Genomic DNA, 72,089 nt, shown 5'->3' with positions numbered 1-72,089 from the left:
GCAGCCTTTCTTCATAGGAGAAAGTGTTCCAGCCCTCTGATCATTTTTGTGGCCCTCCTCTGGACTGGTTCCAACAGGTCCCTGTCTGTCTTGTGCTGGGGGTCCCACACCTGGATGCAGTACTCCAGATGGGATCTCAGAAGAGCAGAGAAAAGCAGGAGAACCATCTCCATTGCTACGCTCATTTTCACACAGCCCAGGGCAGGATGGTCTTTCAGAGCTGCAAGTGCACATTGCCAGCTCATACACAATTTTTTATTTATCAGTAGTACTGAGACCTTCTCCACATGGCTACTCTCAATCCATTCATCACCCAGTCTGTACCGATATTGGGGATTACCCCAACTCAAATGCAGGACATTGCATTTAGTCTTGTTGAACTTCATGGCAGTGAAAACTGAGGAAAAAGTTATTGACTACTTCAGCATTTTCCTTGTCAGTTGTTGCTAGTTCTTCTGTTGGGAGGGTTACATTTTCTTTCCCTTTTCCGACCAAAGTACTTGTAGAAGCTCTTACTATTTTTCACATTCTTTGCCAAATTCAGCTCTAGCTGTGACTTAGCTCTCCTGATCCCATCCCTACACACATAGGTGGTATCCTATATTCTTTCCAGGACATGTGTCCCTGGTTCCACTGCTTGTGCATTTCCTTCTTACATTTTAGTCTGACCAGGAGGTCCTTACTCAGCCATGCTGGTCTCCTGCCTTCTTTGCCTGATTTCTTACACATGGGAATTGAGAGTTCTTGTGCTGTAAGAAAAACATGTTTAAATAGCTGCCAGCTCTGTGCAGCTCCTTTATCTCTGACGGCAGTTTCCCAGGGGGTCACATCCACTAATTCCTTAAACAACTGAGCGCTCATATCTGCTCATCAGTTGAATACAGGAAATCAGTATCAATTAGAACCTTAAAAGAAGTTTAACATGATTAACCAGGCAAGAATGAAACTAAACCCTATATTAATGCGTTAGTTCTAACTGTTAACTTATTCTTGCTCTAATTATATATGCATGCAATAAGAATTCTGTATCATTGTAATATATAATATATAATGATATAGAATTATTGCATTATACACACTAATATCTATATGTCTACTCTATTTCATTCTTAGTAAAGTAAGAACTGTCTCTAGTGACTGAGAATACTTCCCTTCTCCATTGCCAGTGTGTAACAGGAAAGTTTTTGCCCCCTACTGGAGGCTTCTGAAATCCGGACTTGTTCTTATGCTGTGTCTAGTCCCTCCCGCTCAGGTTCTCCTCCTGACTCAGATGAATTTCCACATGTACCCATATTACAGATGGCATCAGAAGGGCCCTGGGCTTTAGAAACTCATGCAGTCTCAGACCTTGCTTTTTGCAAGCTCAGTTTACAGGGAACCTATTTCTCAGTGTTATCAAAACAAATGATTGTATTATGAGTCTGAATTATTGTCATTGTTAGTGATTTTACCAGTTCGTTTTTCTATATCTGATTTAAGTTATCCTGAACAGCTGCCATATGAAAAGAAAGGGTGGAGGGCATTGTGTGTAGATGCAAGCTATCTTACACTCAACAAGTGATGGCTGAAGTAGGTTTTCCCAAGAGAAACATAATGACTGATGATATGATTTAAGTCAGATTGATTTTCTATACAAAACCAACTTTCTTCAACCTACTCTCTGCTAGGAGAAAGTCATAGCTGTTAGTCATTTGATATTTACTTCTCTTTGCATTGTAATTGCAACATACATACTACATTTTTTAATAGAAGGTTGCTTAAACAGCTGCCATCTCATCTTATTGGAATAAAACAGTTGTCATGTATGTGACAGACTACTAGAATCCATATGAAATCAAGTTTATGATATTTTAGTTTTACAAAGAAACAACTTCTCTGGAAAGTTTGCCCTTCCTATTGAAGTGAGGCAAGCCAAACATTTTTTTCACAAATAACTTGTCTCTGACATGAGATGATGTCACATCAGGGCCAAACAAGAGCCACTAGCTTTGTCTGCAAGTAGGGATTCTTCTTTATTGATGAATTTGAGTGTACATGAATAGCACAAGAGATTCCATGGAAATCAAGGTAGGAGGATATTTGTAATTGGACTTATTTTTATTTTTGCTCACTTATTGTTTATGATGACACCGTTTGGCTTTGTTTCAGGCTGCTCTGTTATACCAGCTCCCTGTTGTCACTCTAAAGTGGTCTTAGGGCAAGGTTCAGAGTAGTATTTGAGCACTCGATTTAGATTCAGTATTAATCCATTTCTTCAGACTCTGTTGAGTTGGAAATTGTTTAAAATTTTCAATAATTGAAGTATCTTTCTACTAATGAAAATTTTAAAAATACTATCTATTTAATTTTGTCTTTCAAATATCACTTACCGAGAAAGCAGAATTCCCATTATTGATGTAATCCATTACGGAATGTGTGATATGAAAGTTCTGGTTTGTTAAATGCTAATTGGAATTTAAAATTTCTCTTTACCACTTCACTAGTGTTGATGTTTCTTCAATTTATACATTTTTAACTAGTATTAATTTAGCTGCTCAGCCTAATTCTTCTTATTATAACACACTCAAAATGCTCAGCTGCTGATTTGAGAAGCACTCTGACACTACTGTTTCATGTGAGATGTTTCCTGCTCAATTTTATGGAAATTCAGAATTCGAAAATTCACTGACAAAAGCTGTGTTTCCATTTAAAAATTTGAATTTCTGAGTTGATAATGAAATTCTGATAGCCTAAACCATTAGTGTGTTGCATTCCAAGTAATCACAGCCTGGGTAGGCAAGATGGGAACACTGGAAAAAAATATTAGAATAGAGAAGTTTTGATGTAGCAGTAAAACTCTATTAGTCCAGTTACTGTGAATACCAATGATATTAGTTCTCATGGTTTGATCGTGGGGAGACAATCAAAAACCGCAGCAGATGTAATTTTCTTAACCCTGTTCCCCCTTCCCCTTTTCCCCCTGCCTCCTCCCCCTTTTCACTAAGGACAGGCGATTTTGAGAGAAAAGGAAAAGAAGGACGGAGAGAAGAGAGTTGGAAAATTTGAAAACGTTTTACTAGCACTACTAAATAAACATAGAGAAAAATAACACAGAACAAATATTACAGAACCAGTCTTGCAATTCCCAGCAGCTACTCTGGCAGGATCCTGCAGCCAACCAGAACTAGATTCAGTCTGTCACGAGGCCTCAGCTTGCAGGGACGGCAGAAAAGAAGAAGCAAAGCAAAAGCAGCAGAAGACCCAGCAGAAGAGAGAGAGTCCTTCTGGTCTCCACCTTTTATATCCAGGATGTCGTGAATGGGATGGAATACTCCAATTGGTCCACTTGTGGTCACCTGACTCAGACCACTTCCTCTCGTTGCTTCCCCCAATGACCCAGGACGTTAGTTTATAACTGTTCTGCAAGACGTCCATTGAAAGAAATCCTATTGATTGCCTTACAATGTAATGGTTCTGTTAAAATGGAACTGGAAAAGAGACAAATACCAAGGCATAGTATCTTGCTCACTTTCTTTTTAAAACCTGTCACTAATTGTGGGTTAAAAGTCACTCTGACTGTATAGGACCCCAAAAATAAATCTGCTTCATTCAGCTTTCTAACCTCTAGGGTCACTAAAGATGGAGATAACCCAAATAAAACAAAAACACAGGTAATAAAAATGCAATTTGCATTAGACTATAAAAATAGAGACTAAGGAGAGAGAAAAGTCAGTCACACTGCTCCTGAAGCATGGAATCCTTGAGCTAGCAATGACCTAATTTCACTAGTCCACACTGCACATAGCCATAAAAATGTGACCAAATTACTTCCAGACTGAAGAAGTGCACAGTAATCTAGAAAGTGTATCTGAGTTATTATTATAAATTGAATCATTTGCAGATAACTGGCAATATATTTGACTTGCTAAACCTCAAATATTTGGCATTTGGGATTAACACTTGAATGTTTGATGCCTCTCTGGATTCTATAGGTTTATGGTTCTAAAGGAACAGCAACTGCTAATAGCAACCAAAAATACCAACAACTATTCTGATTTTTACTTGCTAACTAGCTCTCACATTTCCACTTTCCACTTTTCCTGCTGTTCTCATCTATAGCCAACAGGTAGCTTTGATTGCTGTTGAACATCTTGTTTTATTATCAATTATGTTTTGCATGTTAGTTTTTCAATTCCTTGTAAAGATTTTTTTTTTTAATTTAGAAAGATTTCCATTTAGAGATTCGTGTACTTCAATGCTGGTTTAAGGTACAGCTAAAATAACCAGGGTATAACGAGCAATAATATACATCGTATACACTTTCAGTATACTTTTCGCTTTCCATTTCAAAACTTTCACAACAGAAAAAATAAATTCATCATAAACACAAAATAGCTCTATGCATAGGAGTGAATCAATAAATCAACAATTTTTGCATGAGAGAAAAATGTGTGAAGTTGAGTCCTTTGAGAATCAGAAAGTAGGATGCAATTAATTTATTGAAGGTCAAATTACAGACTCTCCTAATTTATTCTCCTCCCCTTCCCAAGTTGGAACTGAAGGAATATTTGTTTTGTAAACTCTCTGTTGGTATAACTGCATTGGCAAAGCCTGAAGTAGAGAAACACCAAGTAGTGTCAGCCTATCGAAGCTATACCACTTTCCTGAAGGCAATTAACTAAGCCATGTTTAGCTGGTGTAGGTGGGTCTATTTGGGGTAGAGTGAAGTAAGTAAGAGGGGAGATTTTCTCCTCTGACACACATAGACACCAAACATTTCTGTGCAACATAGCTGTACTGGCTAAATGTTGTAGTATAGAATCAATCTTCGTATGGCACAAATTCGAGTTTCAAACACAAAAATATCTGGAGCCCTGAGGCAGAATGTTAGATCGTCCTTTTCCTGATCATGGCCTACTTGCCACCAAGCAGCACACTGAGGTGCTCCTGTGGAGATAGAAGCTCCAGCATAGAACACTAGCAAAAGTGAGCCAAGAGTACAGGAAAGATGAGAATTCCTAGAACTCAGCAAATATTTGATCAGCTGGTGGATAATGGCTTTTGCTTCTACTGAGTTCTGGGAAGCAGCTCTTGATAGCGATGGGCCCACAAAATCTGTGAAAGACAAAATGTCTGGTTACCATCATATGCATATATCTTCTATTACCAATTTCAATCCAATCACAGCAAGAGGCTTGTTGCATAAAGGAACTTGGTCATACAAATTGGTACAATGTCCCTCAAGCTGTAAGACTAATGGAAAAAAAATGCAATTAATTTTAATCCTATAATGTAAATCAATGCAATTTTATAGGGGAACATAGATGAAAAGTTTGGCTGCCCACCAGTCCCTGGATTTTTCTGTTATTTTTATTAAGATGAATCCTTCTTCTATGCAGTATTCTACTCTGAGGCTTAACAGATATTTTACAATTAAATACAATTAAATCATAATTGCTGTTAAATAAGGTTAGACACATTACATTTTCCTGGGTTTAGCACAAAATGAACATGCGGAATGTTACTAGGCTTACAAACTTAAAGCAAATCTGTTTTCCAAATATCTTAATGGCCCAAATCAAGGCAGGTTTTATTTGCTGGATTCACTTAAGTGCCATGTAACAGCATTTCTTTAATAAGCTGTCATGGAGGCACCCCAAAGTCAGTTTTAGGCAGACAATAAGTTCCAAAACAGACTTTATTCTAGCCAGAAAAGTGCAGCCAATCAACCGACCAGAAAAAGGGTTTATACAATTAGTTAGCACCCCGACAACATAAAATACAGATTTGGATATCAGTTGAGGAGATTATTGGGGTACAGCAGAATAAGAATAATGAGGATCCACAGCGTGCATGCACACACTCACAAGAAACAAAACCAGAGGCCTCTGACTCCAGAGCACCCACAAGAAATAATCACTTGCCTGGGTTAGGCAAGGACTCATGCTTGCCTGGTTAGGCAAGGACTCATTCAAGGATATATCCAGTAAATAACCACTCACCCAAAAGAGGAGGTGAGCCGCTCTCAATCCCAGAATGTCTCCTTAGATGGTGGAGAGGACTCCAGTTCACAGACCCGCTGCTCCGAGAAGACCACTCCAAGAGGGCCTTCAGCAGGAACCCCATTTTATAGTCCGGTCAGATCTGGCTGTGGGCATTACCACATGGTCCAGAAGCTTTGCAGCTACTCTGGGCACCTCCTCTGCTAATGACATTACAGCATGGTCCAGAAGCTTTGCAGCTACTCTGGGCACCTCCGCTGCTAACGACCCTGTCAATTGACTCAGGGTCCCATTAAGGACCCGGTCAATTGACTGAGGGTCCCACCCCTCCTGCCAACCAGCTGGTGGAGGTGAAGTCACCCTGCCCCAGGGTAGGGGAGAATGTGACTGTCAGCACCTTGGGACCACCCTGGTGTGTACGTGGGGACAGGCACAGTGGGGCACAAAAGGTGCTAAAAGAGCCATTGACTGCCTCATTGAAGGCTCCAGGTCTCAGGTGGATGTGCAACTGCCACGTAAGCTTGATTTTTATTGTTAGTTAATAATTTGTAGCCACAGTATTGGCAAAATGAAGCATCAGAGTAAATTTATGTGATCACATATTAATAATGCAGCAGCCCTTCAAAGGGAGAACATTTTAATCAAATCATGTATTAAAATATATCAATAATCAAAATGTGATTGCATTGTCTTTTGGCATAATTAATGTCATGTCCTGCTCTTATATTACAAAATACCAAAAGCATGTATTAAATCTGAGTTCTATGAATAAATACAAGTAGACGCAAGAGACTAACATCAAAAGCATCCTTTTTTTTTTCCCCAGAAAAAATAAATGCCTTTTTTGAGATTTTGATATGTGTAAGGAGAAGTATAATGGCAAGTGAAGGTCAAAAGACAAAATGGGGTAAAGAAATTTAGAGAGAAGGACCCCTGCTACTAGTGTGGAAAAGTGAGCAAGCTCTGCCAGAATTTCAGGACACTGCTGTCTAATCTTTCCAAGAAGCACTGGCATGTTTTTACAACTGAGGCTATCTTAGGTCTGCCCAGTATTTTCAGGAGAGCACAGAAAAAAAATTGTCAATGAGGAAGGACAAAAAACAAGGAAGGGGGGTGCTATCTAGCCATCCAAAATGAAAATACTATTACGTTACAAGTCACCGCAGGAAAGGAGAAACCTGTTTGTAAAGTTTATGACCTAAATAAGAAGAGTTTTGGCTCTTATCACCACTTCTAGTACACCTCCAAAAGAGGAAACAGGAGAAGGCAAGTTATCCTGGAAAGTTATAGGAAGCTGACAAAAGTAACTGAGGCTCTCAGGCAACATCCTGAGCAGCCATGGCTTATAATCAGCATGATACCATGGTATCATTCCTTGATTACTATTTTCAATAGCCAAACCACAGCCAAAAATGTTACTGCACTCTAAAATGCTGCAAAAAGAACAAAATTAGTTTCTCATTCCTGGATCTCTTTTCTAGAAGAAAGAGGCTGTTGACAAACTCAGTTCCTTTGCATGTTTCAGATAATCCTCTTTCTCCAGGTTAGTGAATGGAAAGAATACAAATGTTTTTTCTGCATATAAATGGAAGTGTGCTATTGGTTTCTGAGTTGTATCAGCTTGCATTTATCTCATAGGTACATCTTTCGCCTCCAGGTTATAGTGTTAAAAAGTTTACAAGTCTACTTGAAATATGCATCTTTGGGACTTATGTATCCCAAATGAGATATATATATATACATTTAAGGTGTCTAGACATGGGTCCAGTCAGTGTTTCTTGATAGCTGGTAAATATCTTCAGTTTCTAATGAACTTCCCCACCTGGAGAAAAGGTAAAGTTTCTAATGAATGGGAACTTGAGGCAGGGGTGAGAGGGAAAGGAAGAAAGAAAAAGTGTTAGGGAACAGACTGCCTTAGTTTTTGAATATTAACAGAAATTCTGGAAGAAGTGAATGTTCCCAGAATGGAAAATCACACTTTTCTGGAGCCATGGGCAGTTGATTAGAACTGATAAGTGCATGACAAACATTTTAATGTGCAACATTTCATTAGTATCCTGATCAGTAAGAAATTATTCAAGTCATTGTCTCTCATGGAGAATTATACTTTTCATAATAATACCATGATCACCATGTCAGGCTTCAGAATAGAGCTGTAATAGTAATGACATTCACTTCATGAAGTGATTGACACCTTTAACATACTTCAGGTAGTAACTGATTAGAACAGTGAAGTAGTCAAAAAGAATGTCTGTGACTTAATCATCCTGCAAGACACTTGAAATTTGTAGTCATTTCACAAGTCAGTGGTTTTGAATTATGATTGTAAAAAGCACAAATGCAAATTAAATGTTTTTCTACGTTTTTGAATGAAAAATATTCATAATGAAGTCTTACTAGTTAGAACAGTAAATTATTAAACAGTTCTAGTAAATTAATCAAGTTGCTACAACTGATACTTCAGATTAAATTTTTAATGATGTTTCTATCTGGTTTTCCTCCAAATGAATTAAAACAGCACACCTCAAATTTGGAGTAAACCAAGAATCTCATGCAAGAATATTTTGAATCAATCCTAAGAGCATTCCAGCTACATAGTTCTCAAAGAAAAGATATTGCAAATTTTTAGCCTTAGAAGTGTAATTCTCAAAAAATATGGCACTTTGTTACACAGAAGATCTTCTGCCAGCATGTATTCAAAGTTCTGTTTCACTCAGAAATTATTGCTTTTGGTTGGTCTTTTGCCCTCTTATTCCTATTTTGTGTAGATTAAAGAACTAGAGGAATGATATTATTATCAATGTTTTTGTATTCACGATCTCCTAAATTTTTGAGGTATTTTGACAAATTGACTGTTTATTTTATCAATGTAGCAAGGACTGATAAAAAAATTCACTTTAAAAACTTGAAGCACTGCTGTAGTTTTGTAGCATGTGAAACAGTTCAGCTAACATGTTTTCCACTGATGTGTAAGTTCTTCATTTTATTGCAGATCTGTAAAAATCTCTGTATTTTTTTCTTTAGATAAATCATACCTTTTATTCCATGTTATTCCGGATTTTATCCCATATGTTATTTGGTAGATTGTGTCCTGATCACACACTTGTTGAAGGTTAAAGGTCTAGGTTGAGGCCATGTTTCAAATGCTTCACCTGGACTCCAGCAAAGAAATCCAGAATGAAAATATTTCCATGAAATATGACCTATCATTGCTTGAAACTTAAATTACTTTTTTTCTGACTCCAGAATACTTTAGCAGTGCATTTTGCACCCTGAAACCCACATTTTAAATATCCTTTCAGAAATAGCTGCTGGATTCATTGTTTCCCAGCTAGTATGGCTTGCCTAATGAAGAAGCCCCACCAAAATCAAACAAAAAACCAAAACAACTACAACAACAAAACTCAAACAAGCAAACAAAACAGAAAACAAAACCAGAAAATAAATGTTACTTTCTCCATATAGTAAGTCTAACTGGCAGTGGCCACTCTACTCTTTTATTTTCTTTTTAACTTAACCATAAACTTGCCTTGGATTTTATAAAATGTCATTTTTACATTTTCAGACACACTGGGCACAGCCAAAACTGCAATAATGATGTTATAGCATAAACTTTAACACAATGTGGACTTACGAAACAAAAATCAAACTGCCTCAACATTTTGCTGCATTTAAACTGCAAACACTGCAAAAAGTACTCTGATATATGATGAAGGAATAATTTAAAATTACAATAAAAATTAATATATTGCAATCCTAAAAATATCTGTCATTTGGGTGGCTGCTTTTGTTACAGAAATACCTAGAGATTTAAATCTAGTGTAGGATCACATTTTTATTAGAGTATGATAAACAATAAGATCCACTGTGAGCCAGAATACAACCTAAGGGATCAGAAAAGCAGTGGGGCGGTACCAACCCTGCAGGCCAAAAGCTTGTTCCATGTCACAGGTTGATTGAGTTAGTACTTAACCAGAAAGCAGCATTTGATTTTAGAGGTTTTTGTCTTCAATTAGCAATAGCGAAGAAAGAGCTTCTATGACGGCTTTTGCTATGTCACCATTTTTCACAGGTAATTTCTAGATTCCCCCTGTGAAAATGGGGGACACTGTGGTATGGAGTCATGGCTGGTTTCAGGACTCTTGGGAGGGCAAAGGAACACGACAGATCTTGTGCACAGAAGTATTTTGGGAAATATCAAAGTAACAAATTCCTGGATACTGGTCTTGAACCCATAACAGAATGCAAAAAGGATTGATGACAATGTTAGGAGTTCACTGTCTGCTTCTGTGAGTTTTTGGCAAGATTTAAGGATGCAAGGATATACACATGCTCTCACAGACCTTATTGAGGTTTTGTGTTTTACTGCAGGAGAAATTAATGTCATGAGTATGGTCTGCTTCCCCATCTGCTGGAAGCAGAGAAAGGTTCCCTGTAATGACAGGACTATGTCAGTGTCTAGGATGAGACTGATGAGCATCAACATAATGTTTCTTTTCAAGATTTTGTTTTGTATGGGCACCATTGTTAAATATTTACTATTATTATTATTGCTACTTATTCTATTATGTTACTTAAAAAGATATCCAAGATCAGATTTTTTCCACATGAACAATAAATTAATTTAAAATTGTAAAAATTATCAGTGATGTAAGAAAAATAATTCTGTCCAGCCTTCTTAAATTCATTGCACTCATAAGAGTAAAGCACTGAAAATCTTCACAAAGAGCGCTTTTAATATCTCTGCTTCATTTTTCACTTTGAATGTTGGGGTTGCTGTAACAATAAAGGATTTTCTAATTACCTCTTTGCAATGACCTTCTCTTATGTTAGAGCTCTCTTTCTGTTTGTACTGAAACTTAATGTCACAAGGAGATATAGGAAGCTATATTTATCTGCTGGAACAAGGAAACGCTTTTGAAGGTATTTTTTCTTCCCTGCCTTCAAGTGCAAGACTCCCTCTTCTTCACATTTGAATCTGGGGCTTAGGTCTTTCAGTTAAAGCAAAGCACAGAGTTCCATACCCCGGAACAGCTTCATGTGCTGCTGGCATGAAATGTTAGAGATGTCTTTGTTGCTAGACACAGGAATGTCCCTTGCGATTGTGGTCCAACAAAAGAGGCTATGCATGCTGACTTTGACAGGCTGACAAAAGGCCTGTGACCATAGCTTCACCAAAGCCTGGGCTGAGAGGATTAACGAGCTTGGTGATCACACTAAAGTTTGCAGTTCCCTGTTCTCTGCTAATTTCTTGAGGTAGCCATTCTTCAGATTTTTAAAGAGAAATAACGCATACTATCGGTAATCTTCACAAAAAGCATAGGTAGGTTAGATAAGTATATTCTTGGCAAGAAAAGTATTTCCTCTTGATAATAACTTGCCTTGGGTAGAATCATCGTCATTGTTATCTTTTCTTTGCAGAACTAGAAACCTAGGTTTCTTAGCATGGCTTTCTCCATTTTTGTCCTCATCTGACTGTGTGCTGCCCTTAGCTCCTTAACATGTCCCAAAATACATGCAATTAAAGAACTATTTTCACAGATCCATGGACTGGATATCTAGCTTAAACTCCCAGAATTTATTATTTTTCTGTCCTTTTAAAATTCCTAGTGTTTTTTGTGTATTTCCAGTTTTGGGGACAGAGGAGGAGGGCTTTTCCCAAAGGCATTGCACACCAATTATCACGTCTTGTTCTTAAGGATACAAAATTATTGGTCTTGGCATTAGAAAATAATTCCTACCTGCATGCACGGTGTCAGAATGTAAAAATCTAGGCCCATCTGTAGAAAAACAGATATGGCTGCAGAGAACAAAACCAAAGGGATTAATACTTTATTCAAAACAGTAGATATTGCATATATAGTCTGTGGAGAATATATATCTGGCTTTTGAGTGTGCTCAAATTGAAACAATTTTCTGTTTTTGCTATTTAGAATAAAACTGAAAATATGCCAACATATACATAAGCAATGAAATGCAGGGCTAGTTAATTGTCCTTACATTTTTACTGTGTCTCCTGCAAAACTTCGACTTTTAAAGTTGTGTAAAACAGCCAGAACAGCCTCACAGCTGTGGCCGTTTTTCAAAGATGTAAACATTTTTGGTTTTGCTCCTGCCGAAACCAGCAGAAAGTTCACTTCAAATAATTTTCTCACCAGACAGATTTCTTGGCATAGGCAAGCTGGGAAGGCAAGAAAGAGTTAAATATTAAAGTTTAATCAAAAGGACAGCAGAAGGAGTCATGGCCAGGTTTTTGAGTCCTGAGAATAAGACCATTTTAACCTGAGAGGGTGTAGTTACAGGATAATTGAATTATAACTGTATTCGCGATAGTCATTAAATTTTAAGTTCCAAAACACAAGCTAAACTTTCACACTGAAATACATTTTATCAGTTAAGTATCTACAAAAGAATAGCTCCATTATAATAAACTACTTCCTTGACTTTTAGGCATCATTCTTTACAGTTCAGGTATTCAGATTTTACCACATCGAGCAAATAAACAAAGAGTGAGACCACATGAGAAATCATACAAATCACAGTTAAGCTAACTGCCAACTAGAACTCACAGAATATCTAATTTTTAGGTTTTATTGGTTTGCTATATGATGTGAAAGAGTATGTATTTTGTAAGATGTCTGAAAAGTCACTGGAATGTCTTTCTTCTACCAAGCTTTGTTTAGCAAGGTGGGGATCAAGTAAATGCAAATATTGCCTATTTTGTTTTTAAGCACCTAGAAGGATAGCTGTCTTTATAGTGATGGTAGTAAAACAAGCAACTAAGAGTGGTGAAACTTAAGTGTAGTGATCCTGACCAGAAGACCACTGCACATGGGGGAGTTATTGGTCCATAATACAAGTCAACCCGAGCATGCCTGGGCCTGTGCTGAATGAAGCTGTTGAGGGGCTGGAGCACAAGTGTGATGAAGAGCAGCTGAGGGACCTGGGGCTGACTAGCCTGGAGAACAGGAGGCTGAGGGGAAACGTCATCACTGTCATCACCTTCCCAGGTGCCTCTGTCCAACAGGCATGAGGCTCAGGATGTGGAATGCAGCAACTTCAGGAATACGGGGAAATGGCAGCAAGTTCCTGCCCGGTGCAGAAGGAGGAGGATCCCTGCTGTGACCACCCCACCCTCCCAGGTTCCCTTGCAAAACAGGTATGAGGCCTTTCGAGTGGAGCCAAACAACAACATTGAGGAAGGTGGTTCCACTAAGTTCGAGGTGTTGCAGAGGATCGGTCACCCTGCACCCTCCATCAAAACAGCTCCCACCAAGAAAAAAAGGTGGGTTGTGGTTATAGGAGACACCCTTCTAAAGGGAACAGAAGGGCCCATATGCAGCCCAGACCCACTTCTTAGGGAAGTCTCCTGCCTCCCTACGGCCAGGTTAAAGATGTAAGAAGGAAACTTCCTGCCCTGGTTAGGCACTCAGACTACTATCCACTAATAATAATCCACAGTGAAGGGATCAGGAGCACAAGTCATGTTCTCCCCATTGCCACAGTTGCAGAGTATGATGAGGAAAGATACAGGAAGACCCAGCAGATCAATACCTGGCTGCAGGACTGGTGTCACCAGGAGAATTTTGGGTTTTTTGATCATGGGTCGGCTTACATGGCACCTGGCCTGCTAGTGACAAATGGGATGCACCTGTCTCAAAAGGGGAAAAAAGATCCTTGGGCAGGAGTTAGCAGGACTTATTGAGAGGGCTTTAAACTAGATTTGAAGGGGGAGGAAACTAAATGTGGCAGAGGCACACCCAGAGGCAACAAGCCGGAAATCCTATTGGGGACTGTTACAGAACACCCAACCAGGATGAAGAGGCAGATGAAATATTCTGCAGGCAGCTGGGAGAAGTCTCCCGGTGGCCAGCCCTTGTTCTTATGGAGGACTTCAACCTACCAGATGTCTGCTGGAAGTACAACACAGCAGGGAGGAAGCAGTCTAGGAGGCTCCTGCAGTGCATGGAAGAGAATTCCTGATACAACTGGTCAGCGAGCCAAGTAGGGAAGGAGCCCCACTGGATCTGTTGTTTGTAAACAGAGAAGGGCTGGTGGGCAACGTGTCAGTTGGAGGTCGCCTTGGGTATAGCGATCATGAGATCGTTGAGTTTACTATCCCTGGAGAAATCAGAAGGATGATCAGCAGAACCGCTACTTTGGATTTCTGAAGGGCAGACTTCCATCTGTTTAGGAGGCTGGTTGGCAGAGTCCCTTGGGAGGCAGTCCTGAAGGACAAAGGAGCCCAAGGAGGCTGGTCTCTCTTCGAGAAGGTGATCTCAGAGGCACAGGAGCAGCTGTCCCCGTGTGCTGGAAGGCGAGCCGGTGGAAAAGAAGAAGGCTGGCCTGGCTGAATAGAGAGCTTTGATGGGAACTTTAGGAATAAAAAGAGAATTTATAACCTTTGGAAGGAGGGGCAGGCCACTCACGAGGAACACAAGAATTCTGTGAGGTTATGCAGGAAGAAAATTAGAAGGGCCAAAACCCAACTAGAGCTGAGCCTGGCCACCTCTGAGAAAGGCAACAAGAAACATTTCTATAAATATATTAGCAACAAGAGGAGGGCTAAGGAGAATCTCCATCCCCTGAGGGATGCAGAGGGAAAAATAGTGACAGAAGAGAAAGAGTGAGGTACTAAATGCCTTCTTTGCCTCAGTCTTTAATGGTCAGAACAGTTGTGCTCCAGGTACCCAGCCCTCTGAGCCATAAGACAGGGATGGAGAGCACAATGAAGCCCAAATAATCCAAGGAGAAACGGTTAGTGACCTGCTACACCACTTGGACACCCACAAGTCTATGGGGCCAGATGGGATCCATCCAAGGGTACTGAGGGAGCTGGCGGGGGTGATCACTAAGCCACTTTTCATTATCTCTCAGCAATCTTGGCTACCTGGGGAGGTCCCAGCTGACTGGAAGTTGGCTAGCATTACGCCCATCTACAAGAAGGGCTGGAAGGACGATCCAGGGAACTACAGACCTGTCAGTCTGACCTTGGTTCCAGGGACAGTCAAGGAGCAGATGATCTTGAGAAACATCACACGGTGCATACAAGAGAACGATACGATCAGGCCCAGTCAGCATGGGTTTATGAAAGGCAAGTCCTGTTTGACCAACCTGATCTCCTTCTACAACAAGGGGACCCACCTAGTAGATGAGGGAAAGTCTGTGAATGTTGTGTACTTAGACTTCAGTAAAGCCTTTGACACCATATCCCACAGCATTCTCCTGTAGAAGCTGGTAGCTCATGGCCTGGACAGGTGTATCTCTGACGGATAAAGAACGGGCTGGATGGCCGGGCCCAAAGATTTGTGGTGAACGGAGCAAAATCCAATTGGTGGATGGCCAGGAGTGGTGTCCCCAGGGCTCACTATTGGGGCCAGATCTGTTTAATCTATCAACGATCTGGATGAGGCGATTGAGTGCACCCTTAGTAAGTTTGCAGATGACGCCAAACTGAGTGGGAGTGTTGATCTGCTGGAGGGTAGGAAGGCTTTACAGAGGGATCTGGACCAGCTGGATCGTTGGACTGGGGGCAATTGTATGAGGTTTACCAAGGACAAGTGCCGAGTCCCGCACTTGGGTCACAACAACTCCAGGCAACACTACAGGCTCGGGCAAGAGCCGCTGGAAAGCTGCCTGGCAGAAAGGGATCTGGGAGTCTTGATTGACAGCTGGCTGAATATGAGCCAGAAGTGTGCCCAGCTGGCCAAAAAGGCCACCAGCATCCTGGCTGGTACGAGTACTGGTGTGGCCAGCAGGACTAGAGAAGTGATCGTGACACTGTACTTGGCGCTGGGGAGGCCACACCTTGAATCCTGTGTGCAGTTTTGGGCCCCTCATCATAAGAAGGACATTGAGGGACTAGAGAGAGCTCTGAGGAGGCGACCAAGCTGGTGAGGGGCGTGGAGCACAAGTCTGATGAAGAGCAGCTGAGGGAGATGGGGCTGTTCAGCCTGGAGAACAGGAGGCTGAGGGGAGACCTTATTGCTGTCTATAACTGCCTGAAAGGAGGTTGTACCACAGAGGATGTTGGTCTCTTCTCCCAAGTAGCAAGTGATAGGACAAGAGGAAATGGCCTCAAGTTGCAGCAGGGGAGGTTTAGATTGGATATTAGGAAAAAATCTTCATGGAAAGGTTTGTCAGGCATTGGAACAAGCTGCCCAGGGCAGTGGTGGAGTCCCCATCCCTCGAGGTGTTTAAAAGGCATTTAGATGAGGTTCTTAGGGACATGGTTTAGTTGCTAGAGTTAGGTTAGGTTATGGCTGGACTCAATGATCCTGAGGGTCTCTTCCAACTGAAATGCTTCTATGAAAGATGTAGGTTAGTGTGTGCAAATATATTCAAATATCCATGGATTAATGCACGTTAGTGTGTGATATTTAGTGTGTGTGATTTAAAACCTTGTATGCATGTGTTTTATCCCCACATTTACTTGTGCACTAATGTCTATATTATCTGATTTATCTCTTTTGTATGCATAATGTGATCCTGACATCATCGAATCTTTAATTAAGTTGCTGTATTGATTATAACAAACTTTATTGAACTGGTTTAAATCACTTTATTAATCACCTGTTGATTAAGAAATATTGGAAAGAATATATTAAACTGGTGATCTACCTCAATTAATCTTAAATTGCTGCTGAATCAAAATACTGCTATAAATCCCTTCCACAACATTGAAAAACACTTGAGAGACAATGCAGTTGTTGGTCATAGCCAACACGGATTCACTAGGGGGAAGTCCTCCTTAACTAACTTAATTTCCTTTTATGACAAGGTCACTCATCTAGTTGACCAAGTGAAGCTATTAGACGTGGGGTTTTTTTATTATTTTAGCAAAGCTTTTGACACTGTCTCACAGTATCTTCCCAGACAAAATGTCCAGCATGCAGCTAGACAAGTCCATAATACACTGGATGAGCAACTGGCTGATGGGTCGGGCTCACACGGTTACAGTAAGTAGGTTTACATCAGGCTGGCAGCCAGTCACCAGGGGGTTCACCAGGTGTCAGTTCAAGGAACAGTGCTCTTTAACGCTTTTAAAAATGATCTGGACACAGGAGTTGAATGTACATTAAGTAAGTTTACCAATGATACTAAACTAGTAGGGGCTGTGGACTTCCTCAAGGGTAGAGAGGCCTTACAGAGAGATCTGGATAGACTAGAGAGCTGGGCAGTCACAAACTGTATGAAATTTAACAAGAGCAAGTGCCAGATTCTGAGCCTGGGATGGGCTAATCCTGGTTATACATACAAATTGGGGGTTGAGAGGCTGGAGGGCAGCCCTGCAAAAAGTGATCTGAAAGTTTAGATTGATGGCAACTTGAATATGAGTCAATAGTTGTGCCCTGGCAGCCAAAAGGACCAGCTGTGCCCTGGGGTGCATCAAGCACAGCATGGCTAGCTGGTCGAGGGAGATGACTGTCCCACACTGCACTGCACTGCTGCAGCCCCACCTCAAGTACTGTGTGCAGTCTTGGGCGCCTCAATATAAAAAGGACAGAGGAAGGTGATCAACATTGTGAAAGCTCTGAAGGGCAAGAATGATGAGAAGTGGCTCAGGTCACTTGACTTGTTCATCTTGAGAAGAGAAGGCTGAGGAGGGACCTCATCACAGTCTAAAAGTTTCTCAAGGGGGGCACAGAGGCGGAGATGTTGATCTCTCTCCGGTGACCAGTGACAGGACACAAGGGAACGGAATGAGGCTGCATCTAGAGAAGTTCAGATTGAACATTAGGAAAAGGTTCTTCACTGACATGGGTGTCAGTCCTTGGAACAGGCTCCCCAGGGAAGTGGTCATGGCATCAAGCCTGTCAGAGTTCAAGGAATGCCTGGGCAATGCTCTTAGTCATCTGGTTTAGTTTTAGGTAGTCCTGCAAGGAGCAGGCAGTTGGACTTGGTGTTCCTTGTAAGTCCCTTCCAACTCAAGACATTCTAGGATACTATGATAAGAAATCCCATTTTGGAGAAAATATTTGGGTGAATTATGCCACAGTTTTGCATATGTATCTCCATCATACTTCAGAATATATATAAAACAGTGTTATATGCTGTCCTCATCCAAAGTCTTGAAAAACCTATTTCATCCAATTAAGAATCAAAGAACTACATGATTAACTGATTTTCTTGAATTAAAAGGTTTGCATTATCGACGGACGCTTCAGTTATATATAGTGTTCTGTACCTCAACTGACACATCTTGATTAGGGCTCAACAAAAGAGCTTGTAAAATGAAGTCTGAACAGAGACATGCAAGGAACGATACAAAGGATCAATGGCATTCTTTGGAAGTCATTTCAGTTATTCGTTCTATCAAATTCCAGCCATATTGTTACCCCTATGACCTCTGGAGAATTCTCCTAACAGCAGTTTCATATGGAGCACTAGGATGGTTTATATAATAGCAAAGAAAATATCACTGAGGCTTAAAAAGTACTTGTGAGACTGTCTACAACTGCTGAAAGGAGATTGGAGCTGGGGGGGGGTGGGGGGAGTCGTTCTTTTCTCCCAAATAGCAAGTGATAGGATGAGAGGTAGTGGCCTCAAGCCGTGCCAGGGGAGGTTTAGATTGGATATTAGGAAAAATTTCTTCACAGAAAGGGTGGTCAGGTATTGGAACAGGCTGTCCAGGGCAGTGGGGGAGTCGCCATACCTGGAGGGGTTTAAAAGACGTGGAAATGAGGTTCCTAGGTACATGGTTTTGTGCTAGAGTTAGGTTATGGTTGGACTCGATGATCCTGAGGGTCTCTTCCAACCAAAATGATTTTATGATTCTATTCTATGATTCGATACAGAAAGAACTTTTACATACGAGACTTGTTCAAGAAGTAAACCTGGTAGAGTTTAATACTACTTATAAGACAGAACTGTTAAAGACACAAAGAGTCATTGTTAATAATACTGACATTTTAAAAAAATGGTTGGTCCTGATGTTTATTTTCTCTTTTTAGAAAATGATCATGCTTGATAACCAGTAGCACAAATACACTGCATTGTGATCTTCTGTCTTGATGCAGTGAGTTTTTCAGGTGCTTTGCCCAGCAAACGTCTTACCATAGTGTTGTCCTGGATATGCTTTCAGAGGATTGCTGTCTGATGACTGATGTTACAGGATACAGCATTTTATTTATGCTGAAATGTAATACAGCCTTCAAACAGACAGACCGGAGACACCTATTTTTTCACAAAGTTGATGTTTTAGTAGCCAAACAGACTTTCCGCACCTGTAGATCCCTGCAGTTGTGACTGTCTCAACTAGAAAACACCAAGAGAAGACAACCAAAAGTCAAGACTTCTCTGTGGCTTTTAATCCAGAAAAAAAGTTCAGCTTTCAGTGTTTGACAAGACCAAACACATTTTATTCAGAAAATCTTTCTAGTGACAGACATATTATGGGCTCCAAAGAAAGCCTGCTTCCTGGTAGATATGTTCTGCCAATGTTATGATCTTATTAGAGTCGAGAATGGAGTTGTACTAACTGATCGATTTTTGTAGCTGTTTTTGATAAGAAGTAGTTATGTAAATTGGTGTATGAGCTGCTTTCTTCTTTTGTTTTTTAATCATAAGCCTGATTTGGAGAAAATACAACTGAAGAAAATAAATATAATCGGTATGGCAAAGTAGCTGATCCCGGTGGTATTATGTTATGATATGCATATGACACCTTCAAATGTTCAGCAATAGAGACTGAAACTCCTAATTCAGTGTCTTCTTCCACACATAAAGTGTTACGGGCAGAGCCAGTGTGTTCTGTCTTTGTCACAGATACTGCATATCTTCCGTTGTTTCTCATTTGAAATTACATTGATCTAGAATGAGATGTTCTTTGATGTTCTTAATTATTCATGGGAATATATATATACTTCTCTGATAAATTTTTGTGGCCTTTTATTTATCTTTTAGTTCATAATGATAATATTTGACAATATTTACATCAACACAGTCACCTCAGACACATTCTCACACAGTTCTTTCACCAAAAAATGTCCTCTAGAGTAATTATTTTGTGCAATGTATGATTTTGGATAATCTAGTGGATTACAAATGTTACTCAAGTAAATAGCTAGATTTATTCACAAAGGTACTTTGAAACAGTTAAAGAATGCTTTATCACCTCTTTACAGATACTTATTTATTTGAAGGAATCTGTTATACTAAATTAACATTTTAATATTTTGAATTGTTACTAGTAAGGAAGTATTCTCATTTTCTTCTGCCTCCTACAGAGGACACAGAGATGAGAAACAAACTTTTAACATTTCTCCACCTGAAAGTAATTTCAACTCTTCAAAAGATGACAGTATTTGAATTATATTTTATAAGTCTTGAGGTCAAAAAGGTATCTGAATTATTTTTTGTCTGGAGTTTGACAAAGAAATGCCAGGCTGTTACTTGTCACTTGCATTCTTTCAGCCTTTATTCTGCGCCAAATTGTTCTCTGATTTATGCAGTTCCAATCTCTACAGTTCTGTCTTTGTTGAAACAATATGGATTTAGACCAGAGCAAGTGAGAGCAATGGCAACAGCACATTTTTATAGCCATGCCCTCAAGACAAGATCCTCAACTATACTTTTTAAGTACTGTTTGAGTTTGACAGGCGGGCTCCACAGAACCAGTGGAGGCAGCTTGGCTTCTAGGATGCAAATCAGAAACCTCAGCTGGTGTGACTTATTCTCTGCTTACCCTAGACCAATTACTCTCATCTATATCCTTAAAAGCAAATGAAGATTTGAAGTGCTTATCCTCCATATCATTAACACTATGCCTATGTTGGCTGAGTACCCAGGAATTTGGTAGGAAATGTAGAATTATTCTTATACATTCAGTATCCTAAGAAGATGAATGAGTCCTTATTTGGTAATATGTGATCCAAAATGGTACACACCTATTTGATTCTAAATGTATTTAAATATGCACATAATAATTAATGATCCGGAGATCATACACATATGAACTGGCATTGTTGGAGGCCTAAAGTCCTCATTAGTCCCCAAAAGCTGCAAATGGCCTCCAATCTCAGTGCTTCATCCAAAGTAAAAGCCTTCCTGGACTCCTTTGTCCTTCAGGACTGCCTCCCAAGGGACTCTGCCAACCAGCCTCCTAAACAGATGGAAGTCTGCCCTTCGGAAATCCAAAGTAGCGGTTCTGCTGATCATCCTTCTGACTTCTCCAGGGATAGTAAACTCAACGATCTCATGATCACTATACCCAAGGCAACCTCCAACTGACACGTTGCCCACCAGCCCTTCTCTGTTTACAAACAACAGATCCAGTGGGGCTCCTTCCCTACTTGGCTCGCTGACCAGTTGTATCAGGAATTCTCTTCCATGCACTGCAGGAGCCTCCTAGACTGCTTCCTCTCTGCTGTGTTGTACTTCCAGCAGACATCTGGTAGGTTGAAGTCCTCCATAAGAACAAGGGCTGGCCACCGGGAGACTTCTCCCAGCTGCCTGCAGAATATTTCATCCGCCTCTTCATCCTGGTTGGGTGTCCCACCAGGATGTCTGCCTTTTTGCCCTTCCCCTTAATGAGGAACCAAGTGGGGAACAAGGCAAAGGCGGCAAAAGAAAAGAACTTTGTAGTGATTCTGTTTTGTATTAGGCCTTTGTACAGCTTCTACAACAAAAGACATAATGCTGCTAATAAACTGTGCCCTCAGTAGAGTCTTTATCCTTCTCTATCCCAGGAAAAAAGCGCTGCAGTTTCCCATTTGTATGAGTTAGCCGGGTATAAATGGCATCTGAAATGACAAGATAACTTGTATACAAATCCCCTTATGATGATGATTTATCCTTTCATGCTTTCTTTGCTGCAGATACATTTACGGTTTCTGCATATCTTGCGCTTTACTAACAGAGGGCAGAGGCTTCCCTTGGTCTGGCTTAAAAAGTACTTGCAAAACTATTTTTATTATAATTTGTGTTCATTATCTGAAATTTACAAAAGCACAATTGATCTGAAAGAGCAGAAGTAGTATTCTGTATCACAATAATGATGTATAAAGTGTCGCATTTTGTTGTTGTTAATTCAAAGAGAAATTGGGGTTTCTGCTCATTTATGGACCTCTATAAAACAGGTTTTGTTTAGCTAGTAATATACATTCAGAAACTATGTATGCGTCACTGATCCTGTGGAATTTAGTATTTTGATTGAGAAATACGGAAAGAAGTCTTCAATCTTTTGTCATCCCAGTACAATGAAGACTGAGGGAAACCTTTTGTTAGCGATATTTCTTGGAATTGTTTGCTCTGTTTTCTAGAAAAATGCTAGTCTGAGTAATTGCTTTGGGTAAGAGCCAACAGAAGACACAGAGGCTAAATTAGGACTTAGATGGAACTTAAGTGCCTAAATTTACTGTTATAAACTGAAATATTCCTGCTTAATACCAGACATGACTAAACTGCACATGTTCTACTACCTTCATCGGACATCTGCAGTTACATTTGAGTGGTTCAAGGCTTAATAAGCAAGAGTGCAGCAACTAATTAATATCTCATAACAGATTTTATATGGACCCAGAAGATGAAGCAGATTGTAGAAGATGATAGCATTGGTCTCTGCAAAGAACTTGGAGTTAGCATCTATCTTATTCAAAGCTACTAAAAAAATAAATTCTTAGTGACAATGAGGCAGTTCCTATTATTTATGAAAGAATCATGGAAACAAATATAGAAAAACAGTATTTACTTTAGTAATGCAAGGGATTATGCCCAGATGCTGGAATGCCATAATCCCTTCTGTTGGACAGTTCTCGCAGTGTCTGGCCCATCATCACCCAAAACACCAAGCCCTTCCCCAGCCATTTTGTAGGCATGGCAGGCAGGTCAGCATAGTCAAGGGCCAAATACTAGCAGTCCATTTGGATGAAGCACATACTGTTTAAGAAGCTGTGAGTATGAGCTGAGCCTGTCCATGCCATTTGGACTCTGAAACAGACAAGAGACCCTTGAAGTGGGGTTTTTTTTGGTGGTGGTTTGGTTGGTTGGTTGGTTGGGTTTGTTTGTTTTGTTTCATTTTGTTTTGGTTTTTTGTTTTTGGTTTTCTTTCTGGAATAAATGTAGCTGAACAGACTTGACAGCAGGAACACAAGATTTCCCAGACACTTATCAGATAGATTTCCTAAGCATTTGTCGATCAAACAACAGTCCTTATTAAGTTCTTCCTTCCTCTGTCATTGACATTTTTCCCACTTGCTCTGAGCAATCTTTAGCTCCTTTCTGCAGATTAACATAGCACAAGAGGAGAGACTAAGAGTACATCAGTCAAGTTATCTGGAAGAGAAGAATACTTCTGATGGTATAATTCTGGATTTTTTGAGTCTTCTTGTTGGTAAAAGAAAGAATATTTATATAGGGATCCAAGAATTTATTGTTAGCTTAAGTAGTGTTTCAAAAGTCAATACAAATTATTAAATTAATACAGAAATGCATCAATGCTGTTAAAACAGTTACAAATAAAAATAAATAAATAAATAAATAAATATGTAAATAATAAAAATAAACAAATAACTCCTAGCATCATCTGAATTTCTTTGGTGTTATACTGACCTTTTCAACATTCCTCTGGGACCTAAGGTCAACAGTTCTAGTCTTCCTCAATTAAAGAGGTGGTAGGGTATCTGATGAAGTCATAAACAACTTAAATTATTCAGGTTAATCAGTTCTGCTGGCGTAGATCCCTTCCTCCTCAGTCTTGGAGTCTGCTTGGGGCTATTTTGATGTTTCTTACTACAGCCTGCTTCCTTCCCAGTGTGAAAGCTGCAAAATAGCTCCCTTTTCCCTGCTCAAAAAACCATAAAATATTGTTTTTTAGAGTGACTTACCACTTTTATCTTACTGCATATGGAATTCAAAGAGCTTAAGGTAAAACATATTAGGTAATCACTTGAACACTGAACAGCTGTTAAAAAAAAAAAAAGTAGAACCGACTCATGCCAAGACAATATCAGAGAAACCCTCATATTGTGTACCTTCTGATCAATACAAAGTCTACGGTCTTTATTGGAAATGGCAAAAATTATATTTGCTAGGCTACTGTTTGATCTTATTCCAGCAGAGAATCAAAATTAACTGAGTGCACTGATTTTTTGAAGTATTTTAAATAGGTAGCTGTTTTATAAAATGGTGAGGTATAGGGGAAGCAGGGATTTTTCTATTTTTCTTTTGAAAGAAAAGTGAAATCCCTTCTCAGTTCTTTGGTAGACAGACAGTTCTGCATTCTGTCCTAGGGCCCACCTAAGCATGGAGCCTTTCCACACACTGTGGAGGACTTGATTTCATGGCACAGATAGCATCCCTCTGCAATCCCTAGCTAGTAGGCTCTTAAATCCTCCTTTCCTTATTTTTCACCCTGCAATGTTGGTTTGTTTTTCCTCTTTATGGTATTGTATTGCCTTCTGTTTGTGAAATACCAGCTGTACTACAGAGTTGAGTTCTATAGTTATAGAACCATAGAATGGCTTGGGTTGGAATGGACCTTAAAGATCATCTAGTTCCAACCCCCTTGCCACGGGCAGGGACAGCTTCCACCAGAACAAGTTGCTCAAAGGCCCATCTGACCTGGCCTTGAACACTTCCAGGGATGGGGCATCCACAACTTCTCTGGGCAGCCTGTTCCAGTGCTTCATCACCCTCATGGTGAAGAAGTTCTTTCTTGCATCTAATCTAAATCTACCCTCTTCCAGCATAAAGTCATTACCCCTTGTCCTATCACTACATGCTCTTCTAAAAAGGCCTTCTCCAGCTCTCTTGTAGGCCTCCTTTAGGTAGTGGAGGCTGCTGTAAGGTCTCCTTGGAGCCTTCTCTTCTCCAGGCTGTACAATCCCAGCTCTCTCAGCCTGCCTATATAGGAGAGGTGCATCTTTGTGGCCTCCTCTGGACTTGCTCCAACAGGCCCACATCCTTCTTATGTTGAGGGCCCTGGAATTGTACTCCAGGTGGGGTCTCATGAGAATGGAGCACAGGGGCAGAATCACCTCCCTCAACCTGCTGGTCAAGCTTCTTTTGATGCAGCCCTGGATACGGTTAGCTTTCTGGGCTGCAAGCACACATTGCTGGATCATGTTGTGCTTCTCATCTACCAACAGCTTCATGTCCTCCTCCTCAGGGCTGCTCTTAATACCATTGTCCATCCAGACTGTGTTTGTGCTTAGGATTGCCTGAACCCATGTACAGGACCTTGTACTTGGCCTTGTTGAACTTTGTGAGGTTGGTGGAAGCCCACCTCTCGGGGTTGTCGAGCTCTCTCTGGATGGCATCCCTTCCCTCCAGAGTGTCGACTGCATCACACAGCTTGATGTCGTCAACAAACTTCCTGAGGGCGCACTAAATCCCACTGTCCATGTTGCTGACAAAGATGTTAAACAGCGCCAGTCCCAATACCAACCATTTGTCACTGGTCTCCACTTGGACATCGAGCTGTCTTTGAGTTGTGACCATCTAGCCAGTTCTTTATTCACAGAGCAGACTACCCACTGAATCCACACCTCCAAATTAGAGACAAGGACGTCATGTGGGACAGTGTCAAATGCTTTGCACAAGCCCAAACAGATGACATTCGTTGCTCTTCCCTTATCAGCCAGTGCTGTAGCCCCATCATAGAAGGCCACCACATTTGTCAGGCATGATTATAAGGTACTTTGAATAGAAAGATACACTGATAAAGGAGACTATTATTATATATAATTTTATATATATATATATATATTATTATATATAAATGGTTAAATGTAAATAGTACAAAAACAGCAACAGCAAATCATACTATGCATAGCTAAATTTCCTCATCCAGTTACTGGTATGTCCAGCCAAAGAAAACTTGGTTAAACCTGTTGATGTCCAATACTAAATCTATGCTTCCAACAATTAAATTTTCTCTTCTTAATAATCCATACCATATGCATCTTGTATTACAGTGAAGGAAAAAACACATGTTCTTGGATCTGAAAAACTGACTTGCTTTCCTGTAGTTAGAAGGCTTCCAAGAGAAAGCATGGTTTATCCCTGCTAAGGTCATCAGTTCATATGAAAAGTTCACATTTCTCAGTTTCTAATACTTTCAGTCAGAATTTAAAAACATTTCTCAGTATGAATACTAAGGCAATTGAAAACTGACTTTCCTCAATCTATTCCTTTCCGCTTTTAATAAGGGCTATAGATCTAAGCATGTTCTTGTAACTGAAGTAATTGAAAGGAAGAAGCTAAAGGGCTACAGTCCAGCAACGTTAAATCCTTAATTTCACTTTATGACAGATGGTTTTCAAGGTGTGAAAACATATTCATCATTTTAAGATGCTGATTATTATTTTTTTTTCAGCATAAGTTTTATTATTTCAAGAATTAAAAATTAAGGAAGCCAGTCCTATAAAATTCAACTTGGAGGTGAAAGGTTAGACTAGACTAGACTAGAATATTTCAATTGAAAGACACCTACAACCATCATCTAGTCCACCTGTCTGACCACTTCAGAACTGACCAAAAGTTAAAGCAGATTATTAAGGGCATTGTCCAAATGCCTCTTAAACACGAGCAGACTGGGGCCATTGACCACCTGTCTAGGAAGCCTGTTCCAGGGTTTGACCAACCTCTCAGTAAATAAATGATTCTCTCTCCCGGCACAGCAAGACCTCTCTCCATGAGTTTTCAATGCTCTTGGGAATCTGGAGAGGTCCCAGTTGACTGGGAGCTGGCAAATGTTGTCCCAGTGTTCAAGAAGGGCAACAGGGATGACCCTGGCAACCACAGGCCTGTCAGCCTCACTTCTGTGCCCGGCAAAATTATGGAAAGATTATTCTGGGAGTTATTGAAAAACACCTGAAAAACTACGCAGTCATTGGTCCTAGCCAGCACGGGTTCATGAGGGGAAAGTCCTGCTGAACAAACTTGATTTCTTTCTATGACAACGTTACCCACCTAGCTGACCAAGGGAAGCCTGTCAACATGATCTTTCAGTAAAGCCTTTGATACTGTCTCTCACAGGATCCTCCTGGACAAGATGTCCAGCACACAGCTGGATAAAGACACAGTGCAGTGGGTGAGCAATTGGCTGATGGGCTGGGCTCAAAGGGTCCTAGTAAATGGGGTTATGTCGGGCTGACACCCAGTCACCAATGCGTTCCGCAGGGATTGATCTTAGGGCCAGCACTCTTCAATGTTTTTATAAATGACTTAGACATAGGACTTGAAGGAATATCAATGATGTTTGCTGGTGACACAAAATTGGGAGGAGCTGTTCACGCTCTCTAGGGCAGAGAGACCCTGCAGAGGGATCTAGACTAATTGGAGAGCTGGGCAATTACCAACCACATGGAGTTTAACAAGGGCAAGTGCCGGATTTTGCACCTGGGACACGGCAACCTTATCTGTACAGACAGACTGGGGGATGAGATGCTGGAGAGCAGCTCTGCAGAGAGGGATCTGGGGGTTCTGGCTGACGGCCAGTTGAACACGAGCCAGCAGTGTCCCTGGAGCCAAGAGAGACCCGTGTCCTGGTGCATCCAGCACAGCACGGCCAGCCGGGCAGGGAGGGGATTGTCCCGCTCTGCTCGGGCCTCACTTGGAGCATTCACTGTGTGCAGGGCTGGGGACACAGGGTAAAAAGGAGATAAAGCTGCTGGAGAGTATCCAGAGGAGGGCCACGAATTTGGTGGAGGGTTTAGAGGTGAAGCCGTATGAGGAGCAGCTAAAGTCACTTGGTTTGTTCAGCTTGGAGGAGACTGTGGGGAGACCTCATGGGGCTGCAGCTTCCTCACAAGGGGATCAGGAGGGGCAGGGCTGAGCTCTTCTCTCTGGTGACCTGCAACAGAACCCCAGGGAATGGCAGGAAGATGTGTCGGGGAGGGTCAGTTGGACATGAGGAAAAGGTTCTTCACCCAGAGAGTGCTGGAGAACTGGAACAGGCTCCCCAGGGAAGTGTCAAGGCTCAAAGCCTGACAGTATTCAAGAAGCATTTGGACAATGCCCTCAGACACCTGGGTTGAATTTTGGGCTTGTCCTGTGCAGGGACAGGAGCTGGAGTCGATGATCTTTGTGGATCCCTTCCAACTCAGGACATTCTGTGATTCTGTGACAAGTACCTTCACATTCTTCTTAAATTGTGGGGCCCAGAACTGCACACAGTACTCCAGGTGTGGCCATACCAGTGCTAAATTCAGCAGGACATTCACCTCTTTTGACTGGCTGGTTTGATGCACACCAGGATGGGGTTTGTCCTCTTGGCTGCCAGGACACACTGCTGACTCCTGTTGAGCTGCTGGCAACCAGCATCCCCAGATTGGACACATGGTGTGAACTGTGGGGTTGTCATATCCAGGGACAGGAATTGGACTCGATGATCCTTGTGGATCCCTTCCAACTCAGGACATTTTATGATTGCTATGATTTCTATGACACCCCTTTCTGCAGGGCTGCTCTCCAGCCGCGCCTCTCCCAATCTATACTTGCATTTGGTGTTACTCCATCCGAGGTGCAGAATCCAGCATTTGGACTTGTTAATTTTCATTCCATTAATCATTGCTGCAGTCTATCTAGATCCCTCTAAAAGGACTCTTGTCCCTCAGGAGAGTCAACAGAACCTCACGGTTTAATATCATCTGCAAACTTGCTAATGGTGCATTCAACTTCTGCCTCCAGGTCATTGATTAATATATTGAACAGAATTTGCCCTAGACTTAAGCCTTCAGGAACATTGCTGGTTACCAGTCATCAGCCAGACGTAGCCTTATTCACTACAATACTTGGAGCTCTGCCGTTCAGTCAGCTCTTCAGCCAGTGCACCGTGTACCTGCTCTTCTCACAGTTGGACAATTTATCCAAAAGGATGTTGTGAGGGAGAATATAAAAAAAGTAACTACTGTGATGTTATTTGCCTCTCTCCATTCAACAGCACAGCAAATTAAAACTCTCTAAGGCACCCCAAATTGAATTTTGAAAATTTTGACATCCTGACAACCTTCTTTGGGATGGTGTCGTGGTTTGATTGTGGGGAGACAATCAAAAACTGTGGCAGATGTATTTTCCTTAACCCTCTTCCCCCTTCCCCCTTTTCCCCACCCTCTCCTCCTCCTTTACACTAGGACAATTTTGAGAGGAAATGAAAAGAAGGACAGAGAGAAGAAAGCTGGAAAATTTGAAAATGTTTTACTAATGCTACTAAATAAACACAGAGAAAAATGAAGCAGAACAAATATTATAGAAGCAGTCTTGCAATTCCCAGCAGCTACTCCGGCAGGTCCATGAAGCCAACTGGAACTAGATTCAGCCTGTCACGAGGCCTCAGCTTGCAGGGATGGCAGAAAAAGAAGCAGAGACGAAGAAGTAGTGAAGCGAAGCAGCAGAAGACCCAGCAGAAGAGAGAGAGTCCTTCAGGTCTCCACCTTTTATATCTAGGATGTTGTGAATGGGATGGAATACTCCAAATGGTCAATTCATGGTCACTTGACTCAGACCACTTCCTCTCGTTGCTTCCCCCAATGACCCAGGACAGATGATCAAAGTAAAGGTGTATCTTCTTCATGAGCTCTTTTTCTCTGTGCTTCCCATGAGGGCAAATGGTGAAATATTGTTTTCCTTGAACTGCTGTGGTTGGTTAACCTTGGATGTTGTGCTGGGTTGGTCAAGATGGTGTTAATTTCTATGCTGCCAGGACACCCGGGTATTCTGTACCATATTCGATCTCTCTCTTTGCGCGCTTCTTCTGGTTCTGAGGGGGGAGCCAGTTCAGTAGGGCTCTGCTTAGCTCCTGCTTGCTCCTTGTTTTCTGCTTGCTGTCCTGTTTAGCTTGTTTTGTTTTGTTTTGGTTTTTTTAATCCCAACCCACAAGTTTATTTTACCTTTTTTTTTTTAGCTTTTTTTTTTTTTTTTTCCTAATTCTCCTCTCCATCCCACCAGGGGAGGGGTGAGTGAGCGGCAAGTGGCTCTGGCTGCTGACTGGGGGAACCAGGGCTAAACCACGACAGATGGCTGTCAGGTACCCACCAAGACATTCTTGCCCTACCACTCCTCAACAAGATGAGGAGAAATTAAGATGATAAAACTCGTGGATTGAAATAAAAACAGGGAGATCACTTAACAGTTACAATCATGGAGAAAACATCCCCAAGTCTGGAAAGATGTCACATGCCAAATTGCAGAACTATTTTTAGATTCTTTGTTGGGAAAATTTGAACAGTGATCCAACCTACCCAGTGCCACCATTGGAAGAGAATCAGGTGAGCTGTGTGGTTGCCTCTTTTCTCTGGCTCATGATGTAGCCACTGTCTCATGGAATCACACCAGAGGATACTTGACCCTGGAGAGCAACATAGATATTTTAATAGTATGCTTCACTGTAGCATATGCATGCTTGGAGTTTTGCAACCTCTTAGATGCCCTGCAAAGCCGTTGTCTTTATCATGGCACAGACAGGGTGATATTTGTGATTTGTCTGAGGGATTGGAGACCCCTACTGAGTGACTATTTAGGCAAGTTACCAAGTGAGTTGCAACCAGATAAGCACATTACTGAACCCCAAATCCTACAGATACTTACAGTCTGGAGGCAAGTGTTGTTTAAAGATTAAAGGCATCAGTCTAAATGCCACAAACAAATAAAAAAATAATTTTCAAGCACTGAGTGATCTCGCATTGGATTGTGGCATCAATTGATACAGTGACGGCCCTGAAAATATCATAGTGCAGTGCCTTATTGTCAGGAACATGCAGAAGTAGGCAACAGAAAAAGGTCCCTTCAGAAGACATAGAAGTTTGTCTATGACAGGAGTGCTGACTAAAAGTTTTAAAAGCTTCCCTTACGGTTTGCGATCATGGACAGGTGCTGCAAGCACTCACTTTCTGCTGTACTGGCAACTCAGAAAAGTTATTTGTTAAAAGTCTTCTGAAGAAAATCTTGGTTGTGGGAAGTGGTATCAAAAGCTTTACTGAAGTCTAGGAAAACAATATCCACAGCCTTTCCCTCTTCCACTAAGCAGGTCACCTTGACATAGAAGGAGATCATGTTGGTCAAGCAAGACCTGCCTTTCAGAAACCCATGTTGACTGGGCCTGATCGCCTGGTTGTCCTGTACATGCTGTGTGGTTGCACTCAGGATGATCTGTTCCATGACCTTCCGTGGCACTGAGGTCAGACTGACAGGCCTGTAATTCCCCAGATCCTCCTTCTTGTAGATGGCCATTATATCTGCTAATCTCCGGCCAACTGGAACCCTCTTGGTTAGCCAGGACTGCTGATAAATTATGGAAAGTGGCTTGGTGAGCACCTCTGCCAGCTCCTTCAGTATCCTTGGGTGGATTCCATCTGGCCCCATAGACTTGTGGGTGTCTAAGTGGTGTAGCAGGTCGCCAATCATTTCCCCTTGGATTATGGGAGCTTCATTCTGCTCCTCATCCCTGTCTTCCAGCCCAGAGGGTTTGGTACCCTGAGAACAGCAGGTCTGACTATTAAAGACTGAGGCAAAGAAGGCATTGAGTACCTCAGCCTTTTCCTCATCTTTTGTCACTATGTTTCCTGCCACATCCAATAAAGGATGGGAGCTCTCCTTAGTCCTCTTTTTGTTGTGAATGTATTTAAAGAAACATTTTTTTATTGTCTTTTACTGCAGTAGCCAAATTAAGTTCTAGTTGGGCTGGTGTCCCAGTGTCTGAAGAGTAATGTCTCCCTCCAGGAGCTGCTGATCTGGTCCTCCCCACAGCAGAGAAAAGCAGTACTCTTCACTGATTCCGATGATCTGACAAAGACCATTTCTGAAATTTCTCTGAGAACCTTTCACGGGGAACATTGCATTAACATCCCACCAGATAGGTAAGCTGAAAAAGGGTTCCTTGAGTACTAGGTGTATCCTTCAAAAGAAAGAAGCTACTGGTGAAGCAAGCCAGTGGATTTATTTTTCCTCTTCTAAGTATTGCTGTTCTACTCAGCAGAGGGCTTTTGGTAAAGCTGTGATGGAATATACAGAAAAATTGCTATCTGGCATCTGCAAGCTAGATGGGGCAGCTAAGGGTGCCACCATTACCCAGGAAAGACATGAGGTCTGATGCTGTGCACTCTTTGGATGCTGAAATGAGGGAGATTCTCCAGAAAACAGGCTTGATCACCCACGAGAAAGCTAAGGTATATGCTTCTGCTTTTCAGAAGTACTTGGCACATGTGAAACAGTGCTCCAGAAAGGGGAAACTAACTCTTGTTCTTCTTGAAGAAAACAAGCCAAACATGGAAAAGCCCCTTGAGATTCCCAAGGACCTGTTTTTCAGGAAGTTTTGGGTAGTGGACACCCATGGTTTTTGGAAGAATGCAGAAATACTTCTGGGTAAGCTAGGGCAACACAAGCATATTTCTTCATGGTACAGCCAGGTAAATTTTATATACAAAGGACATGTCATCAAGGGGGTCCAGCCTGCTTGATTTAGTCTGATGTATCCTTCAGACTTATGCTGAAGAACACCCAAAGGGTGGAATGCTTTTATGAAAACCATGGCCATGGTGAATGTCTCATTTTCTTCTATAGGTCATACAGCAAACTGGGGTCTCTTGGAACAAGTAAAGGTGCCTGAGGAGGACTGAGAAGTACCACATAGACCATTTAAGAAAAGAAAGATGTTTAAAGCCCAGTAGCTTACCCTTCAAAGTTTACCATTGAAAATAAAGATTCATAATATTCTTAAACTTTGCTGTATGCAGTGTAAAAACCCAATATTTTTGGTGATGGTGGTTAAACAACACACACACAGCCCATTAGTTGCATTGTAAGTTTCATTTAAAGAATATATTTATGAAAATCATTACAAGACGTATATGACTGGTTCTTCTGGAACATATTTTGAGTGGCTCTGTTCGCAGGGAATTCTCCATATTCACATTTTACAAAATGCATCCCCATCTGGTCATTTTCTACTAAACCTGTTCAGAAACAAGTTTCTTGTTATGCTGATGTAGGAAAAACACACAGTGCTATCTACAAGCCACGGAGAGAGGATGCTGCAGGTTCTTTCTCTGGAAAGCATTATACAGTTGTTTTTTTAAAAAGGATATGATGCTTTCAGGAGAGAGAGCAATCTTTGGAGGGTAGCCATATGAGTAAAAAAATTCTGCTGTGACAGGAAAATTGCTAGCCAGTGCTCTCCAAGCTGGCTATGTGGAGTCTTATTCACAACTATGCTTGCCAGTCTCGGAGACACACAGGCCCTGGGGAGCCAGTTGCTTGGGTAATACCTAGAAATGTTTCTCTGGCAAAGGAGGTGCTGAAAAAATGCCAGGAGAGCTGTTCAGTGTCCATTGTCACAGGTAGTAGAAGAGCACGTCTCTTCCAGTTATTTCTATCACCTTGTCAAATATACTATATGTGAGCATATTAACAGTGGTGGCCAAGGCCTCAGCAAAATCTACTTCTGCTCTCAGGTTTCATGTTTTCATCAGGGAATAGCGATCAGAGCATTCTTGATCTGGAGAAAGGATAAAGGTGAACAGACAGGGACAAACTATTCCCTGTCAACTATCAGGGAACAGTTTTTCATATGGCCACCACTTATCTGGATGATCTGTGTGTATTTTCTCACACAGAAACTGTTCTTAAGGTCAGGCTGCAGTAGTTGTGCTGGCTTTTTCTCATCATCCACATACAGGGCCATAACATTTGTACCACAATATTGAAAGGGTTCCTAGCATAATTGTTGTAAAAAGAATCATTATCTATTAACACAATAACATCAAGCTTTGGCAGGTGTTCCAGAACTAAATTTTCCTGGTTGTTGACATGACTGCTGGCCAGTATGCCGAACACTTTACCCATGTAGTCCCCTGGGTATATAGCATTGGCTCTAAGCGTGCTCCAAACACATTCCAGGTGCCACCCACACCTTCTTCACAAATAACAGGGCAGAAGTAATAACCAGCTTGGAGGCTTCTGCTGCTGGGGAGCTCACCCAACAAAAGCTGATTTTGCTGCTCATTGGTATAATTTTTAAATCCATGCCATTCAACGGAAGGCTGTCTTGAAATAACAGATCTCTGTGGAAGTATTCCAGTAGATCAGTCCTGCTACTTTGGGCTGTCAGACCTGGATGCTGCTGAAACCCCCGATTACTGGTGCCATCCAGTGTGATGGCTTCCTGCTGCCTATGTCTTTGTAAAATCACAAGGCTTTACAACCAATCACAGGGCTGCCTAAGAACACATGGATATGACAGTGCCAAAAAATGGCCATCAGTCAGTCTCAGAGCAAGAAAATATTTAACACAATGGCACCTCCCTGCCATAAAACGATGGCTAAAACAAAGTGGCAGACCCTGTGTAGACAACTGAAGGAACTTTCCCGGTCTGATGTACTTCCAAGTAAACTGGAAGGGGGTTGGCTGGTCCTGCCAGTAAATCACAACAGGGCATGTGACTAGGAGAAGGGTGGGACTTCCAGGGCAAACGGTGTAGGTGGCTTCCTGCAGGGGATTTGGGATTTAGCTGGAAGTGGAGCACCAGTTATGTTTCTTCTCAGATAAAAGTCGTCCCTTTGCTACTGAGGTACCAAGCACTGAGAGGAAAATTATATTATTTTTGCAATGTAAATAATAGCACTTATTTTAAGTGCTGAGCACGATGCAATTGTTTGTATCCTACGGACTTACTAAATGCATCTTTTTTGTTTGCTAAATGCTAACTAAATGCATCTTCACATCCTTGATTGAAAGGCTGCTATTTTATCTTCATCTACAAAGAAACATTCTAGTACATAGTGATTCTAGACATCTATCTGCTGTAAGGACAGTCAGCTATGGCTGACAGAACAGATTTCAAGTTAATATATACCTTGTTTATTTCTTCTTTGAGTTGGAGTCCATGAAAAAAATAGAAGTTTTAATATCCAAATATATTTAATGAAGTGATAAACTTGTGTCTTTCCAAGGCAGCACAGGCTATTAGTCACTGCAGAGGAGACACATGTTTTATTTTGTTCTTGAGCTGCAATCTGTTGTGTTTCCCATCAGTAGTTATAGAAAAAAACCTAAAAAAATGCAATTCTACTATCAAGCTTTGGAGATATATTTTTCCTGTGCTATTTATTTTTTACTTAAGCAAAATAGCATTTGTTTAGATGGAATTATTGCCGGAGAAAAAGCAAGATCTCTGCTCCAGGAGAAAATCTGGATGACAGCTAGAAACTTTAAACTTTTAAAGGAAAATTTAACATCAGCCAAACTGAGGTGTGTGAACTTGTAGTAACTAAAATTTTTAAACTCTTTCTTCCTGGTAAAAATGAATGTAATTAGACTTTTTTCTGAATGAAAGAAGGTCAGTGTCACGGAGGCACCCCAAAATAAGTTTAGGCAGACAACAAGGTCCAAACCAAAACTTTATTCTGGCTGGAAAAGTACTGCAAATAAACCGATTAGAAACGGGGCTTATACAATTAGTTAGCACTCCGATAACATAAGATACAGGTTCGGATATTAGGTTAGGAGATTATTTGGGGTGCAGCGAAATAAGAATAATGAGGATCCACAGCGTGCATATACACACTCACAAGAAAACAAGCCAGAGTCCTCTCTGCCCCGTTTTACCCATAAGAGATATAAACACCTGCCTGTCCCAGGCAAGGAAGTTACATTTGCCTGCTAGGCAAGGAATTTACACTTGTCTGCCCCAGATGAGGAATTTACACTTGCCTACCAGGCGAGGACTTATTAAAGCATATATTCAGGAATTTATCACTCACCCACACACGGAGGTGAGGCGCTCCCAATCCCGGGAAGTTACCTTAGACGGCTTCTCCCTCTAAGGGGAGGGACTCCGGCAGCATGGCAGACCCGCAGCTCCAAGACCACACAAAGGGGGTCTCCGGTGGAAACCCCATTTATAGTCTGTTCAGATCTGGCTGTGGGCATTCCAGAAGCTTCTCGGCTTCTCTGTGCCCCTCCCTCGACTGTGGGCATTCGAGAAGCTTCTTGGCTTTTCTGGGCTGTGGGCGCTCTTGGCCCCTCCTCTGCCGATGACCCTGCCCACCGACTCTGGGTCTCCACAAAGAGCCATAACTGCACCATTGAAGGCCTGAGTTCTGAGAGGGGGATGTGCAACTGCCACACCAGTTCTCAGGGCATGAGAGAGGGAAGTGCAACTGCCAACACAGTCAGGATAGTGCACATAGACTTACATATCACAGGTCGTGCATCTAGCCACTCAGCAAGTAGTTCATTTGCCTATGTCTTTCGAAAGCAACCAAATAAAAAAAGGCCTTAGCTGACTCTTATGCATGGAGTTGTACCAAACAAAATGCAGTATGTAGTGTTCTCAAAATGTCAGGATGAGACAAGCCACCTTGTTTTGGGAGAATTAGGTATTTCACTAACTTTCTAGTACTTAAGTCTGGGAGAAATAGGGTGAACTTTGCAATTCTTACCCTAAATCCAATGAGGGTCTTAATCTGGTCTTTCTACAGCACCTCCAGCACAGACAAGCAGGATTTGATCTCTCACTGCTAATGCTATCTTTTAAAATAATGGAACAGAAATGTGATGGTCTCCTTTCATATAATATTCAAGTGCACAGATTGCCTGTAACACTGGGCACAAAAGTTTAAAATCTCTTTTTACCGAAAGGATTCAAACTCGCAGCCCCTAATCTAGCATTCAAGGTGGGGAGAGACTACTTGCAATCCCTCACATCAGATATCCAAGTAAGAGATTTGGAATTATGTGACAGTGTGGGGGAAGATCTGTTCCTGAGTCCTCTATGGAAATGGAGAAAAATTAACATTCATTTCCCCAGACCAAGGTAAAAATCTAAATACCCAAAGCTAAAACAGTAAAGGAAATAACCAGTGTTTTCTACACTGACTCTTCTAGTCATATTTTAAGGAAGAAGAGGGAATTCCTTTTAATTCTCCATTAAAAGAAAGAATGGCAAAAGTATGCTTGATTTGTTGGGCATGAATAGAAGGCTGCAGGGTGCAGATCCTGAGAGGACAGAGGCTGAGGCATGGGAGTTGACTCCTTCACCTTTTCAGAGTTTCCTGTTGACTGGTTCCTCATAACTACCTCCTTTTCTTAAGAAATGTCTTAATGTCTTAAGCTTTGAGAATTTTTGGATAATCTTTCTGAGGCACTGAATTTTCTTCACATATGGTAGAAGAGGCAGGATAATGCAGTAATGTGAATGTCAGCTCCATCTCTTAAAGGATCGATATTGTGGCATTTAGCTCCAGTGCTTAATTTCCTTAGAGATCTAGGTCAATTGGATTGTCCCCAGGAAGATCATTCCTTAATAATGCTACAGAGATACTGCTAGGCATTATAGAAGAACCAAATTCTGACTTCAGCTTATCAGTGTAAATCACTCCATTGATTCAGAGGGCACTCTACTTCATAAGCATGGAGATCACCTGTACTGTTTAACTGTTATTAATTAAATCCCCTGCTTTGCCTGGTGAGGAAAACTATGCCAGTTAAATTACCTATTCTATCTCTTGAAGGACTTGTCTTGTTCAGAAAGGATTTACAAACTGTCCTGCTAATAGAAGCTTATCTTAGAATGAATATGGAAAAACTCAAAGATGTTGCAGTCAGCAGCTCCCCAAGTACGCCACACCCACTATCAAAAGATAAAGAAAGTGGACAGCACAAGACAGAGCTCTGATCATCTATGAGCTTGTCGTGGTTTGATCGCAGGGAGACAATCAAAAACTGCGGCAGATGTATTTTCCTTAACCCTCTCCCCCTTTTTCACTAAGGACAGGCGATTTTGAGAGGAAAGGAAAAGAAGAACAGAGAGAAGAAAGCTGGAAAATTTGAAAACATTTTACTAACGCTACTAAATAAACATAGAGAAAAATAAAGCAGAACAAATATTATAGAACCAGTCTTGCAATTCCCAGCAGCTGCTCTGGCAGGATCCTTCAGCCAACCAGAACTAGATTCAGTTTGTCATGAGGCCTCAGATTGTAGGGACAGCCACAAGGCCTCAGCTTACAGGGACAGCAGAAAAATGCAGAGATGAAGCAAACAGCAGGAGACCCAGCAGAAGAGAGAGGAGAGTCCTTCAGGTCCACCTTTTAAATCCAGGAAGTCGTGAATGGGATGGAATACTCCAACTGGTCAATTCGTGGTCACCTGACTCAGACCACCTCCTCTCATTGCCCCCCCTCAATGACCCAGGACAGAGCTTAAAAAATATGACTTCCTGATGTAAACCCAGTGGCTAGGAATGCTTCAGGAAGCTCTTAAAAACTGGTTCATAATCCCAAAATTCGTAACATACACTGGAATCATGGAGGTGGCATACTGAAGCCAAGTAATCAAGTAAGCAAGTTTGTATTGATACTTGTATGAGAAATGTCCAACATATTTACATTTTTGCCTTAAATATATGTATATACCTGCTGCACTAAAATATAGAATCTGATGAAATATACTGGGACAGAATAACTTGGATTTAATTGTACCACGAAAACTAGCAACTTCGAGTTTAAATTTACAATGGTCTAGTGAAAAGCACCCAGTGAAGTGAGTCTTTTTGAGAAGAATTAAAGGAAACTTTGGGCAAAGTTACTAAAATAAAATAAAACAGTCTTCCAGCAAGACAGAATTTTAAACCAGTTTTTAAATTCAGATATCTCTAGTAAGCTTTCCATTTCATCGGTCTTATTGGGTCTCAGGCATAACAATACAGTACTTTAAAAGGCTGCATACTGTAAACTAGAATACAAAATCATGGAATCATGGAGTACCAGGTTCAAAGGGAGCACAAGGATCATCTGGTCCAGCCATTCTTGGCAAAAGCACAGCCTAGACTAGATGGCCCAGTACCCTGTCTAGCTGAATCTTAAATTTGTCCAATGTACAGGAATCCGCCAGGAATGGGACACTGCCAGACTTGCTACTCACAAACCAAGAAATAATTTCCATCCAAGCACACATTTGTCACACAAAAACCCCACAACAAAAAATCCTGCTGAAAACCCCAAGGAACTCAGAGACTTCATCAATTGATGCTGCAAAGATTATACAAAAGAGGTCATAGCTACAGATTTAAGATACACTGAGGATAGCTGCAAATCAGTTAGAAGATTAAAAGCCTGTAGTTACAGAGCAGGATAAAATAGAGCAGGATCTAGGATCCCTGAAATCCACCCAGTTCCAAAATTGCTGCTTAGTTTCCTTGACTTCCTTGTATGAATTGCTTATTTGGATTCCCCTAAAACTTTCCTTTCTCTAGATGCTTCTGTGCATGCCACTGAACTGTCATGCATCTCTGGACATATGCTTACTTCCGGATCAAGAACCATCTAGAATTCAGAAAGAGACTTCTAATGAAATACCTTAGAGTTTCAGAGCACTCCTAAAAAACACATAAACAGGAACATGCTTTCTTGGTAGCATCTACTTTTCCTATACTTGACTACATGTTAGGAGAAAGGAGACTCAAGTTTATTTCTCTCTCCCAACCTAAAATTTGTAGCACCCAGGAAATCCCTCAATACCTACAACAGAGGAGAATATGAACTATATTGGGCCAGTATTTAAGTCAAACCACTCTGTAGCTAGTTCCCTGGGGTACTCATAACAACAGCAGTCTTGGGTTCAGGTTTCTAAAATCTGTTACAGTGAACTGTCAATTCTATCTTAAAGTAGACGTGAGACAGAATACCCTGGATACTAAGTCATTAGTATGCCAATCCCATATTTGCTATTTGGACAATTCTATCTATATACTTTGCATCTCTTTTTGATTCCTGATATCTTGGTGTGGCAGGAACGTTTCCCTCCTCGCCCCTTGAAAGCATCAAAAACTTCTACACTGATGGTCATCTACATGCCCCTTGGTTCACAGACAGGGCCTTTGGCCAATGAAACAGCTTGGTTGAGAGAAGTTTCTAGACCACTACCATAAATGACCACATGCTTGGATTCAACTAGGGTATAAATGAAGTCTGCTGGAGACCACCATTGAGTTGGTCTTCCTTGGACCAGTGGGTTTGCAGCTGAAGACTCTCTTCCTTAGATCCGTGATACCATCTAAGCAAACTTCAAGGATTGAGAGAACTTGCCTTATTGGTGGGTGATTATATCTTCTGGGTTACCCTTGAGACTCCTCACTTTTGATGAGTGGGAAGTTGTACATTTTGAAACATCACTCTAGAGTTTTGGGATCCCTTGAGTATGAATCAGCTATGTAGTAATTGAACTCCCAACGGTATCTGAATCTGTGTTTTATAATGTTGTTTATAATATTCCATGACACTTGGACACCAAAACTTTGTACTGAATAGTATAACTTTCAAAATGTATTATTTAAAGGGTCTTAAAGCTTCAGGATGGGAAAGCCTGTGCCAGGCCTGATGAATATGCAAAGTAGGGCAAGAAGGCAAGAAGTCCCAGGAAATGACAATCCTTGGTGGTTTTGCTTGATGTTTTTAAGTTTCAGTGTTTGTGTGGTAAACCGTTGCATGGAAGGAACTGTGTTGTGGCAATTGGCAGATGTCAATTATGCAGCCTGACTTACCAAGTAAGCTGTTGAAGCAAAAATATGTCTAATTGTAGTCACAGCAGTGAAGGTGAGAGATGCCTTTGTTGGTTGCATGCAGAGCACATTCCCTTTCCACTTGTTCTCTGGCCTTTTTAGGTAGTCTCAACACTGTGCTCATGTGATTAGACTGAAGCCAGAACTTGAATCACCTGGTTTTAAACAGGCTCAGGTATCTTTGGACTGCTTTGCAGTTACAGATCTATGATGTATATTTGTGTTAGCTATCTTGAGATCAGGGGGCTGAACAGATTTAATTATGAATGAGCCATAAAGCAAATTTAGAGATGAAAGTCTGAGCAAGTAACAGTCATCTGAAGCTTTCTTCAGTGGTATCTACCAGCTAGCCCTTTAAATTAGCCATTTAATATAGTCTAGTATGGACAAAAAAGTTGCTGTATTTCAGGTTCTTAAGAAATCCTTGAAGATCAATGAAAAAAATGGCACAAGGGAAATTCTTAACAAAGCTGGTTAATATAGTCTGATAGACAATGATGGCCCCCTCTTAGCTCATAGTATGATCCAAATTAAAAACAAGAACAAACAAAATAATACAGTGACTTAGCCATATAGAAATTATTTGATAAATTTGTTTCAAGCTTCACTTGTTAATTTCTGACGAAATTGGTTTCATTCTTTTTAAAAGAAACTCATTATGTTATTAGAAAGTCTAGTAAGTGATTGGGTATTCAAAATTACTTTACCTTCTTCATTGGAATCCAGAGGGCAGAGATAAGTGTATTGAGGGCATGATACAGCATGACAATGCCTCTCCACAGGGAGCTGCTATCACATTATCATCTAAATAAATCAGAGGTCTGGCAGCTGGACACTGGTGGAGAGATTACATTAGCCTTGGAATCAAAGTGAACAAGCAAGAAATTCATACTCATTGGCAAGATGTACCCTGCAAATAAATGAATCCTGACTAACCAGTTGAAATAACTGTGGACTGCAGTACTAAAAAATCTTGTGCTCAGGTCAGTTTTATCTTGGGTAGCTAATTTCTCGGTCTGTTGCTTACAGCTATGCATACAGGACTTTGTAAAAAATACATTTGAAAGTTGTCATGTCTGCTATGCCGAAGACCTCTGCAAGAAATTAGAACATTTGCTGAGCTATCCATGACACACATTTCTTTCCCTCTTGCATTTGAGTTAGGAACGAAGTATTATCCTCACCTCATCCAAAAGGAGGCAGAATTTATGGGGAACAAATGCACTGGTAAGAAGCAAAAAGATACAAATAATCTCTTTCTTATATTTGAAATTAAACAATTAGGCATATTCAAGAACTACAACTAACACCAAATCCAAGTACTATAAAAAGTGAAGGTTTAAAAGCAGCCGTCACAATGAAAAAAATAACACATACCTTTGATTAAAAAAAATGCATCACAGAGTTTTACTAGGATTTTAGCTGAGACTTAGGAATTAAAAAATCATCTATGTATTTAGAAACTATTTAGAATCATTACAGTACCAGTCACTGTAGGTACAACTGTAACATTAATCCATTTTTATCTAGTGTTCATATGAAAACTAGCATAAAAGAGAGTAAAACTCCTACTGATATTTCCTGGGCTTTATACAACTGGTTGCTTTTGTTGTCTATGTACATCTCATTTCACAAAGTTATATCACCCTTCTCATTTTATGTTAATTAATGAGCCTGTGATTAAGAGGGGAGTGAGTAGCTACTTCCCATGGTGCTGATCTAAGGCAGACCAAGGGAAGCCTCTGCCCTCTGTTAGTAAAGCGCAAGATATGCAGAAACCGTAAATGTATCTGCAGCAAAGAAAGCATGAAAGGATAAATCATCATCATAAGGGGATTTGTATACAAGTTATCTTGTCATTTTAGATGCCATTTATACCCGGCTAACTCATACAAATGGGAAACTGCAGCGCTTTTTTCCTGGGATAGAGAAGGATAAAGACTCTACTGAGGGCACAGTTTATTAGCAGCATTATGTCTTTTGTTGTAGAAGCTGTACAAAGGCCTAATACAAAACAGAATCACCACAAAGTTCTTTTCTTTTGCTGCCTTTGCCTTGTTCCCCACTTGGTTCCTCATTAAGGGGAAGGGCAAAAAGGCGGACATCCTGGTGGGGGTCTGTTACAGAACACCCAACCAGGATGAAGAGGCAGATGAAATATTCTGCAGGCAGCTGGGAGAAGTCTCCCGGTGGCCAGCCCTTGTTCTTATGGAGGACTTCAACCTACCAGATGTCTGCTGGAAGTACAACACAGCAGAGAGGAAGCAGTCTAGGAGGCTCCTGCAGTGCATGGAAGAGAATTCCTGATACAACTGGTCAGCGAGCCAAGTAGGGAGGGAGCCCCACTGGATCTGTTGTTTGTAAACAGAGAAGGGCTGGTGGGCAACGTGTCAGTTGGAGGTCGCCTTGGGTATAGCGATCATGAGATCGTTGAGTTTACTATCCCTGGAGAAGTCAGAAGGGTGATCAGCAGAACCGCTACTTTGGATTTCCGAAGGGCAGACTTCCATCTGTTTAGGAGGCTGGTTGGCAGAGTCCCTTGGGAGGCAGTCCTGAAGGACAAAGGAGTCCAGGAAGGCTTTTACTTTGGATGAAGCACTGAGATTGGAGGCCATTTGCAGCTTTTGGGGACTAATGAGGACTTTAGGCCTCCAACAATGCCAGTTCATATGTGTATGATCTCTGGATCATTATGTGCATATTTAAATACATTTAGAATCAAATAGGTGTGTACCATTTTGGATCACATATTACCAAATAAGGACTCATTCATCTTCTTAGGATACTGAATGTATAAGAATAATTCTACATTTCCTACCAAATTCCTGGGTATTCAGCCAACATAGGCATAGTGTTAATGATATGGAGGATAAGCACTTCAAATCTTCATTTGCTTTTAAGGATATAGATGAGAGTAATTGGTCTAGGGTAAGCAGAGAATAAGTCACACCAGCTGAGGTTTCTGATTTGCATCCTAGAAGCCAAGCTGCCTCCACTGGTTCTGTGGAGCCCGCCTGTCAAACTCAAACAGTACTTAAAAAGTATAGTTGAGGATCTTGTCTTGAGGGCATGGCTATAAAAATGTGCTGTTGCCATTGCTCTCACTTGCTCTGGTCTAAATCCATATTGTTTCAACAAAGACAGAACTGTAGAGATTGGAACTGCATAAATCAGAGAACAATTTGGCGCAGAATAAAGGCTGAAAGAATGCAAGTGACAAGTAACAGCCTGGCATTTCTTTGTCAAACTCCAGACAAAAAATAATTCAGATACCTTTTTGACCTCAAGACTTATAAAATATAATTCAAATACTGTCATCTTTTGAAGAGTTGAAATTACTTTCAGGTGGAGAAATGTTAAAAGTTTGTTTCTCATCTCTGTGTCCTCTGTAGGAGGCAGAAGAAAATGAGAATACTTCCTTACTAGTAACAATTCAAAATATTAAAATGTTAATTTAGTATAACAGATTCCTTCAAATAAATAAGTATCTGTAAAGAGGTGATAAAGCATTCTTTAACTGTTTCAAAGTACCTTTGTGAATAAATCTAGCTATTTACTTGAGTAACATTTGTAATCCACTAGATTATCCAAAATCATACATTGCACAAAATAATTACTCTAGAGGACATTTTTTGGTGAAAGAACTGTGTGAGAATGTGTCTGAGGTGACTGTGTTGATGTAAATATTGTCAAATATTATCATTATGAACTAAAAGATAAATAAAAGGCCACAAAAATTTATCAGAGAAGTATATATATATTCCCATGAATAATTAAGAACATCAAAGAACATCTCATTCTAGATCAATGTAATTTCAAATGAGAAACAACGGAAGATATGCAGTATCTGTGACAAAGACAGAACACACTGGCTCTGCCCGTAACACTTTATGTGTGGAAGAAGACACTGAATTAGGAGTTTCAGTCTCTATTGCTGAACATTTGAAGGTGTCATATGCATATCATAACATAATACCACCGGGATCAGCTACTTTGCCATACCGATTATATTTATTTTCTTCAGTTGTATTTTCTCCAAATCAGGCTTATGATTAAAAAACAAAAGAAGAAAGCAGCTCATACACCAATTTACATAACTACTTCTTATCAAAAACAGCTACAAAAATCGATCAGTTAGTACAACTCCATTCTCGACTCTAATAAGATCATAACATTGGCAGAACATATCTACCAGGAAGCAGGCTTTCTTTGGAGCCCATAATATGTCTGTCACTAGAAAGATTTTCTGAATAAAATGTGTTTGGTCTTGTCCAACACTGAAAGCTGAACTTTTTTTCTGGATTAAAAGCCACAGAGAAGTCTTGACTTTTGATTGTCTTCTCTTGGTGTTTTCTAGTTGAGACAGTCACAACTGCAGGGATCTACAGGTGCGGAAAGTCTGTTTGGCTACTAAAACATCAACTTTGTGAAAAAATAGGTGTCTCTGGTCTGTCTGTTTGAAGGCTGTATTACATTTCAGCATAAATAAAATGCTGTATCCTGTAACATCAGTCATCAGACAGCAATCCTCTGAAAGCATATCCAGGACAACACTATGGTAAGACGTTTGCTGGGCAAAGCACCTGAAAAACTCACTGCATCAAGACAGAAGATCACAATGCAGTGTATTTGTGCTACTGGTTATCAAGCATGATCATTTTCTAAAAAGAGAAAATAAACATCAGGACCAACCATTTTTTTAAAATGTCAGTATTATTAACAATGACTCTTTGTGTCTTTAACAGTTCTGTCTTATAAGTAGTATTAAACTCTACCAGGTTTACTTCTTGAACAAGTCTCGTATGTAAAAGTTCTTTCTGTATCGAATCATAGAATAGAATCATAAAATCATTTTGGTTGGAAGAGACCCTCAGGATCATCGAGTCCAACCATAACCTAACTCTAGCACAAAACCATGTACCTAGGAACCTCATTTCCACGTCTTTTAAACCCCTCCAGGTATGGCGACTCCCCCACTGCCCTGGACAGCCTGTTCCAATACCTGACCACCCTTTCTGTGAAGAAATTTTTCCTAATATCCAATCTAAACCTCCCCTGGCACGGCTTGAGGCCACTACCTCTCATCCTATCACTTGCTATTTGGGAGAAAAGAACGACTCCCCCCACCCCCCCCCAGCTCCAATCTCCTTTCAGCAGTTGTAGACAGTCTCGCAAGTACTTTTTAAGCCTCAGTGATATTTTCTTTGCTATTATATAAACCATCCTAGTGCTCCATATGAAACTGCTGTTAGGAGAATTCTCCAGAGGTCATAGGGGTAACAATATGGCTGGAATTTGATAGAACGAATAACTGAAATGACTTCCAAAGAATGCCATTGATCCTTTGTATCTTTCCTTGCATGTCTCTGTTCAGACTTCATTTTACAAGCTCTTTTGTTGAGCCCTAATCAAGATGTGTCAGTTGAGGTACAGAACATTCTATATAACTGAAGCGTCCGTCGATAATGCAAACCTTTTAATTCAAGAAAATCAGTTAATCATGTAGTTCTTTGATTCTTAATTGGATGAAATAGGTTTTTCAAGACTTTGGATGAGGACAGCATATAACACTGTTTTATATATATTCTGAAGTATGATGGAGATACATATGCAAAACTGTGGCATAATTCACCCAAATATTTTCTCCAAAATGGGATTTCTTATCATAGTATCCTAGAATGTCTTGAGTTGGAAGGGACTTACAAGGAACATCAAGTCCAACTGCCTGCTCCTTGCAGGACTACCTAAAACTAAACCAGATGACTAAGAGCATTGCCCAGGCATTCCTTGAACTCTGACAGGCTTGATGCCATGACCACTTCCCTGGGGAGCCTGTTCCAAGGACTGACACCCATGTCAGTGAAGAACCTTTTCCTAATGTTCAATCTGAACTTCTCTAGATGCAGCCTCATTCTGTTTCCTTGTGTCCTGTCACTGGTCACCGGAGAGAGATCAACATCTCCGCCTCTGTGCCCCCCTTGAGAAACTTTTAGACTGTGATGAGGTCCCTCCTCAGCCTTCTCTTCTCAAGATGAACAAGCCAAGTGACCTGAGCCACTTCTCATCATTCTTGCCCTTCAGAGCTTTCACAATGTTGATCACCTTCCTCTGTCCTTTTTATATTGAGGCGCCCAAGACTGCACACAGTACTTGAGGTGGGGCTGCAGCAGTGCAGTGCAGTGTGGGACAGTCATCTCCCTCGACCAGCTAGCCATGCTGTGCTCGATGCACCCCAGGGCACAGCTGGTCCTTTTGGCTGCCAGGGCACAACTATTGACTCATATTCAAGTTGCCATCAACCTAAACCTCCAGATCACTTTTTGCAGGGCTGCCCTCCAGCCTCTCAACCCCCAATTTGTATGTATAACCAGGATTAGCCCATCCCAGGCTCAGAATCTGGCACTTGCTCTTGTTAAATTTCGTACAGTTTGTGACTGCCCAGCTCTCTAGTCTATCCAGATCTCTCTGTAAGGCCTCTCTACCCTTGAGGAAGTCCACAGCCCCTACTAGTTTAGTATCATTGGTAAACTTACTTAATGTACATTCAACTCCTGTGTCCAGATCATTTTTAAAAGTGTTAAAGAGCACTGTTCCTTGAACTGACACCTGGTGAACCCCCTGGTGACTGGCTGCCAGCCTGATGTAAACCTACTTACTGTAACCGTGTGAGCCCGACCCATCAGCCAGTTGCTCATCCAGTGTATTATGGACTTGTCTAGCTGCATGCTGGACATTTTGTCTGGGAAGATACTGTGAGACAGTGTCAAAAGCTTTGCTAAAATAATAAAAAAAAACCACGTCTAATGGCTTCACTTGGTCAACTAGATGAGTGACCTTGTCATAAAAGGAAATTAAGTTAGTTAAGGAGGACTTCCCCCTAGTGAATCCGTGTTGGCTATGACCAACAACTGCATTGTCTCTCAAGTGTTTTTCAATGTTGTGGAAGGGATTTATAGCAGTATTTTGATTCAACAGCAATTTAAGATTAATTGAGGTAGATCACCAGTTTAATATATTCTTTCCAATATTTCTTAATCAACAGGTGATTAATAAAGTGATTTAAACCAGTTCAATAAAGTTTGTTATAATCAATACAGCAACTTAATTAAAGATTTGATGATGTCAGGATCACATTATGCATACAAAAGAGATAGATCAGATAATATAGACATTAGTGCACAAGTAAATGTGGGGATAAAACACATGCATACAAGATTTTAAATCACACACACTAAATATCACACACTAACGTGCGTTAATCCATGGATATTTGAATATATTTGCACACACTAACCTACATCTTTCATAGAAGCATTTCAGTTGGAAGAGACCCTCAGGATCATTGAGTCCAGCCATAACCTAACCTAACTCTAGCAACTAAACCATGTCCCTAAGAACCTCATCTAAATGCCTTTTAAACACCTCGAGGGATGGGGACTCCACCACTGCCCTGGGCAGCTTGTTCCAATGCCTGACAAACCTTTCCATGAAGATTTTTTCCTAATATCCAATCTAAACCTCCCCTGCTGCAACTTGAGGCCATTTCCTCTTGTCCTATCACTTGCTACTTGGGAGAAGAGACCAACATCCTCTGTGGTACAACCTCCTTTCAGGCAGTTATAGACAGCAATAAGGTCTCCCCTCAGCCTCCTGTTCTCCAGGCTGAACAGCCCCATCTCCCTCAGCTGCTCTTCATCAGACTTGTGCTCCACGCCCCTCACCAGCTTGGTCGCCTCCTCAGAGCTCTCTCTAGTCCCTCAATGTCCTTCTTATGATGAGGGGCCCAAAACTGCACACAGGATTCAAGGTGTGGCCTCCCCAGTGCCAAGTACAGTGTCACGATCACTTCTCTAGTCCTGCTGGCCACACCAGTACTCGTACCAGCCAGGATGCTGGTGGCCTTTTTGGCCAGCTGGGCACACTTCTGGCTCATATTCAGCCAGCTGTCAATCAAGACTCCCAGATCCCTTTCTGCCAGGCAGCTTTCCAGCGGCTCTTGCCCGAGCCTGTAGTGTTGCCTGGAGTTGTTGTGACCCAAGTGCGGGACTCGGCACTTGTCCTTGGTAAACCTCATACAATTGCCCCCAGTCCAACGATCCAGCTGGTCCAGATCCCTCTGTAAAGCTTTCCTACCCTCCAGCAGATCAACACTCCCACTCAGTTCGGCGTCATCTGCAAACTTACTAAGGGTGCACTCAATCACCTCATCCAGATCGTTGATAGATTAAACAGATCTGGCCCCAATAGTGAGCCCTGGGGACACCACTCCTGGCCATCCACCAATTGGATTTTGCTCCGTTCACCACAAATCTTTGGGCCCGGCCATCCAGCCCGTTCTTTATCCGTCAGAGATACACCTGTCCAGGCCATGAGCTACCAGCTTCTACAAGAGAATGCTGTGGGATATGGTGTCAAAGGCTTTACTGAAGTCTAAGTACACAACATCCACAGACTTTCCCTCATCTACTAGGTGGGTCCCCTTGTTGTAGAAGGAGATCGGGTTGGTCAAACAGGACTTGCCGTTCATAAACCCATGCTGACTGGGCCTGATCATATCGTTCTCTTGTATGCACCGTGTGATGTTTCTCAAGATCATCTGCTCCTTGACCGTCCCTGGAACCACGGTCAGACTGACAGGTCTGTAGTTCCCTGGATCGTCCTTCCAGCCCTTCTTGTAGATGGGCGTAATGCTAGCCAACTTCCAGTCAGCTGGGACCTCCCCAGGTAGCCAAGATTGCTGAGAGATAATGAAAAGTGGCTTAGTGATCACCTCCGCCAGCTCCCTCAGTACCCTTGGATGGATCCCATCTGGCCCCATAGACTTGTGGGTGTCCAAGTGGTGTAGCAGGTCACTAACCATTTCTCCTTGGATTATTTGGGCTTCATTGTGCTCTCCATCCCTGTCTTATGGCTCAGAGGGCTGGGTACCTGGAGCACAACTGTTCTGACCATTAAAGACTGAGGCAAAGAAGGCATTTAGTACCTCACTCTTTCTCTTCTGTCACTATTTTTCCCTCTGCATCCCTCAGGGGATGGAGATTCTCCTTAGCCCTCCTCTTGTTGCTAATATATTTATAGAAATGTTTCTTGTTGCCTTTCTCAGAGGTGGCCAGGCTCGGCTCTAGTTGGGTTTTGGCCCTTCTAATTTTCTTCCTGCATAACCTCACAGAATTCTTGTGTTCCTCGTGAGTGGCCTGCCCCTCCTTCCAAAGGTTATAAATTCTCTTTTTATTCCTAAAGTTCCCATCAAAGCTCTCTATTCAGCCAGGCCAGCCTTCTTCTTTTCCGCCGGCTCGCCTTCCAGCACACGGGGACAGCTGCTCCTGTGCCTCTGAGATCACCTTCTCGAAGAGAGACCAGCCTCCTTGGGCTCCTTTGTCCTTCAGGACTGCCTCCCAAGGGACTCTGCCAACCAGCCTCCTAAACAGATGGAAGTCTGCCCTTCGGAAATCCAAAGTAGCGGTTCTGCTGATCATCCTTCTGATTTCTCCAGGGATAGTAAACTCAACGATCTCATGATCGCTATACCCAAGGCGACCTCCAACTGACACGTTGCCCACCAGCCCTTCTCTGTTTACAAACAACAGATCCAGTGGGGCTCCTTCCCTACTTGGCTCGCTGACCAGTTGTATCAGGAATTCTCTTCCATGCACTGCAGGAGCCTCCTAGACTGCTTCCTCTCTGCTGTGTTGTACTTCCAGCAGACATCTGGTAGGTTGTGTTGTATTATTAAAGCCCTCTCAATAAGTCCTGCTAACTCCTGCCCAAGGATCTTTTTTCCCCTTTTGAGACAGGTGCATCCCATTTGTCACTAGCAGGCCAGGTGCCATGTAAGCCGACCCATGATCAAAAAACCCAAAATTCTCCTGGTGACACCAGTCCTGCAGCCAGGTATTGATCTGCTGGGTCTTCCTGTATCTTTCCTCATCATACTCTGCAACTGTGGCAATAGGGGAGAACATGACTTGTGCTCCTGATTGCTTCACCGTGCATCCCAAGGCCCTGAAGTCTCTCTTGATTGTCTTTAGTTTTCCCTTTTCAGTTTTATTACTGCCTACCTGAAAAATTATTAGTGGATAGTAGTCTGAAGGCCTAACCAGGGCAGGAAGTTTCCTTCTTACATCTTTAACCCTGGCCCTAGGGAGGCAGGAGACTTCCCTAAGAAGTGGGTCTGGCCTGCATATGGGGCCTTCTGTTCCCTTTAGAAGGGTGTCTCCTATAACCACAACCCACCTTTTTTTCTTGGTGGGAGCTGTTTTGATGGAGGGTGCAGGGTGACCGATCCTCTGCAGCACCTCGAACTTAGTGGAACCACCTTCCTCAAAGTTGTTGTTTGGCTCCACTCGAAAGGCCTCATACCTGTTTTGCAAGGGAACCTGGGAGGGTGGGGTGGTCATAGCAGGGATCCTCCTCCTTCTGCACTGGGCAGGAACTTGCTGCCATTTCCCCGTATTCCTGAAGTTGCTGCATTCCACATCCTGAGCCTCATGCCTGTTGGACAGAGGCACCTGGGAAGGTGGGTGAGTAGGGGGATATTTCTTCTGCCACCCCGAGTGTGGGCATGCTTCGGTTCATCCCTTACCTTTGACCTGCCTTCCTCAGTCAGGCAAGGGGAGGAGACAGGAATGCCTTGATCCTTGTTTCTTGCTGGTGGTCTTACCTGCCCCCAGGCAGCCAGAGCTTGATCCCACCAGTCGATTTGCTATTCCAGCTCCCTGATACTTCTCAACCTTTCCACCTCCTCTTGCAGCTCTACTACCAGGTTGAGCAGGTCATCCACCTGCTCTCACCTCACACAACTGTTTTCTGTATTACCACTCCATACCAGTGAAAGGCTCTGGCATGCTCTGCAGCCTGAGGTCTGGGTGGCTGCATGTTCCCACGGCAGCTCTGTCTGAGTTGCTGCCTCCTTCCTGTTGAGTATGGAGCACTTACCTTCGCCCTGAGTGGATACCATAGTCAGCTCCTTCTGCAAGGGTGACAACAACCAAGTGAGATAAAGCACTTGACCTTCTCTGCCTGATTAAACTGCCTATGCAAACTGCTGCCCTAACTACTTCACCCCTGTTCGCTGGACCTGGTCACCTGCACTCCCTAGGAGGGCGTTTAAATCTCCCCTGGTTCCTCCTGGCGATGCCCTTCCGGGTGGCTCAGCCCCTCTCTCGAGATCAGCTGCTTTCATGGTGATTCTCAAGGCAGGACCATGGCTCCGGGATCTCCTCCTCATCTCCCCAGTCCATGCCCAGCCTCAGCTCTTACTGTAGCCGCTGCTGTGCACATTGGTTCACCACATTTAGATCTCCCGTGGTTGCTCTATAGTCGCTGCTGTGCTCATTGCTTGCCGCTGACTTTGTGCATATGTATGTGGAATATATGTGGAGGCACACCTTTAGTTAAAATTTCCCTCACTAGTTTAGCAAATTACTCACTTTTAGTGAGCACTTATTGAATCTCAAGAAATCTATTTTCACCATCAGACTGCGCTGAGTTAAGTCTTTGGATCCTTGCAGAATTGTCAGCAATTACTGAGTTTTCGTGAAGTCAGTCCTGGCAGATGCCTAGTCAGGGGAGAGGCTGGTCATAGCCACTGTGACCCAGGAGAGCTCAAAGGGTCTTGCTTTGGGATTGCTATTTATCGGGTCGCAAAATCATTTACTTTAGTCAGTGAATTCCCACTCTGGCCACACTTAGGATGGAGTAATTTCTGCTGCTTTCCATGACTTATCTATGTCCAGAACATTTTGGATCATATAGTTCTGTGCCATCATGTTTGGGCTATGATCCAGGTATCAAGGGAGCTTACAAGCCCACCAGGCTGTCAGGAGTGACTGATCATTGCTGCCTCTTTCAGGCAGAAGAGGGGTCTTTTCCCATTCAGCAGGAGTTCTGAGAGCATAGAGGGGGTGCCTCAGGGCTTTGTCTCACTGCACTTGCATAATGGGAATTGTTTGTCTCTGACATGCTCTGTTTGCCTGGGTATCCAGGTGCTCAAGTGGCCTGGGCAGTGGGGCGGTTGTAACCACCACACTCCCAGAATAACCTTCTCTGTAATTTTATTAATACAAGGCACTGAAGTGAGACTGACAGGCCTGTAATTACCAGGGGCTTCCTTCTTACTCTTCTTGAAAACTGGGACATCATTTGCCAGCTTCCAGTCAAGTGGGACCTCTCCAGACTCCCAAGAATATTGAAAAATAATGGAGAGGAGACCTGTGATGATACCAGCCAGCTCTTCCAGTACTCTGGGATGAAGCCCATCAGGCCCCATATATGTGCATCTAGCTGGAGCAGCAAGTCTTAAACAAGTTCAGAATCAGCTGGGAGTTTATCATCCCCCAAATCACAATCTTCCAACACAGGGCTCCAGAGCCCATCATCAGTGTTAAAAATAGAAGCAAAGAAATCATTAAATGTCTCTGCTTTGCCTATGCCCCTCTTTGTGAGGTGACCAACCTCATCAAGTAACAGACCAATATTATCTCTGATCCTCCTTCTGCCATTAACGTATTTTAAAAAATACTTTTTTGTTGTCCTTCACAGTACTGGCCAGCTTGAACTCTAACTGAGAGAAATTTTCTCCCTACAGTGGCAAAGAGCATCTCTGCAGTCCTCTTGTGTCACCTGTCCTTGCTTCCAATGTCTGTACACTCCTTTTCCATCTAAGTTCTAGAAGAAGATCCCTGCTTAGCCAAGCCAGCCTTCTGCATCACTTGCTTGACTTTTGACACTTTGGAGTTGCCTGCTCCTGCACTCTTAAAAAGTGACCAGCATTCATGGACCCAAATAACTTCAAAAGCAGATTCCCAGGGGACCTTCCTAAATAGCTCCTTCAGCAGCCTGAAGTCTCCAGTCTCCCCATATCCAGGGTCAAAGTTTTGCTGGTGGTTTTTCTCCTTTTACCAATGGTTTGAAACTCAACTACTTCATGGAATTTGTACAATTATTTACGACTCTTTTTGCCAGGAAATACTTTTGACCACTGTTACCCCATTGCAACCTTCCTTTTCTCTTTTAAGACAATTTCGAGCAATACATGTGTCCCAGTTTATTGATAACATCCTACAAATACTTTTGCCTGCAGCTTTTAATGAGGAATGATTCTGTTCATGGTTGCTAATGGGACATCAGTTTAAGAAGCTGTATTTGTCACTGTGAGTTGTTTAAAAATATCACATAAAAGATAGAAAAGTGTAACCACTTGACTGTGGATTTACTGCTTATTTTTAAAAACAAAGCACTCCCTGCACTTAAAGTGAACTCCTCTGTCTGAACACCAATTAAAACTGGCTTAGTAAAAGAGAGTGAATGTGCTCTAGTCCATCACTTTGGTCACAAAAGAAAGCCTATTACTTAATAAGCCCATGGTCTTGGAAGCTACTATATTTGTATTGTCCAATTCCTGAATAATTATATCTGGTTTGGAGGAAAAATGATGGTCAAACAAGGAAAATTAGCTGTCTGGTCAATAAAGTTCCACATACTGACTTTTTTTTTGTTTTCTTTGTCTTTGTTAGTATCAGTATAAAATTTCAATACGCAGTGAGCCAAGAACAGAGCAGACAGAACTTTTTTGTGTATGTGTATTCCACAAGCCAGATGATAGTCAGGTGCAGTGTGTTACACAAATCACAGATTGGCTAGGCAAACTAAATGCTTAAATGACTGAAATTCTAACTACGCAACGCCTGCACACTTCTGAAAATCCTGTGATGTTTTTACCTGCATTTTTAGAGGCTTACATGCTTTCATAAATCAAGTTTAATGTGTACATACCAGTTTGCTGTAATAGTAGCATTACATTCCTTTTGGTTTCTAGAAAATGGAGTATACTTTGTACTTCTTCTCATACCTCCTTTGGCTGGACTGAGATAATTGTTTCTTTTTTATAGTGGCTGGGGGGGAATTGTGAGCATGAGAACAGGACCGAAAGCCATAATCATGCTGAGATGGCAGGTGATTAAAGCCAACATCCATGATTTTGAGATGCCTAGAATGACATAGTCTGGCATGAGTAAAATGGTAGGATAGCTCTACATCTTCCTGGACTCCCTCCCACCTTTGGGGATATAAGCAGGGTGTCCACCCACTTGGATACCAGGCATTTAAAGTTACACATTTTCTTCTTTCTTTAAAGGTGTTAGTATGGCTTATGTTTTTCTTCAAACACACCCACAAAATAAAGTAGAACTGAATCCTCTATTTCATATAGGAGTTTAGCAGTCTTCAGTCAAGTGTCCAAGGAATGAGAAACACTTTGCAGTTTGAAACAGTTGAAATTCAGCTTCCTCTGGCTACAGTTAAACTGTGGGATTAAGGGCTTAGCAAATCAGATTTTTTTAAAATACTTTTAATATAATAATCATCAGATTATTCTTCAGTCCCCACAGGGAGATGTCTTGAACTTGACAATCTGGAGAAATGGGCTGGCAGGAACTTCATGTATTTCAACAAGGGGAAGCCCAAAGTCTTGCAGCTGGAGAGGAACAACCCCAGGCACCAGAACACGCTGGGGGCTGTCTGCAATGCAGCTGTGATGGCCTTGGGGCCTCCCTGTTCCTTGCAAAACAAAGGCCTCATTAACAGTAAATGTTATGCCTTAAACAGCTGGTTTTTTTGCAACTTCTGACAGGAATAGAGAAGTGCTGTGGAGACAGAACTTCTGCCTGTTCCTGAAGGTCTTTGTAAAATGAAGGCATTATTTTTTGAGATAAAAGTATTAACAGTGTTTCTTCTTTGAGGCCTGCCAAGGTCTCAGTCCTCATTCCTGATTAATTGGGCTGAGACCAAGTTAGGGTCACTCAGTGAAGACTGAGAAATAATGAATCACCAGCTACCCCTACAGGACAAAAAGGACTCACTTCTAGGCACTTTTGAGACCACTAATCTATTTTCCGAGACCACAGACCTATTTCTGGAACAATCTCCTTAGTTAGCATGAAGAGCGCGCAGAGGGAGGAGATGAGCTGCCCTCTCCTATCTCACATGCAAATGGACTAAAGTATAAAAACTCACTTGGGACACCAGGTGTGTGTGTGGCATTATCAAAGTTTCATCACATCCACCACCAAGAAAGTTACAGAGATTATCTCAGGATCAGCAGAGCCTTGGAGTGGTGAAATCTTATCTTTCTTTGGATATTTTAATCTATCTCTCTTTTCTCTCTCTCTTTCTGTCCTTCTAACTTTATTCTGGGCACTTAAGGGTAATATAGTTTCGAGCTTTGTTGTTAAGTTTTATAATATAGTTACGAACTTTTGCCAAGACACTATTCTATTCCCTGTAATCCTTCTACTCTACTCAGCATTGGTGAGGACAGTCCTGGAAACCTGTGTCTCGTTCAGCACCCCCTAGTACAAGAGAGATGTGGACACAGTGGACAGCGTTTGATGAAGTGCCACAAGGATAACAAAAGGACCAGAGCACCTCACATATGAGGAGAGGCTGAGAGAGCTGGGACTATTCAGCCTGGAAAAGTGAAGGCTCAAGGGAGATCTTATCACTGTGCATAAATACCTGAAGGAAGGGTGCAAGGAGAACAGAGCCAGGCTCTTTTCAGTGGTTCCCAGTGGCAGGTGCAGAGGCAATAAGCTTGAACTGAAACAAAGGAGGTTCCCTCTGAATGTCAGGAAACACTTTTTACTGTGAGGGTGAACAAGCACTGGAACAGGTTGCCCAGAGATGCTATGGATTCTCTATCCTTGGAGACACTGAAGAATTATCTGGACAAAGTCCTGGGCAACAGGCTCTAATTGGCCCTGCCTGAGCAGGGGTGTTGGACCAGATGACCTCCAGACATCCCTTCACACCTCAACTGTTCTGTGGTTTTCTAATTCTGAAAAGTAAAGTGTCAAGTCTTGATATTTGCGTCATTCTTTGGTTTAAGAGGCATTTGAACTTACAGATTTGTTTTCCTCAGTCATTAACTTGCAGGCTACTGAAAAATCACGGTATCCATTGAATGTTTCATCTTTCAAAACAGAAAAATAGCAACTCCTTTTACTTTTCTCAAGGAGTATTTTATCATCTCTTATAATATGCATTCGTTCACCAGGTTCTGCTCCAAGGTCATCAACCAAAGCATGTAATTATTTTTTCAAAAATGAAACGTTGATAGGAAAAGTAAAAGAAGAAAGAAAAAAAAATAAGCCTGGTCTTTGTATGCTAGAGAAAAAGAAAAGAGAAACATGTATTTGCTCTTCTTACTCTTTTCAAAGCTATTATACTTAGCTGTGAAGGTGTGTGGCTACTAGCAAGTCAAGCTTGCACGTATTGTTTTCATGCTTTATTCAGAACAAGTATATTGAGATTGCTATAGAGCACTCAGACATAAGACTTTTGCAGCACCCAGAAACTCTATATAACTTTTAAAGCTATTCATGGCAGGAACTTCACATGTTAAAGTATGAAAGGAGTAATGGTTGTGGAAACAAACCAGTCATTTGTGGAAAGCAACAGCTACAACAGATTGCATTTATGGCAGGAGGAAGAACAAAAATGCTCTATATTTATTCTGCTTTTAGACATACCAAGTAGTCTTTGTTCTTCGATTTATGATTAATCAAACCATCTTTGATGTCTTGAAAGTACTAAAGCAAATAAGGTAGGAACCTCAGTGAACCCATTTCAGCTTGAAAATCACTTTTTGTTAACCAGAAACTTTTGATAAACAGCCTTCTAGTTACCTCTCCTAGTTTTATAGGTTACTAAATCCCATTGATCAGTTATATTTTTCCCTTCTCCCTTTATTACCAAGTTAAATTATTAGCAGACTGCTTCTGGAGGACCCTGAAGTGCCTTTGAAGGAATTCCAAGTGAATTCTGGCAAGGCTCAACTCCATCCATTGCATGACATCTGATGAGGTAAAAGGTTCTACATGGCTAAAAACCATATGAACTTTAAAAACAGAAACTGGCCATCATGACAGCTATAGTAATCTTCCTGAAAATGAACATGCAAGATGGAAAGATGATTTGATAGAAGGGGAAATGAAAGCATGGTAACATGAGACAGATCCAACTTTCCAATCACCATTTCCATTAAATCTCATAAACACAATAAAAGACAGTTCCAGGATATCTCTAGTCATAAATCTAATCTTTGGAAAAATACCAGTAGAATACTCTCTCATCTGGATGCAAGACCTACTGTGAGCCACAAATATTGTTGGAATCTATGTTGTGTAGAAGAAATTGCTGTTTAACTACAGTGTAAAATAACAAATTGCTAACACCGAAGTATATTCTTACAGTTTGCATTGTACAAAATCTGTCTTCTGAATTTGTTCCTGCAATTATGGCAAAATGAGCAACAAGACATTGAAAATATGCCAACCTGCTTAACTCATAGGTTGGTTACTAATGTGGAGCTCATTGATAAAGCGTTGGGAAGGATGAGAGCTGCCATTGCACTATAATTGCACTGCTTCTGTTTTCTATGAAATAGAAACAAGTTTAGTCATGGAGAAATGAAATCTGATGCACTGAAATATGTTGAATATAAATTAGGAAGATCAAAATTATAGCTTCACTGAAGCCTGTAAAGAACTTTGCCATAATTTCAGTGATGCCAAATATTCAACTGAAATCCTACAGTGAACAAAATCAAAATTAATTCTGACTTAGAAAGCCTTTTTAAAATGGGCTTATTCTCTGCTCACTTGGGCATTTTACCTGTTGCTCTGTCTTTCTATGAGTTTTTATGTGTCATGTAAATGATATTAATAGAACAAAAGGTTTTGATATGAGCTTCTCAGTACTGTGTTTTCAGTAGAATACCCCATGAAAGTGCTTCAGGACACCATAAAATATGCCGTGTAATCATTCTGCCAAATTTTATTACTGAAATAGAAAGATATTTTTATTGCTGCAAAATTAAGTGCACCACTCAATCAAAAAGATTTAGTTTATATTACACTCTGGAAACTATTCTGCAATCAAGTTTCACTGAATTGTTAGACGTCTAACTTTATAATTTCCTAATTAATATATATGTATGTATGTGAACATTCCATAAAACCAAGTCATTGCAAGAAACAGTGAAATATTGTTCATTTGAGATACTGATAAACAACAAGAAGAAAAAAGAAACTAGTATAAAGCAGCTCATTGATTTCTTGGTATAAATTCTGAAAAAATTACATCCTTTTGAGAGGACCAGTTCAAATCAGTACACCTGCAACACAGTTATTTATAGTACTATCCTAAAAAGAGAAACTTTGTTTCTTTTACCATAAAAAGAGTGCCATACTACCCAGTCACAGAAAGAGTTAGCACCTAAGTTTTACTGATCCTTGTATGTACATTGACTCTGTTTCTCAGACCAAATACTAATTTTACTTATGTACCCTTTTGAGGCTTGGGGTTTGATCCAAAGCTCTTAGGAATATGTGGTAAAGATCCTATTGATTTCACTAGTCTTTTTCAAGTTACAAGACAAGAAATAATATTTTTATCTTATTTGGAACTTAAAATTGTGTTTATGATTTTTTTTTTCAAGATAAACTATTGCACGTGGAAAAATGACAATTTCTATATAGTTCATAATTAAACTAATTATAACTTCACTTATTAATTTAGCATTAGCATGCCCAGTATAATGTAATCTGTTTCTGGAACATAATATTATATTTGTGCTTATGCATATCTAATTAAATATGTTATCAAATGACCACTTAAAGAGTTACACAAGTCCTTGTGTCTTAAGCCTTCAACCTTGGGCTAAGAAATCACTGCTATGAGAGGACTGTGACTATATTGTATCTCTTTTTGATGTTTTATTAATGAAGTCTGCTCATTGCACTTTAAACTGCTCAGCAGCATTTCCTGAAAAGTGAGCAACACGTTACCTGGATAATTCCAACCATTTATCTTCATCACGTCCTGGAAGGTTCAATAGGCAGGGTTAGAACCTGCAGAAATATTAGCCCACTGAGAATTCTGAGAATGTAATTACTGTCAAGAACAAATATCAAAATTTCAATTACTAAAAAAAATACAAAAGCTTACTTATTTAGGGGTACAAATATGTGCTAATGCACACTAGACAATTCATATACTTCAGAATGGCCAGGTTTAGGTACATCTTGAGAATAGTATCTTCTAAATTTCATAGTTTATCGGGAAACACTGTCCCAGGAAAACTGGGAGGATATAACACTGCCTATAGGTTGTTTATTATTCCTTTGCTTTAATTGCTTGTTTCTGCTTACTTCTGAAGACGTAATACAGGATTAAATACCCTATGGTTGATTCACATGGAAATTCTCATATCCTTATCTAGAAAAATAACTACGATATAATAAGATCTAATGAAGAAAAACAGTGCTAGAGGGAAATGATAGTTACATCCTTATTTATAATATTGCATGTTAAAAATAATTTGTTCTGCCATTTATTTGCCAATGAACTTCTCATTCTTCTAATCTCTCTGGTCAAACTTAGCAATAAAATGAGGTACTAAATCTAAATTAATCAACAGAAATATGTACCTAAATAATGTGGGGTTTAATAACGACGTGCTGAAAAGGAAAGAGACAAGAAGCAGAAATGTTCTGATAATTTAATGCTTAGCATAAAGACTAGTCTAAGTTCATGTTTGGTTTTTTTTTTAATTAAGAAACTTCTTCACTTAAATACCTATCACACCCTTAGGAGTACTTCATTCATTTTCTGAAACTAAAGTGCCCACTGACATCTCTCATAGCTATATAGAAAAGGAAAATACCAGTGAACAGGTATTATCACATTGGAAACAATATAAAAAGTAATGGTCAAACATGATTTCCCACTATTTCATTCCTTCATTGGCAAATAAAAACTACAATAGCAAACCTTATTAATGTTTAGAAATATATAAAGGGTCAGTGTCACGAGGATGGAGCCAGGCTCTTCTTGCTGACAACAAATGATAAGACCAGGGGCGATGGGTATAAACTGGAACACAGGTGGTTCCACTTAAATATGAGAAGAAACTTCTCAGTGAAGGTGCCAGAGCCTGGACCAGGCTGCCCAGGGAGGTTGTGGAGTCTCCTTCTCTGCAGACATTCCAACCCGCCTGGACACCTTCCTGTGTAACCTCATCTGGGTGTTCCTGCTCCGGCGGGGGGATTGCACTGGATGAGCTTTTGAGGTCCTTTCCAATCCCTGACATTCTGTGATTCTGTGAAACCAATATGAAATATTATGCAAGAAGTACTTTGAGAAATGTTCCAATTATTAATGAAATCAGTTATTTCTGTAAGGTTGTATGGAAGGAGAGTGTCTGTTCTCTTTAGGGTATCTGGTCAAGGACCTTTTTCCATGCTAAAAAAGGGGAAAATAAGAAAAGGAGGAGGCCATAATCAAGAACATGTAGATGTGGGAAAGCAAAGACATGGGAAAGCAAGATGTGCGGTTCCAGCCACCTGGATGATAAAGGATGATCAATACTAACATGACCATCCAGACCGTCAAAGAAGAAATAGTACTAACATAATTAGATCACAGCAACTAGTCAAAATATAAAGGGCATTGGACAGGTTGTGCTGAAGTACGTTCCTCATAATTGTAAAGAGTGATAGCCCAGACTCGTGAGAATGGTATCTCGGGCCGGATAACTGCCCCCAAGTACATGTGATGTGAGAATGTCGTTGGGCCTTGTCTGTGAATGAGTGGGAATGTAACTGAAACAGACTAACATGAGTGTGGTGTGTTTTTAATAACAATTATTGATAAAACATCTTAGTCCAGGCCCGTATCTGTAAATCCTATAAATTGTCAATGGCTAATAAAGAGGGCCTCAGCCTGGCTCAGCTCTCTGCTCTGCCCAGCTCTGTGCTCCTTCCTGAACAAGATCTCTGCCTGTGTGTGCATCTTTGTCTGCGTCCCGGTGTACGTCGTCTCTCATCGCCGCATGTAGGGACACAAAACTGACTGACAAATGATAAGAGAGGCAGAACCAAACCTGGTCAGTCACACTAGTTAATGAGGGCATGTGACAGTGTGAGAATGTTTATTCCAGTGAGATTATCTAATACGGCACATTTTCTGTTTGAAATCTAAGGGAAAAAAGGGGGAAATGAGAAACAAATACAGAGATACAGACATGACAAAACAAGCATGGAGACAATGCTGAGAAACAAGCTTTGCCACTCAAACTGGTGGGCTGTGGAGAAACTACAGGCATCACTTCCAGGAAGATCAGCCTGGACTTTGCCACTCCGGTGACTGTGAATGAGGAGGCCCTGATCAGGGACTGGGAGGAGTGCGGGGATGGATAGACCCATACAAGTCCAGGGGGTCTGTGCAGCGGAAGGGGAGCTGGGAGGAGAAAACTGGACCAGTCAGTAAGCGTGGGACACTTGGGACTAGGCAGGGTTATCAGGTGGATGAGGGGTCTGTGCTGGACCTGGGGTATCCATGAGTGTGAGGTGCCTGTGGAACAAGTGTGAGTGCCGAGTGCTGAGTAGTAGAGATTTGTAGTGAGCACTGAGGTGGACCTGCCAACAAATACGGGACCCATGGCGCGGGTCACTAGGCTGGGATCTCAGTAGGGGTACCTGGCAGAAAGAGGGGCCATGCCAGCAATCAGGGGACCTGCAAGTGTGCATGTGGCTTGTGAAGCTCCAGAGTGTCGTGTGTGCCCGCCCTAGTAATCTCCTGTCTCTGCCAGCCCCAGAGGCTGTTGGTGCTGGTGTGTGATGTGGGTTCTGTCTGTGGGTGCTGGTGATGGCAGTGCCTTGTCTGTGGCAGCCTCCGTGACTGGCTGTATCCATGTCCTGTGCATGTGTGTGCGTGTTTCTGGGACGTGTGGCCCTAGGGTGAAATCGGTGTACTCGGCTCGCTTCCTGAAATGCCTGCACACCAATGCGTGCAGCATGGGGAATAAGCAGGAGGAGTTAGAAACCTGTGTTCGGTCAGGAGATTATGATCTGGTGGCATTAACAGAGACATGGTGGGACAGCTCACATGACTGGAATGTGGTCATGGATGGCTGTGTCCTTCTCAGGAAAGACAGGCCAGCCAAGCGTGGTGGTGGAGTTGCTCTTTACGTAAGAGAGCAACTACAATGTATTGAGTACTGTCCAGGTGCGGTTGAGGAGCAAGTTGAGAATCTGTGGGTGAGAATTAAGGGGCAGGCTGGCAGGGGTGACACTGTTGTGGGAGTCTATTACAGGCCACCAGATCAGAGCGAGGATGTTGATGAGGCCTTCTACGGGCAGCTGAGCGTGGCCTCACAGTCACAGGCTCTGGTTGTTGTGGGGGATTTTAACTACCCTGATGTTTGCTGGAAGGACTACTCAGCCAGCCAGCCTCAGTCCAGGAGGTTCCTCCAGTGCATTGACGATAACTTTCTGATGCAAATGGTGGAGGAGCCGACTAGAAGAGGTGCGCTGCTGGATCTCGTCCACGCTAACAAGGAGGGTCTGGTTGAAGCAGTAAAGGTGGGGGGCTGCCTTGGTTGCAGTGGCCACGAGATGGTGGAGTTCAGAATCTCCTGTGGTGGGAGCAGAATACCGAGCAGAATTGCAACCCTGGACTTCAGCAGGGCCAACTTTGGCCTTTTCAAACAATTGCTGGAGGAAATCCCGTGGGCAAGGCTGCTTGAAGGTAGAGGGGCCCAAGATAGTTGGTTAACATTCAGGGACTGCTTCTACCAAGCTCAAGATCAGAGCATCCCAACGCGCAGGAAGTCAAGGAAGGGAGCCAGGAGACCTGCGTGGTTAAACACGGAACTGCTGGGTAAGCTCAAGTGGAAGAGAAGAGTTTACAGATCACGGAAGGAGGGGCTGGCCACTTGGGAAGAATATAAGGCTGTTGTCAGAGGATGTAGGGAGGCAACTAGGAAAGCTAAGGCCTCCTTAGAGTTAAACCTGGCGAGAGGGGTCAAGGACAATAGAAAGAGCTTCTTCAAATACATGGCAGATAAAACTAACACCAGAGGCAATGTAGGCCCACTGATGAATGCGGCGGGTGCCCTGGTGACAGAAGATACAGAGAAGGCAGAGTTACTGAATGCCTTCTTTGTCTCTGTCTACTCTGCCGGAGGCTGTCCTGAGGAGCCCCGTACCCCTGAGGCCCCAGAGGAAGGCAGGGCAATGGAGGAGTTTGCCTTGGTTGATGAGGACTGGGTTAGGGACCAGTTAAGCAATCTGGACATCCATAAATCCATGGGTCCAGATGGGATGCAGCTGCGGGTGCTGAGGGAGCTGGCTGAAGTCATTGCTGGACCGCTCTCCATCATCTTTGCCAAGTCTTGGGAAACGGGAGAGGTGCCTGAGGACTGGAGGAAAGCAAATGTCACTCCGGTCTTCAAAAAGGGCAAGAAGGAGGACCCGGGCAACTATAGACCGGTCAGCCTCACCTCCATCCCTGGGAAAGTGATGGAACACCTTATCCTTGGTGCCATCTTAAGACATATCAAGGATAAGAGGGTCATCAGGGACAGTCAACATGGCTTCACCAAGGGGAAGTCGTGTTTGACCAACCTCATAGCCTTTTATGAAGACGTAACAAGGTGGATTGACGATGGCAGAGCAGTGGATGTGGTCTACCTTGACTTCAGCAAAGCATTTGACACCGTCTCCCACAGCATCCTCACGGCAAAACTGAGGAAGAGTGGACTGGATGATCAGGTAGTGAGGTGGACTGCAAACTGGCTGAAGGAGAGAAGCCAGAGAGTCGTGGTCAATGGGGCGGAGTCTGGTTGGAGGCCTGTATCTAGTGGAGTGCCTCAAGGGTCAGTACTGGGACCAATACTGTTCAATATATTCATCAATGACTTGGATGAGGGAATTGAGTGTACTATCAGCAAGTTTGCTGATGACACCAAGCTGGGAGGAGTGGCTGACACGCCAGAGGGCTGTGCTGCCATCCAGCGGATTCTGGACAGGCTAGAGAATTGGGCGGGGAAAAATTTAATGAAATATAACAAGAGAAGATGTAGAGTCTTGCATCTGGGCAGGAACAACCCCAGGTTCCAGTATAGGTTGGGGAATGACCTATTAGAGAGCAGTGCAGGGGAAAGGGACCTGGGGGTCCTGGTGGACAGCAGGATGACCATGAGCCAGCACTGTGCCCTTGTGGCCAAGAAGGCCAATGGCATCCTGGGGTGTATTAGAAGGGGGGTGGTTAGTAGGTCGAGAGAGGTTCTCCTTCCCCTCTACTCTGCCCTGGTGAGACCTCATCTGGAATATTGTGTCCAGTTCTGGGCCCCTCAGTTCAAGAAGGACAGGGAACTGCTGGAGAGAGTCCAGCGCAGGGCCACAAAGATAATTAAGGGAGTGGAGCATCTCCCGTGTGAGGAAAGGCTGAGGGAGCTGGGGCTCTTTAGCTTGGAGAAGAGGAGACTGAGGGGTGACCTCATCAATGTTTATAAATATATAAAGGGTGGGTGTCACGAGGATGGAGCCAGGCTCTTCTCGGTGACAACTAACAGTAAGACAAGGGGTAATGGGTTCAAGCTGGAACACAAGAGGTTCCACTTAATTTTGAGAAGAAACTTCTTCTCAGTGAGGGTGACAGAACACTGGAACAGGCTGCCCAGGGAGGTTGTGGATTCTCCTTCTCTGGAGACATTCAAGACCCGCCTGGACGCCTTCCTGTGTAACCTCACCTAGGTGTTCCTGCTCTGGCAGGGGGATTGGACTAGATGATCATTCGAGGTCCCTTCCAATCCCTAACATTCTGTGATTCTGTGAATTACTGGAGGGAGTCGTGTTGGGCTACAAAGATGATTAGGGGCCTGGAGCACCTTTCTTATGAGGAGAGACTGAGAGAGCTGGGTCTGCTCAGCTGGAGAAGGCTGAGAGGGGATCTTATCAATGCTTACAAATATCTGAAAGGGTGGATGTTAAGAAGATGGGACCAGACTCTTTTCATTGTTGCCCCATGATAGGATGAGGGGCAACGGCACAGACTGAAACACAGGAGGTTCCACCTGAACATGAGGAGAAACTTCTTTGCTGCGAGGTGCCAGAGCCTGGACCAGGCTGCCCAGGGAAGTTGTGGAGCCTCCTTCTCTGGAGACGTCAAACCCGCCTGGACACCTTCCTGTGTGATCTGCTCTGGTGACCCTGCTTTAGCAGGTGGCTTGGACTGGATGATCCCCAGATGTCCCTTCAACACCAACCATTCCGGGATTCTATATCCCCCTGTGTCTGTGTCCCCAAACCCCCTCATCCTCCCATGTCCCTGTGTCCCCAAACCTGTGTCCCCTGTCCCCGTGTCCCCACCATGTCCCCAAACCTCATGCCTCTTGTCCCCAAGGCCTCCCGTGTTCCGTGTCCCCAAAACCACATGACCCCGTGTTACCTGTCCCCGCCGCGTCCCCAAACCCCCTTGTCCTTGTGTCCTCTGTCTCCGTGTCCCTCTGTGTTCCCAACCTCCCTGTGTCACCCAACACCTCTGCCCCGCCATGTCCCCAAACCCAGGTGTCCCCCTGTGTCTCCTGTCCCTGTGTCCCCATGTCCCCCCATGTCCCTGCAGCGGTCGGTGGTGTCTACGCCATGCAGTGCGCTGACGCCAGTTGTGCTGTTGTCCGCTACTTTGGGGAAGGGGTGCCCAGCGAGGGCGACATTCACGCGGCTTCAACTTCGCCGCCACCCGGGCGCGTCCCATCGTCGTCTCCTGACGCAACAACAGCTGCGCCATCTCCACCCCCACTGCCGAGCAGCACCGCAGAGATGACATCGGTACTGCAGGGCGTTGGGGGCTTGGGCATATTTGGATTTTACTTTTGTTATTTTTCTAAATTATTTAAATATTTTTTTAAAGCTTTTAAATTTTTTGTTGGATTTGGGAGCATTTGTATTTTTTTAAATTTAAATTGAAATTTCAAATTTTTCTTCGGTTGTTTTTCAGTGGATTTGCATTTTTTTACTTTTTAATTTTTTTTTGTGGGGTTTTCGGGGGGTTGGCTTTTTTCTGGGGGTTATTTGGAGATTTTAAAAGTTTTTTGTTGGTTTGGGGGCATTAGGGGGGGTTTGGTGGGTATTTGGATTTTTAAAAATTTTTTAAATTTTTAAATTTTTTGGGGGGGTTCAGGAGGTTTGGGTATTTTTCTAGGGGTTATTTGGGTTTTGTTGTCATGGTTGGTTTGGGGGTTTTTGGGGGGGTATTTGGATTTTTTTTTTAATTTTGAAAAATTTTTTTGAATTTTTTTGTGGGGTTTCGAGGATTTTTTTTCTGGGGGTTATTTGGATTTTTTTAAAAAGTTTTTTGTTGGTTTGGGGGGGGGCTTGAAGGGGCCTTGGAGTATTTGTAGTTTTTTTAGTTGCTTTTGGGGGTTTGGGGGTTTTGGATGGGTGTTGAAGGGTACTAAAATTTTTTAACATTTAAATTGTTTTTTCTATTTTTTTTGTTGGTTTGCACGGGTTTGGGGAAGTATTCGATTTTTTAAAAAAAATTTTGAATTTTTTTTGGTTGGTTTTGGGGATATTTTGGGGGAGTTGGTTTTTCTGGGGGGAGTGGGATGCTTGGGAGGGTTTTGGGGAATTTCGTGAGGTTATAGGGGGTTTGGAGGGTTTGGGGTATTTTGGGGGAGGTTTTGGGGGTGCACTCCAACCCATCCCCGCTCCCTGCAGTGGTGCACACTCCTGGTTATGGTTTTGGAGGTTTTTCTGGAGGGGGTTTGGGTGTTGGTGGAGCATTTTGGGGGTGTTTTATGTTTTTGGTGGGAGGAGGGTTGGGATGGTTTTGGGGTTTTTGGAGAGGCTTCGGGGTGTTTTTGGAGGGTTTTGGGATGTTTTGGAGGGTTTGGGTTTTGGGGGGGGGGGCTTGGGGATTTCTAAGGGGAGTTTGGGGTATTTCGGGGGGGGGCTCGGGGGTGCACCTGAACCCATCCCTGCTCCCCACAGTAGCACATGGTCCTGGTTAAAGTTTTGGGGGTTTGGGAGTGGTTTTTTAAATTTTTTTTGGAGCGGGGAGGGATAGTTGAGGAGTTGAGGGTTGTTGGAGGGTTGTTGGAGGGTTTTGAGGGTTTTTTTGGTGGGGTTTTGTTTTTTGAGGTGGGTTTTGTTAGGGGTTTTTTTTGGGGGGGGTGGGGTGGGGAGGGTGTTTGGAGGGTTTTTAGGGGTGTTTTGGCAGAGTGCAAACCCAAGCCCAACCTGCAGCTGCTGTTCTCCGAGGTTTACCAGGAGATGCCGTCCAACCTGTGCTGGCTGCATGCGGTCCTGGTGCGGCACCTGCACCCCTACGGGGAGCACCACACTCTGCCGCTCTTCAAATACGTACCCTCCCCCCAGATAAACCACTGGGTGGAGGGGTCTAAACCCCTCGGATAGGCAGGCTAGTATACTTGTGGGAGATTAATCCCTTCGGGGCTATAAACCCTGCTTTGGGGGCAATTAAACTCTTTGAGGGGCAATTAATCCCTTTGGAGGAATTTAGTTTATTTGAGGGGGGAATAATCCCCTAGGAGGGAAACAAATCCCTTTGGGAGGGGGATTAAACTCCTTGAAAGGGTAATTAAACTCGGAGGGGGAATTAATTCACTTGGAGAGGGAGTTCAGTTTACTTGAGGGGGGATTAATCCCTTTGGGAAGATAACCCCCTTTGGGGGGGTGAAGAGTGATTAATCCCCTTGCAGGGGGAATTAATCCTCTTGGAGGGGGAATGAATCCATTTGGGGGGCTTGGCCCCCAATATAATAATCCCTCTTGGGGGGGAGATTAAATCACATTTGGGAAAGATTAAGACCATTGGAGGGGGAATTAAACTCTTGGGGGGGGGTTAAACCCCCTTTGGGGGGGATTAATCCTTTTGCAAGGGATGAGCCCCACTTTGGGGGGGGATTAAACCCCTTGAGGGAGGGACTAATCTCCTTGGAGAGGGGATTAACTCCCCCTTTTGGGGGGGGGATTAAACTCCTTGAGGGGGTAATTCATCTTGGTGGGGACATTTAATACTCTTGGGAGAGGAATTACCCCGACTGTGAGGGGGATTAGCTCACTTGGAAGGGGATTTAAATCCCTTTGCGGGGGCGGGGGGGATTAACCTAGTTGGAGGGGGAAATTAACCCCCTCGAGGAGGCATTAAACCCCCTGTGTCGGGATTAAATCCTCTGGGGACGCAATTAAACTCCCCTGGGGCGCATAAAACCCCTTGGATGGGGGAAATAGCCCTCTCAGGAGGAGAATTAACCCCGCCTCGCGGAGGGATTAAACACCTAGAGGGGAGAATTGACCTCCTGGAGGCAGGAATTAACTCCCTTGCGGGGGGATTAGCCAGCTCTTCCCTAGTGCCCATGGGGCTGTTCCGGGGCGTGGTTGTCCCAAATCAGGTGCTTTCAAGCTTGGAACACTGCGGGGGGCGGGGGGGCGCTCAGGGGGCAAAAATCGCTTGAAATGGGGCAAAACCCCAGGAAATTCATCGATCGCTGCCAAAACCCACCAAATCCACGCGAGGAGGGGAGGCAGCACGCAGCCATTCAAAGCTCCGGGGGGAGCTCCCTCCACACGCCATAACCTCGTCGGCCTCGGGCGGGGGGCTGTGCCCTCCCCCGGCGCTGTCCCTTGTCCCCTCGCTGTCCTCGAGGTCTAAACCCAGGACCCGGCAGCGCCTCCTCCAGCAGGATCCGCACCGGCCCGGGGCTGGGGACGCGCAGCCCCGCCAGGTCCGGCCGCTGCAGCGCCCTGGGGGGAAACGGAGATGGGGGGGTGACACCGGGGCGGCGTCCCCACCGTCCCCTGTGCCCCCGCCCCGCGTGCTCACCGGAGGTGGTGGAGGGTGGCCAGGTCCCGCTCGGTGACACGGGGACACCGGTCACCGACAGCTCCTACGAAGTGTCCCTGAAGACATGGAGCTGCCCCAGCGCGCAGTCGTCGAGCTGGGGACGCCCGCTCAGGTCCAGGTGCTGCAGCCGGGTCAGCAGCACCGGGCGGGGAGGGGGCAGGAGGGTCCCAGGGTGTTCGGGGGGGTCCCAGGGAGGTCTCGGCGCTCACCCGGGCTGTCCAAGCCGCTGTCGGTGACAGAGCAGCCGCTGAGGTCCAGGGCCACCACGGGGACGTCGGGGAAGCTCAGCACCTCGGGGGGCCCACGGGCGCCCCCCCGCATCCAGTGCTGCTGCCCCTCAAATCTGGGGGGCTCGGGGGAATCAGGGTGAGTCCCCCCGACTCAGGGGGGCAGGGGGACGCCCCCAAAGGGGGGCAGGGGCTCACCTGACGCCCCCACCGCAGGACAGGGTGAAGGCGGCGGCTGCCACGTCGTCCCCGAGTGTGTCCCTGAGGGAACCGCGGTACCTGGGGGGGGCAATGGGAGGGGGCTGAACCAGCCTCTCCTCCTGCACCCAAAGAAAGGGGGGGGGTCCCCCCCTGCCTGCGCCCCACATGTGTGAGGCCGCCCCTGCCCCCCACACCCGAGGGGGCCGGACCCAGCCCCTCCGCTCCGCCCCACAACGGGGGGCGCAACCGACCCCCCGCCCTCCCTCCCGCGTCCCCGCGCCGCAGCCGGCGCCGCCGCCTCCTGGAACCAGCGGCCCAGGCGCTGCAGGAGCGGCCCCGCCGCCCCACGGGCCTGCCCGGGGTGGGGGCGCGGGGCCGGTCCCCCCGGCAGCCCCGCGCCTGCGGAGGGGGCGGGAGGAGCCTCAGCTCCTGCCTCGGTGTCTCCCGTCCCTGCGCCTCCAAACCAGCTCCAGAACCGCCATTCCGGGGGGTGCGCATCACGATTTAATTAATTGGGGGTGGGGGCAAAAAGCTGTTCCCAAAAGGGGGACGCAGAAAAATGGGGGGGGGGGCGGACAGAGGGACACACGGGCTTCCCCTGCCCGCGCCCCCTGCAGGCCCCGCTCTCGCCCCCACGCCAGCTGGGGGGTTCGTGGGGGGGAACCCCTCGTTTGCGCCCGCTCGATGGGACCGCCCAGGCCTGGCCCCGCTTCAGGGTCCCACGGCACAGCCCCCCTGCTGCTGAGGCCCCAGGAGCCGCCTCCTCCCCAGCCGCGCCCCCCGGGAAGGGTCTCCAAGGCGGCGCCAGGCTCGGCTTACCGTTCTCAGCGCCGCCATTTGGGGCGTGTCACGTGACAAGCCCCGCGCGTCCGCGCATGCGTGGCAGGAACGGCCCGTGAGCCCACCCTGCAGCCCTTCGCCCGGCGGGACTGGTGGGGTGGGCGCCCCAGGGCTCAGCTTGGGGCACTGGGGCCTCCCAGCCGCCCGCTGGGCTCGCTTTGGATCCCCACAGCTCTCCAGTATTCCCGAAGGCGTGTCTCGATTCCCCAGGGTTCCCCAATACTCGCCAGGACTCTACATGGTTCCCCAAAATCCCCAGTTCTCCCCAGAGCTCGCCTCAGTGTCGCAGGCCTCCGCAGTCTTCCCCAGGGCTCCTCAGTCCTCCCAAGAGCTCGAATCCATTCCCCAGGGCTCCCCAGTCCTCCCCGAGGCTCTACATGGTTCCCCCAAATCCCCAGTTCTCCCCAGGGATCGCCTCGGTTCCTCAGGGCTCCCCAGTTCTCCCCAGGGCTCTCCTTGGCTCCCCAGTCCTCTCCAGGACTCACTTTGTCTCCCCAATCTTTCCCAGGCCTTGCCTCAGCTCCTCAGTCCTCCCCAGTGCTCCCCAAGTCCTTCCAAGTGTTTCCTTGGCTCCCTAGGGCTTCCCAGTCCTCCTCAGGCCTTGGCTTGGTTCCACAAGGCTCTCCAGTCCTCCCCAGACCTTGCTGGTGTTCCCCAATGCTCCCCAGTCTTTTCCAGGGTTTGCCTCGGTTCCTCGGGGCTCCCCAGTCCTCCCCAGGGCTCCTGTCATCTCCCCAGGGCTCACCAGTCCCTCCCCAGCCTCCTCTCAGCTCCCCAGGATTCACCTCATCTCCCTTGGGCTTCCCAAATGCTGAAGTTTAAAACCTCTTTTTAAGCTGACATGTCTAATGCCTTACAAATACTGAAACCTTCTCTATGGGTTTTGTCTACTAGCGTCTACTTTGATCGTAAGCGCCTGAGGTAATGACGAAATTTTGCTTAAGCCTGGAGAGTAGTTTTATAGCTACTTCGAGGACATTCTGAACATTTGTTGAAACTTTGCGAAGACCGGTCAGCAGAATGATGTCCTGAGATGACTCGGTACCAGATGCAACGTGGCTGAGGGGATTAACTCCTGAAACGACCACCAGGGACCACCAGAGACCACCAGACATTTCACACCTGTAAAGAAATAACAAGCTGACACAGCAAAAAGTTCTAGTGCATCCTTCATAGAATAGAATCATAGAATCGCAGAATCATTTTGTTTGGAAGAGACCCTCAAGATCATAGAGTCCAACGATCACCCCAACACTGGTACTAACCTATGTCCCTAAGAACCTCATCTTGACTCCACCACTACTCTGGGCAGCCTGTTCCAATGCCCGGGAAGAAATTGTTCCCAAGATCCAACCTAAACCTCCCCTGGCACAACTTGAGGCCGTTTCTTCTTGTCCTGTCTCTTGTCACATGGGAGAAGAGACCAACCCGCCCTCGCTCCAACCTCCTTTCAGGTAGTTGCAGAGAGCGAGAAGGTCTCCCTTCAGCCTCCTGTTCTCCAGGCTGAACCCCCCAGGTCCCTCAGCCGCTCCCATCGCACTTGTGCTCCAGCCCCTTCCCCAGGTCCGTTCCCTTCTCTGAACTCACTCCAGCACGTCAAAGTCTTTCTTGTCATGAGGGGCCCAAAACTGACT

Source organism: Caloenas nicobarica, chromosome 20 (genome assembly GCF_036013445.1).
Source record: "Caloenas nicobarica isolate bCalNic1 chromosome 20, bCalNic1.hap1, whole genome shotgun sequence".
In the NCBI taxonomy this organism is placed as follows: Eukaryota; Metazoa; Chordata; class Aves; order Columbiformes; family Columbidae; genus Caloenas; species Caloenas nicobarica.
This window is presented reverse-complemented; position numbering follows the sequence as displayed.